General features: G+C 42.8%; 1 protein-coding gene across 1 annotated transcript; it reads right to left on the reverse strand.

Moving 5' to 3' along the window:
* Nucleotides 1-21,472: 21,472 nt before the first annotated feature.
* LOC134286761 (uncharacterized) lies at nt 21,473-60,182 on the reverse strand. The gene is made up of 6 exons (XM_062848431.1): nt 59,898-60,182; nt 58,784-59,012; nt 58,508-58,676; nt 34,023-34,259; nt 29,589-31,060; nt 21,473-22,931 (listed from the first exon to the last, which is right to left on the reverse strand). The coding sequence occupies exons 2-6, from the start codon at nt 58,923-58,925 to the stop codon at nt 22,603-22,605; spliced, it is 2,349 nt and encodes a 782-aa protein (XP_062704415.1). The 5' UTR covers nt 58,926-59,012; nt 59,898-60,182; the 3' UTR covers nt 21,473-22,602.
* Between the last annotated feature and the right edge of the window lie 11,907 nt (nt 60,183-72,089).

Consider the following 72,089-nt stretch of genomic DNA (forward strand, 5'->3'; position numbering starts at 1 on the left):
TTATACATGTGAAAAATAAAATTCTATTCGGAAGCCTTTATTTACTTGAAATTCTAGTCTATTCAACGATAAAATGTGTCAGATAATTATAACTTTAGTACAAACCAAGAAAAGGGGGATCAAGTCTCCCCATTTTAAAAATACGGCATATCCTTAAAAATTTAAGGAAATCTTACAATTTCAAACACTCCATATTCATCGAAAATACAAGAAAACTCGAAAATAAAATGAATAGGACGACTCTGGAATTATTTTCCCTTTAAATAAATCATGTGCTCAAAGGGGGATCAAGTGTCACCCATTTTTGAAAAATACATCATAAGACATGCCTCCATAAAAACACAGTTTTGAAACCTTTAACAATAATTTAAAGGCCTTCTGTTATGTATTAACTTGCAATAGATGTTTACCTGCCATTTTGTACGGAAATCGGATCTAGTTTTGTGTTTTTCTTAAAGTTTCAGGTAAATTAAGAAAAAGGGATCAAGTCTCCCCAGTCTCCCCTACAGTAATTTGATCGCTCATGTTGCGAATGTTGGAGACAAAAGCAGCCGAATATGGACGAAAAGGTGTCAATGACTGTGATCGCTAACAACACTGCATGCAACATGCTCTGCTTACCGCATCCTCCCGGCTTTGGACACTTTCTGGATATTAGGTGTTCCGTAGCGTGCAGCGAGCTCGTGGTTCATCCTCTTCGTACACACCGCTATAAATCATCCTTGGTACGCAGGTATCTATAGACCTATAGACCTATAGGTCCTTTTCGAGCACTGTTCATATCACGTGTCTGTACGCAGGGGACCATCGGTCATATAAACGTTTTGTACATGGTATATTTGGTACTTATACCTTGCCGGTGAGACTAAGTAGTAGCCTGGTACACGGTTTGTATGGGAAAAAATAAAAAATGGAAAAACTCCAACTCCTGTATATTTTTTGAGTTCCACTTTGGTACCTTATCAACTGTGTAAAATTTCAGATCGATCGGAGAAACTTTATTTTAGCGCCCGCTTTTCTTAGTTTTTCATACGATTTACTATGGGGAAATTTTACTTCTGCTAAAAAAATCGCTAGGAGTCACCCCTAGATCCCTAAAAATAAGTCGATGAATGATTTCTGTAGATTTCTGTAACTTCACGAGGAATCAGACCTCCGAAGACCGCAAATCGATGCGACGTTCGTGGAAAAAGTGATTAAGCCTCACCCGATCGATAAAATGACGAGATATTATTATTTATTGTTATTCCTCACATGTTAAACAGCGTTGGCATCCGACTCGGTTTTCAGTCAATAACTTTTTCTACATGCCTTAGATCGCTTTGCGGTCTTCGGAGGGTTGGTTCCTCGTAAAATTTCCAATGGAAATCATTCATCAATTTATTTTTAGGGGTTAAAGGGACAGGTCATAATTGTCGAATTGTTTCTGTGATTTCAAAACTTGTTACTGTTCTACTATTGCTGATAAGTTGATCAATAGTTCAACAATAACTAAACTTAAACTTCTACAAAACATATTATTTAAATGTTATTTAGTTAATGTATATCAATAGCTTGATTATAACAAAATTAGATTTTCCAACAAAATTTGTTATGGACATGCTATGCCTTGATAATTTAATAATAACAAAATAAGATATAAAAACAGGTTATATGATTTCGTAGTTATTAACTTGCTATTCTCCTCTGCTCGGGCCAAGGCTGGCGCCATTCCCAAATGTTAGCTGAAGTATTGGCCGAGGAAATGGATGACACTTCTCCGTTAGTAGAACTTCCAGCAGGGATGGGCATCGATCCTTCGATCTCGACGAGCGTTGAACTTGTGATATTTCCACCAACGGTATGCAAGCTAAGGCCGTCAAGCATGTCTGGAGACGTTGACGGAATGGATTCGGAACAGGAAGATGTTCGCTTGGAGTACAATCGCAAACTGTCTATCACCAATGCGGTGTATTTCTTCAAACAATATTCGCCGCATGAAGAACGAGTAAACAGTGAAAACAGAAGCTTGAGTTACACCGAATCTTGAATTTAAACGTGGTTAGTAACCTGGTTACCTCTAGTAACGATTCAGCGTAGAAAATCGCATTAATGATTTCGTGACGTAGTGGTAGGAATCAATGATCTAAGAGGAGTTTCAGCAATGGCTCCAAAATAGTTAACTCTAATTGTTGGCACGATATAATAGTGAATTATACATTGTTTCACGGTACAGCTAGACATAATTTTTAATAGCCATGCCTTACGGCTTGTAGGACTAAATTTGGTAGGTGGAATTGTAGGTTCAAATTTGGTAAAACTGGAACCGCCAGTACTGTGACTGGTGGCCAGTGTTACGGGAGAGAGTATGTTGCCGCTGGGAAAACTGGCTGTATTGTGTGTGGCAGATATATCCAATACACAGTTACAGCTAATACGGACCAACGGGTGACAGCTAACACAGATGGTAGTATAGAACAAAGGAACGAGAAAAGATTGTAAATTAGGTACTTCTAAAGGTTGTTCAATTTGTTATTCTACTTAAATCTAATTGTCAGGTACTGTAAGTAACTCAAAATGTCAGTGATAATGTTGAACTTATCTAATCTAAATTTACTTAAATCTATATTATTCTAGAACATGCAAGCTAAACTAAAGTGCATATAATTTGTTGCTGGGGAAAAATTGAATATGCAGAAACACTGAAAGTGTAAGACCCTGAATTGATGTAAATATGTTGAATAATAATAAATTACTAATTTGCAGTTTAAAGTTGCACGAAATCGCATATCCAACTGCGTCTTTGATGTGCTGCTGACAGCCCGGTGACCAATTCCCCGATTTCCCCGCCTTTGAGTTTTTTTTTTCTGGGAAACTTTGTGGGGAACACCTCTAGGGCGGATACAACTCCAGTTTCACAAATCTCTCCGAGATTGGTCCATTTAGTTGGGGAAGATGCTCTTAACGTCTTAACCTTCCGGCTGTCACGCGGTCGGCCATCACTGCCAGCACAACGGTGATGATGTGCACGACAAGCGAGCTTTTATAACGTGATTTACAAAATACAAGAGCGCAACTACTGAAGGATTAAGGAGGTTATCAAAAGGTTTTAACCTCCTTTTATAGAGCAGAATAATGCTTTGTATTCACCACTGATAACAACGGGAGAATTTCGCGAAAGCAGCCCCAGCAACATGTTGCCACTTGTATTACCATTTTAAAGAACCGTTAAACTCCTTTTACAAAGTTTCATGAATAGACTTGGATGTCTATTCTCTGTACTGTAGTCATCAAGGTATAATTAGGATCACGCAAAATAAAATATGTATTGTGTTTGTTATTCCACCTTGGTCGGGTTCGGACGCATCTTCGCACCGCGCGTCGCAGCATATGAAGCGTCGAATCAATGAATGAATAAGTTTGTGCGTATCAACGTCCATGGCGAACTGCTCTGCTAAAAGATTTATCGGATCTTAGTGCGAAGTGTGCTGTAAAAGAGGTTTTTGCACGACCTTGAAACTTGTTTGGTTTTAAGGCTGGCATATATGCTAGGCGAGCTAGTGAGGGTCGATACTCGATAGCATTGTTAATTTTAGTGAACAAGCAATCTTTGTTATGACTGTTTTTTTTTTGAAAATCTATAAAGCTCATAAAAGCTCGATCTAGATTGTTCCGAAAAGTAACGATACACATGCAATGAAAGCACGCCATGGATAATTAAACAGTAGGAAATGTAGTGAAGGCTGCCGATTGACCTTGCTGCATGTGCTTGTTGAAAGCAATTAGCAGAATGAAATAGCGGTTTTACTACCTTTGAGTTTATCATGTGTTTATAACAAAAATTCTAGAGAAATATTTTTCTAGAATACGATCATCAATAGTCAATTTTGTACTTATGTTCGCGTAAGAGTATAAGATAGTATTGATAATCCCAACTAATAGTTGGCAACTATCATTCAAGTGTTTTCTCTTTGAATGTTGGAGAAGCATAATCAAGGTTTCTTCCACTTTTTTGGAAGTTAACTGAAGTGCTGGAAACTGATTTTAAATTCGTGGTTTGACCTCCTGTCCCCTACGCTAAACTTAACTTTCACGAGTTGTAGGCATGCCCTCTGATAAGAAGTTATCATCCCAATCTTTTTCAATTCTTCCTCTGCCATGGCTACTAATCATGTCCAACACTACCTCGTTAAAACATGGAACCGCGAACATAGCAATAAAACCCCGTAAACACCTTTGCACTGAAAACCTTCAACCAAGAAAAGGAAGAAAGAACGACCCCCTTGTATTGCTGCTAGCAACAACACTTAAGACACCGCGACCGCACCATAATCCATCACGCTAACGCCGCTCAGCACAGAAGTGCATAATTTCCAGACTACACCAAAAATGTGTAACCCTTGCACATTTACAAAATCAGCTCCAGTGTCCGCAAAATTGTTAAAATTGCAAAAATTTTTGTACGCCAATCTAGGTAGGATTACTAGTGACCTTGGAAAACAAAAAAAAAATCAACATTTCGCATCTAGAAGAGTGTACGAGCTGTTTTTTGAGAATGTGTAACTGCTACACATTTTTGTGTGGTCTGGAAATTATGCACTTATGAGTAGGTCTTACACATTTTAGTGCTGAGCAGTTTTAGCGTGATTATTAATAGAATCCTTTATCAACTCCGGGTTCACCCCGCACGAAACCTCTTCGAAACAACAGAGGTGGTCCGAATTAGCATTTTGTTTTGTTTGCGTTCAAGTTTCGTAAAACCGCGACGCAAGGATGAACCTGTTGTTTTCCGCGGCGGTGGCGTCGAATATAGGTAAACGCAAAGTGGAAGTGGAGCTTTGTTTTGTTTGGGTGGGCGTATGGAGTAGCCCGGCTGATAACGACCATTGCTGCACGCGCTTGGCAGCAGCCAGTCCGGCTCTAGGTTTAGGTACCTACTACTAGGAAGGTAGGTGCCCGGCCGGTTAATTGCGATAAGAGTCAGAGAGCAAAGGAACAGAAAGCCATCAGGGCAGCGAGGTGGGTTAGATTAGCATGTGGATTGTTGCATTTCCTTTGTTGGCCGAGGTTTCCTTATCGGTGCATTTGGGGAATATGAAGGGTATATTCTGGTAGCAGATACTGGTATCGCAATCGCACAAAGCGAACGATCAGCTGTTTTGAATTTGAGTAGGTATGTGAGGTTAATCAGGTGGGTGAAAATAGTAGGTAGGTACTTACGTGCACAGCATTGATTGGTAATAAATCAAAATTGGTATGCGATTTATCTGAGCGATGTTGATGAAGGATTACATAGGGTATGAGTGCCATGAGTAATCTCACGCTCCCAAATTCATCCTATTCCAAAGCAAGCTCTTACGGCACCGACTAATTTCGTTCTTTTTGTTTTCATGCGTGTTCAATTCTAACAAAAAATACAAAAATAAGAAACAAACTGCGAGCACCCTTAGGGGAGATCTGGCAACTACATATCCCCGGCAGGAACTTTGGTCGTTGCCTAACAGGGAAGGGGTATTTGCCTCTGTAAACCTGAGCGTCTGTTCTCCAGGAGGAGCGGCTTACAACAGCGTCTGATCCCTATGTTAGGAGCGGCTGATCAACGTCCGAGTGCCAGGGAAAGACTCTACGCTCAACTGGGCATTATAGTCCTCCGGAAAGTGGAGGGTTGGTGTCCGGCCCTACCAGCCAGCCGTAAAATAACATTGTAACGGAAAATCAGCAACAGAATAATACGAACCGAGACCAATGGCAACGACCAAAACGAACAAAAAGGACATGCGATTGGAAACTCGGTAGGTGAAACTGCCGATCTCTCAACTTCATTGGGAGCACCTGCATACTCGCCGATCAACTGAAGGACCGCGGCGGGTTCGGCATCGTAGCGCTGCAGAAGGTGTGTTGGACAGGATCCATGGTGCGAACGTTTAGAGGTAATCATACCATCTACCAGAGCTGCGGCAACACACGCGAGCCGTGAACAGCTTTCATCGTGATGGGTGATATGCAGAGGCGCGTGATCGGTTGGAGGCCGATCGACGGAAGAATGTACAGGTTGAAGAACAAGGATCGATTCTTCAACGTCAGCATAATGAACGTGTACAGCCCTTACTCCGGAAGCACTGCTGATGACAAAGACGCATTTTACGCGCAGCTCGAACGCAAGTACAAGCCACGATGTCAAGATCATCATAGGTGACCTAAGGGGCTGTTCATAAATCACGTAGACTAAAATTTGTCAATCTCAGACCGCCGTAGACTTTTTTCCATACAAAAATTTTGAACCAAGAATTCAGACCGATGATTGGAAAGCTAACGAACAAAAACGGCCTTCCACTCATTGATTTCGCCGCTTCCAAAAACATGGCCATACGTTGCATCTTTTTCTAACACAGCCCCCCCCCCCGCCCCTTTTCGCTACACCTGGAGATCACCACAGCAGACGGAATCGCAAATCGACCACGTTCTGATTGACGGTCGTCCCTTCTTTGACAACATTGACGTCAGGACCTATCGTGGCGCTAACATCAACTCCGATCACTACCTGGTGATGGTCGATCTGCGCTCAAAACTTTCCGTCGTCAATAACGTACGGTACCGGCGACCACCACGATACAACCTTGAGTGACTGAAGCAACCGGATGTCGCCTCAGCATACGCGAAAAATCTCGAGGACGCGTTGCCAGACGAGGGCGAGCTCTAGAGGACCGCTGGAGTACACTTAAAGCATCCTTCCACGACGCAGTTGAGGGCACCATCGGGTACGTAGAAAGGAGTCCACGAAACGAATGGATCGACGAAGGGTTCAGAGTGAATTTGAAGGAGAAGAACGCAGCACAGGCGGTAATGCTGCAGCAAGGCACCCGGCAGAACGTTGAACGTTACAAACAGAAGCGGAAACAGGTAATGGAATTGATGTGCCGTTCCTACGAAACACGGAAGTTCTACGAGCAGCTCAACGCAGGAGGAAGCAGTAGTGCTTCGACGAGCACCTAAATTGCGAGGAGGACGTACGGAAGACCATGACAACGAAGAGAACAACTACGCCAACTCCCACGCTGAGGGAGGTTAAGGATGCCATTTATCAGCTCAAAACCAACAAAGTAGCTGGTAAGAATGGTATCGCAGCTGAAATCATCAAGATGTGTCCAGAAAAAAAATGACCGGTTGATAGTCAGGAACTGGGAAACCGAACAGCTTTCGGAGGAGTGGAAGGAAGGGCTAATCCCATTCACAAGAAAGGTGACCATTTGGAATGTGAGAATTTAAGAGCGATTACGATTTGAATGCTGCCTATAAAGTGCTATCCCAGATCATCTTCCTTCGCCTGTCACAGATGGGAAATTAACAAGCCAGCTTCACTGACGGCCAGTCGACGACAACGAACCAGATCTTCACCGTACGGCAAATTCTCCAGAATGTCGTGAATACCAGGCTTCAACGCATAACCTGTGCATAGACTTCAAAGCGGTATACGACAGCATCGACCGCACAGAGCTGTGGAAAAATGTGTGCGAAAACGGCTTTCTCGGAAAGCTTACTAGACTGATTAAAGCAACGATAGATGGTGTGCAAAACTGCGTAAGGGTTTCGGGTGAACTATCCAGTTCATTCAAATCTCGCCGGGGACTGCGACAAGGTGACGGAATCTCATGCTTACTCTTCAACATCGCTCTGGAAGGTATGATGCGCGAGCTGGGCTCAACAGCCGGGGAACACTTTGAAACCGCCGGGGAACGATTTTCACAAAATCCGGTCAATTTGTGTGCTTTGCGGACGACTTGGGTATTATCGCCAGAACATTTGGAACGGAGCACCGTAGTGACAGAACTGTACACCCGCCTGAAACGCGAAGCAGCAATGGTAGCACGGTAGCACTATTGGTGAATACGTTCATATTTAATAAAGTACTTGCTGGCAGGCGGAACCGAACCCGTCCGGGTCCGTCTAGGTAGTTATGTGATGATAGACGGGGATACCTTCAAGGTTGTGGAGGAATTCGTCTACCTCGGATCCTTAATGACGGCTGACAACAATCTAGCCGCGAAATACAAAGGCGCATCATCAGTGGAAGTCGTGCTTACTACGGGCTCCAGAAGAAGCTGCGATCTAAAAAGATTCAGTGCACCATAAAAAAAACGCTAATAAGACCGGTGGACCTCTCCGGGCTCGAGGAGGACCTGCAAGCACAAGAAGGCGTGATGCGCAGAGAGCACGAAGGGCGGAGCAGATGGAGCGTGACTTGGCGAGCATTGGGCGCGACCGAGGATGGAGAGCGGCAGCCACAAACCGAGTATTGTTGATTATGTCTTGTCTTAAATTTGATATTGAGAAAATAAATCTACGACGGCGTCGTGGTCGCCAAAGTAAACGGGGTCTTCTCCTGTAGCCATTATGCACCTCCGCGGTGATCGATCGACTAGTTTACGCATTGCTGATAGGGCAAAGGGTGGTGGTATAATACCGGGTGACTTCAATGCCTGGGCCGGGGAATGCGGAAGCTGTTTCACGAATCAGCGGGGTCAGATCCTGCTAGATGTCGATTTAGCTAATATCGGTACCGAGAGTACCTTTAATCGGAACGGTGCGGAGTAGATTATTGACGTTTCTTTTGCAGTTCAAACAAGTATAAGTAATGGCTGAATTGTTGAAACAATTGACATCACATAAAACAAACTCTAAACAGATGAAAAAATATGCAAAACTGTTATCGTAAAACAACACAATTATGCTGGTTCGTCACGAAAGGGATAAGGGCAAGCAAAAAGCCTGTTTTCAGAGTGCCAATGCGAACCCGTGGGGTGATGTCTACAGGATCGTGATGGCCAAGACGAGAGTTGTAATGGCTCCTACAGAGCAATCTCCAGAGATGTTGGAGAGGATCATTGAGGGGCTTTTCAGAGTCATGATCCTAGTCGTTGGCCTCCTTTCGTAGGACAGCCGGATACTGGGGCTGGCGATAAGGAGATGGTCACCGATGTGGAACTTGCGGGGATAGCAAAGCCCCTCAGCGTAGGTAAGGCCCCAGGAGTTCCGAATTTGGCCTTTGAAGTAGCTACTTTAAAGTAGGCTCCTGGGATGTTCTGGTCTACTATGCAAAAAATGCCTGCACAAGAAAGTTTTCTCAGAGGTTTGGAAGCGGCAGAGCCTGGTTCTATTGTCAAAGGCGGGGGAACCTCCCGGAGGCCACTCGGCTGCTAGATCGACACGGCGGGGAAGGTGCTGAAAACAATCATCCTCAACAGAAAGAGGCACACTGAGGATGTAAACGGTCTCTCGAGCAACCAATTCAGATTCCGGAAGGGTAGGTTGACCGTAGACGCTATCCTGTCGGTTACAAAAACCGCTCCAGTGTAAGAAAAAGGGGATTCAATACTGTGCAGTAGTGACTCTGGAGTAAGAGACGCGTTCAATAGCGCCAGTTAGCCGGCTATTGTCGATGCGCTCCTGCGTCTGGGGATACCCGGGTACCTGAACAACATTCCTAGCAGTTACTTCCAGAATCTAGTTTACAACACGGAGGTGGCTCGAAAGTGCTTTCACGTAACCTCAGGAGTCCCGCAAGGTTGCATTCTGGGTTTAGTGTTATAGAATGACATGCACGACGAGGTGTTGTGTTTAAAGTTCCCGGTGGGAATGGCAATCGTGCGAGGAGGACACAACTCCGGACAGTCTTATCCAGAGGATGTGTAGGGATGAGTTTGGCTGGAATGCCGGTTCAACGGTTTTCACCCATGCACATCGTCTTGGAGCTACAGAGGAGGTGCCGCGTGGACTCGGAGAATGGCTAGTTCAGATACGATACAAGAGGTGGTCCAGTGGTTCGGAGTCGGCTTCGTAAGTCATATTGGTGCCTTGCGGTCGAAATCGACCCTTACAGCGATTAAGTGACCGCAGAGAGAACATCCTGGTAGTGCTGCTGTCGTGGCGTCGGTCTACTGGGTTGGATCCGAGCCCTCGGTTGAAAAGGGGTCTCCGGTAAGGGCCGGGACAGGTGGAGGACCCACTACTGTCAGCAACATCTTCTGGTGTAGCTGACAGGGCCTGAAGTGTAGTAATACCCTTGCCTTCAGCAGGTTAAATCGCGTTGCACGTAAGCATCAGTTCTTGGTAAAACAGATGGGTGCGGGCGTAGTGGTTGACCATGCCCGCCATCCGAGGACAAAAGGATGGGTGAGGACCACTCGGTAAACTGGATAAGCACCAGCATGCTACCTTGACAGACTCCCCAAAGCGAGTCATCGATGTTCGGCTATGCACAGGAGGTTATGCAGGCATGTGTTCCACTAGTTTTTATTTGCAAATTCAATGGTAACCTTCAAACAAGTTCTTACATATATAATTTGGTCTAAGGCGGTCCAAATCATAACCAAAGAGAAAACTTATCGCGGTTTAAATAATTCCATGTGTAATTCTGCCTAATAATCGCTTCAGCGCAGAATTCGCACAAGTACTTCTGAACAATAAGTGATGATGATAATCTACGCAAAAAAAACTAACAAAAAACTGCTACATGAGTGAGAAAATAACATTGAGAAGAAAAAAACTCGCACTTAAAATGTACTTCATCACTTCTCATAATGGCAAATTCCCAAGCCATCCACTTCAAGTGAGGCTGAGCCAGCTTAGACACGCGCTGAGCTAATGGTCTTGGATCAAGTACCTACCTGCTTATCGTGTTCCTGCGGGCGGATGCCCGGATGGAGTTCAATCAAAGTGACCCCAACGGACCATGATCGTCGCAATTGATCCCTTGGTAGGAGGAAGTTGTTCAAAGTGGTACGTCTAGTGCATCCCGTTGATACATTTTATACACTTTCTCTTAGCTAATTGAAGAAAGATTTCCTAGGACCATTCGGATATTTGATCAAAATCCCCTTTACCGCGTCTGATAGTGATGTTTTTCAGTACGATTTTTATTAGTAATGATTCCTGCTGGTTTCAATATCAATAGCGATATAGATGTAGTACAAATGTAGTCACTGTATTTCTTGTTAATCTTTATTATTTTCTTCGCTTTCTCGCAGCCCTGGGTATCCTGGAACAAAACATGACGTCTTTCAGTGCCCCCTTCCCCCTCGTTGATTTGGGGGCTCGTCTTCACGGTGGTGACCGCCCACGTTCATCTTTGTCATCTTCTGCTGCGGTCGGTCAGTTTGGTCATGGTTTGGAATTGTGAGGTTTCTTTTCGCCGGCGTCAGTCATAGTGACGCCTGATCGGGGTGGCGTGATGTTAATTAATTTGCAATCTCGGTAATTGTAAGGATTCAGGTTTGGCGATAATTTAACCGATTCGAATCGGATTTGCGTCAGCTTTTGCGGGAAGTTACTTACTCTCCCCAAGCACACATACCCAATCACCCAATTCAGGCAGCTGACGTAGGTTTGGACCAAACTAGGTGGATGAGGGTTGGAGTTGCTTTTTTATTTTGTATCTGCTAGCTTTCTGTTTGGGTTGGGTCTATTCTGTTTGGTTTCCTATTTCTTGCCGGCTCGTTACCGCTCTTCAGTTGTTTTATTTTTTGTTGCAATATACTTGTACACTTCATTTTTAGAGATTTGTATATGTTTGTATGTATAATGAGAGGAAATTGGGGTTACCAGTTGTGATTGATGAGCGTCATATTTCCAAGCAATTGTTTGATTATATTTGAAAGTTGAATCTATTTTTGATTTATAGGTAGTAAGGCTATACAAGAAGACACATATATCAATGCATGCATTCACTAAGCTCGCGTATTTTGGTCCGTGATTAATAGCAGGGTGAAAGAAATGAATATGAATAATGGAAGTAGTTCTCTGTGGAACTAGTAAAGCCATTAAACCTTCTAGCCAGGCTGCATCTGGGGCAGCTCTATTACTTACTTGGGCACTACGTAAGTGATTTCGATTGACGGCCGCCTGGACAATTTGTACAGCGCCTGAAAGTATTCTATTCTACTATATCGAACTGGTTGCTTATACTTTCTACTCTATACAGGCTAAAAATAGATGTTAATGTATGGCTGTTGGACTTAGGAATATATCGTCGAAAGACAAAACGTGGAAAGGATAAAACGTCAAAAACGAGTAATTTAAGCAAATAGTGAGCTCTTTATTCTGTTAACCCTCGAGCAGTCACGTCTTCGGCCACCCTCAGCGACACCACGCACACGCTGTGTGACACAAGCGAGCTTTTCCGTGAAACCACTTTTGACCCTTTGAGCTACTACTGACCCTGAAGGAGCCTGCCGAAAACCCAAGCAGCTAGTTCAAGTCACGGCCGCTTCCGGGATGGGGACACAAAGCCTCTTTTGCTCCCGCTCCCTGGGCGTTGAACAAAGGAAGAGCTTTCGGGTGAAACAATACCAATGTGCCATTGGTGCTCCACAATCCGAAATTCGTCCGGCGATCCACCAAGAAGTCTTTCAAAAGTTATGCTGCGAATTCCTCTGGAAGCTTCACCAGAAATTTCTCCAGAAGTTCCACCAGAAGGAGTGAAACCGGGAATCCCTATAGGCATCGGTAAATCCGCTATAGTTTCCGCAGGGAATTCCTCTAACAGTTTACCTCAGCAACTATTCAAGGTATTCCAGGATGATCTCCTACCTTCCCCGGTAATACGACACCGACTGTGGTCGAATAACCGGTGTAAACCTTTGAACCGACAAACTGGTCACCCTACACTATCATGCTCATTGAAATTTGGCAACTCTATTTTTGTTTTTATTTTGATTTCCGGATTTGTTATGAAACATAATTTCAACAGATATTGCGGTGGTGCGAATAATAAGCTCGTTCTTTCTATGATTGTTGCCATCCTCAGTTCACGCCGGTTTGGGTGTCGAATAGCACCAACTCAGAACTTCCGGAATTAGCGGCTGCAAGAGGAGCTGCTGCGGGTGCGAGTATAAGCACAATATCAAACTGTTTTGAATTTACAGTGTACATCGCTGTGACATTTTTTAATTCGACATATGTCGAATAAGCGGGGTACGAATTAAAAAAATTCGTATTAAAACGTGTCGAACCGGCGGGGTAAAACGGTATAGGAAATCTCGAAACTGCTGAAAAATTCACGAAAACAATGTCCCGAGGAACTCTTGAAGTAATTTTAGGACGATCGCGTGTAGAAATTTCCTGAGGAACAACTGAACAAAATCCGAAGATCTGCTGAAGGAATTTCTGCAAGAGAGATTCCCAGTAAAAAACCCTAGAAGAATTCGCGGTCGAATTTCTAAGGGAATTCCTGTGGAAGTCCTTGAGGAATTCTTGATGGAACTTCGCAGGAAATTGCGGTAGTTCCGGTGAAACTCCTTGAACATTTTGTGTAGGAAATCTTAGCAGGTTTCCCGATGGAAAGCCTAGAGAAATTCGCGGTGAAAATCTTAGAAGAATTCCCTGTGGAGCATCCAGATGGAACTTCTTGAAGAATCTCTAGCGGAACTGCTGAATCTCCCTAGTGAAACTCCTCGAGGTATTGCTGCTATAAATTATAGAGAAAAAATTCCGCAGGAACTCCCTATAGAACAACGTCCGATTGATGGACGGCACTTCTTTGACATTATGGACGTCAGGACCTATCGTAGCGCTAATATCGATTCTGATCACTACCTGGGGATGGTTAAACTGCGCCCAAAACTCTTCGTTATTAACAATGTACAGTACCGGCGGCCGCCCCGGTACGATCTAGAGCGACTGAAGCAACCGGATGTCGCCACCGCATACGCGCAGAATCTCGAGGCAGTGTTGCCGAACGAGGGTGTGCTCGATGTGGCCCCTCTAGAGGACTGCTGGAGTCCAGTCAAAGCAGCCATCAACAACGCTGCTGAGAGCACTATCGGGTACGTAGAACGGAGTCGACGAAACGATTGGTTCGACGAGGAGTGCAGAGCGGTTCTGTAGGAGAAGGATGCAGCGCGGGCGGTAATGCTGTAGCATGGAACCCGACAGAATGTGGAGCGATACAGACAGAAGCGGAAGCAGCAGACCCGTTTCTTCCGGGAGAAAAAGCGCCGCCTGGAAGAAGTGGAGTGCGAGGAAATGGAACTGCTGTGCCGTTCACAAGAAACACGTAAGTTCTATCAGAAGCTCAACGCATCCCGCAAAAGCTACTTGCCACAAGCCGAAATATGCAGGGATAAGGACGGGAGCCTCCTGACGGACAAACGTGAGGTGATCGAAAGGTGAAAGCAACACTTCGACGAGCACCTGAATGGCGAAGAGAATGTACACACTCAAAACAGATTTGCGGGCTCGGCAAAAACGCGCACAGCCGTCTGCTCAGTAAAACTATCAGCTGATATCCCAGCAAAAAGTGACATTTGTTAGCTGACTCTCAGCAAAACGATTGCCGAAGCTCAGCAATGAACTGTCAAAATTGCTGAGATCTCAGCAAAATGGTTGTTTGCTGATTACTCGGCTGTGCAAATCTCGGCAAAAGAATGGAAAAATGCTGATATCCCGGCAATCTGAATTAAGTGTGTAGGCACGGAGGACCAAGGCAGTGGAGGAAATGACTATGTTGGTGCAGCAGAGGACGGGAACGAACCAACTCCCACGCTGAGGGAAGTTAAGGATGCCATCCACCAGCTCAAAAACAACAAAGCGGCTGGTAAGGACGGTATCGCAGCAGAACTCATCAAGATGGGCCCGGAAAAGTTGGCCACCTGTCTGCACCAGTTAGTAGTCAGGATCTGGGAAACCGAACAGCTACCGGAGGAGGAGTGGAAGGAAGGGATAATCTGTCCCATCCACAAGAAAGGCGACAAGTTAATGTGTGAGATCTTTCGAGCGATCACCATTTTGAATGCCGCCTACAAAGTGCTATCCCAGATCATCTTCCGTCGTCTTTCACCTAAAGTAAATGAGTTCGTGGAAAGTTACCAAGCCGGTTTCATCGACGGCCGGTCGACAACGGACCAGATCTTCACCGTACGGCAAATCCTCCAGAAATGCCGTGAATATCAGGTCCCAACGCATCACCTGTTCATTGACTTCAAGGCGGCATACGACAGTATCGACCGCACAGAGCTATGGAGAATCATGGACGAAAACGGCTTTCCTGGAAAGCTGACTAGACTGAGTAAAGCAACGATGGACGGTGTGCAGAACAGCGTAAGGATTTCGGGTGAACTATCCAGTTCATTCGAATTCCGACGGGGCCGGGGACTACGACAAGGTGATGGACTTTCCTACCTACTACACAGATCGAAAAAAGAGTGTGAAATTCTGTGACATATGATGCACATAATTGGAGCGTGGGATATCACAGAAGTTTACATGACATATCATGTAAAAGTCATGGAATATCATGTAAACTTCCATTACATGTCATGTAATTCAGCATGACTCTGAGTGTTTACATGATATATAACACAAACTTACATGATATATCATGTAAACCATCATAACAATAAATTTACATGATTAAAATGAAGTTTACATGACGTGTAAATCACATCGCCCTGGAAGGTGTTATGCGACGAGCCGGGCTCAACAGCAGGGGTACAATCTTCACGAAATCCGGCCAATTTGTCTGTTTTGCGGATGACATGGATATTATTGCTAGAACATTTGGAACGGTGGCAGAACTGTACACCCGCCTGAAACGTGAAGCAGCAAAGGTCGGACTGGTGGTGAATGTGGCTTAGACAAAGTACATGCTGGTAGGTGGAACTGAGCGAAACAGGACAAGCCTTGGCAGCAATGTTACGATAGACGGGGGTACTTTCGAGGTGGTAGAAGAATTCGTCTACCTCGGTTAGTTGCTAACGGCTGACAATAACGTGATCCGTGAAAGGCGCATCATCAGTGGAAGTCGTGCCTACTACGGGCTCCAGAAGAAACTGCGGTCAAAAAAGATTCACCCCCTCTACGGACACGAGACATGGACGATGCTCGAGGAGGACCTGCAAGCACTCGGAGTTTTCGAGCGACGGGTGCTAAGGACGATCTTCGGCGGCGTGCAGGAGAACGGTATATGACGGAGAAGGATGAACCACGAGCTCGCTGCACTTTACGGCGAACCCAGCATCCAGAAGGTGGCCAAAGCCGAAAGGATACGATGGGCAGGGCATGTTGCAAGAATGCCGGACAACAACCCTGCAAATTTGGTGTTTGCTAACCATCCGGTTGGTACAAGAAGGCGTGGAGCGCAGAGAGCACGATGGGCGGACCAGGTGAAGCTGCAGCTGCAAATCGAGTATTACGGCGGCAAATTGTTGATTCAGTATTATCATGAATTTGATGTAATTAAATAAATTAATCCCTATAGAAATTCTTCGTCGTAGCTCTGAAGGCGTTGTTGGAGGATCTCTAGGAGGAGTTCACGAAGCATCTGTGCGGCGGAGCTTCTACAGGTTCACAGGGAAACTTCTAGAAAACTTTTGGGTGCAGCTCCCACAAGAATTCAAACTTCTAAACGTATCTACTGTGGAACTATGACGAATTACATTCCCGTAACTTTGATATGGGCTGCAAAACGGTGAGTCGATAAGGAGAGCGTCCAACATAGCTCTGATGGTGCTCACCAGTTCCTACCTCATGCTTCCACGGGTCAAATGATGACAAAAACCGCCAGCAAAGAGTTGTGTGCTTAGCTGGTAGTGCAGCCTGGGCACTGTTGTCCTTCTGATTTCAGTTAGATTGAGGAGGTGCGGCTCAAACAGCGTCTGTTCTGGCATCAAGCGGCTGAGTAAAAAACGCTGCATCATGCTAGATCCAAGTTGGTAGCCCCATCAGCGTGGTCGTCCCAGTGTTGGTTGGGACGTTAAACAGAACTGGCACGATGGACCTCCGACGAGACAGGAGTGTTGGCGTAGGCCCAATAAGCTGCCCGTAAAAATCCCCATTGCAAATAACATAGGAGAAAATACGACTCAACACAATCGGCAAAGACCCACGCGATGAAATAAGGACTACGATTGGAAACTTGGAACATGGAATTGCAATAATCTACGACGAACTACATCCCCGCAACTTCGACATCGTGGCGTTGCAGGAACTTTGTTGGACTGGACAGAAAGTGTGGAAAAGCGGGCATCGAGCGGCTACCTTCTACCAAAGCTGTGGCACCACCAATGAACTGGGAACAGGATTTATAGTGTTGGGCAAGATGCGACAACGTGTGATCTGGTGGCAGCCGATCAACGCAAGGATGTGCATGTTGAGAGTTAAGGGCCGTTTCTTCAACTACAGCATCATTAACGTCCACTGCCCACACGAAGGGAGACCTGATGATGAGAAAGAAGCGTACTACGCGCAGTTAGAGCAAACATACGATGGTTGCTCGCCGCGTGACGTGAAAATCGTTGTCGGCGACATGAACGCGCAGGTAGGAAGGGAGAAAATGTACAGACCGGTAATCGGGCGAAAAGTCTGCACGCCGTATCGAATAATAACGGCCAGCGATGTGTAAACTTAGCAGCCTCCCGTGGTATGGTAATCCGAAGCACCTTCTTCCTCCGCAAAGATATCTACAAAGCCACCTGGAGATCACCCGACCATCACACAGAAAACCAAATCGACCACATTCTACTTCTTCTTCTTCTTCATGGCTCAACGTTCGCATTGGAACTTCGCCTGCCTCTCTTCAACTTAGTATTCTTAGAGCACTTCCACAGTTATTAATTGAAGGGTTTTCTTTGCCAGCCATTGCATGAATTTGTACATTGTGTGGCAAGTACAATGACACTCTATGCCCAGGGAGTCGAGAAAACTTTCCCGACTGGAACGGGAATCGAACCCGTCGTCCCCGGATTGGCGATCCATAGCCTTAACCACTAGGCTAACCGGAGACCCCCGACCACATTCTCTCTCTCTCTCTTCTTGGCGTAACGTCCTCATTGGGACAAAGTCTGCTTCTCAGCTTAGTGTTCTATGAGCACTTCCACAGTTATTAACTGAGAGCTTCCTCTGCCAATGACCATTTTGCATGCGTATATCGTGTGGCAGGCACGAAGATACTCTATGCCCAAGAAAGTCAAAGAAATTTCCTTTACGAAAAGATCCTGGACCGACCGGGAATCGAACCCGTCACCCTCAGCATGGTCATGCTGAATACCCGTGCGTTTACCGCCTCGGCTATATGGGTCCCTCGACCACATTCTAATCGACGGTAAATTCTTCTCGGATATAACCAATGTTCGTACATACCGAAGTGCGAATACAGATTCGGATCACTACGTAGTCACTGTATGCATGCGCTCAAGACTTTCGACAGTTATTACCACGCGTCGAAGTCGAACGCTGCGGCTCAACATCGAGGAGCTGCGTAATGTAGAAGTGGCTCAAGACTACGCGCAGCAGCTAGCAGTGGCGCTACCAACGGAAGAGCAGCTTGGCCCAGCTACACTTGAAGATGGCTGGAGGGACATCCGATCCGCCATAGGTAGTACCTCGGCTACAGCACTAGGCTTCGCGACTACGAATCACAGAAACGACTGGTACGACGGCGAATGTGATCAGTTGAAAAACGAGAAGAATGCAGCATGGGCGAGAATGCTGCAACACCGCACGAGAGCGAATGAGGCACGTTATAGACAGCCGAGGAACAGGCAGAACTCAGCCTTCCGGAGAAAGAAGCGCCAGCAGGAAGAACGAGATCGCGAAGCGATGGAAGAGCTGTACCGCGCTAAGGACACACGAAAGTTCTTTGAGAAGCTGAACCGCTCGCGCAGAGGCTTTGTGCCACAAGCCGACATGTGGCGAGATAATCACGGGAATATTCTCACGAGCGAGCGTGAGGTGGTCGAGAGGTGACAGCAGCATAACGATGAGCACCTCAATGGCGACGTTGTAAGTACCGAAGGTGGCGTGGTAACAGATCGTTGAGTACGTACGCAGGACAAAAGGCTTCTGGCCTCGAACCTCCAAGAGATTGAGGCCGGTTGAAAAACAACAAAGCGAACAAGCGAACTTCTAGAATACGACGGAGAAGCCCTGGTGAGAGCACTACACTAGGTCGTCATTACCAAGATTTGTGAGAAGGAAGTGGATGGAAGTTATCGTGTGTCCCATCTACAAAAAGGGCGACAATTTGGACTGCGGGAACTATCGCGCGATCACACTACTGAACGCTGCCTACAAGATACTCTCTCAAATTTCATGCCGCCGTCTATCACCGATTGCAAGAGAGTTCGTGGGGCAATATTAAGCTGGATTTATGGGTGAACGCGCTACAACGGACCAGATGTTCGCCATCCGCCAGGTGTTGCAGAAATGCCGCGAATACAACGTGCCCACACATCACTTGTTCATCGATTTCAAATCGGCGTATGATACAATCGATCGAGAACAGCTATGGCAGATTATGCACGAATACGGATTCCCGGATAAACTGATACGGTTGATCAAGGCGACGATGGATCGAGTGATGTGCGTAGTTCGAGTATCAGGGACACTCTCGAGTCCCTTCGAATCTCGCAGAGGGTTACGGCAAGGTGATGGTCTTTCGTGCTTGCTGTTCAACATTGCTTTAGAGGGTGTAATTAGGAAAGCGGGGATAAACACGAGTGGAACGATTTTCACGAAGTCCTTTCAGCTGCTTGATTTCGCTGATGATATTGATATTATTGCTCGTAAATTTGAGACGATGGCGGAAACGTACATCCGTCTAAAAAGTGAAGCCAGGCGAATCGGATTAGTCATTAATGTGTCGAAGACTAAGTACATGATGGCAAAGGGTCCAGGGAGGAATCTCCGCGCCCGCCACCCCGAATTTATATTGATGGTGATGAAATCAAGGCGGTTGAAGAATTCATGTACTTGGGCACACTGGTGACCGCCGACAACGACACCAGCAGAGAAATTCAGAGGCGCATTGTGGCAGGAAATCGTGCTTACTTTGGACTCCGCAGAACTCTACGATCGAACAAAGTTCGCCGTAACACGAAGTTAACCATCTACAAAACGCTGATTAGACCGGTCGTCCTCTATGGGCACGAAACATGGACCCTACACGGAGGGACGAAACTACCCAAAAGTGAGTTCTTTCCACCCAACTTCGGGGTTGCGTGCGTCACGCCAATTTTGAGTTGATGGAATCGATGTTTTTGTTGGGTTGTTCCCGCTTGCATCCATGTGAAAAAAATACCTAATTTTAAGTTTTTTCCACCCAACCGAAATTTTGACTAGGTTGTATTCACTCAAATTTGAGTACTGTGCTAGAAACTCAGTGTTGGAGTGTCTTGACGCACGGAACTGCAAAAGTTGGGGTGTTTCTCTCTTCACTCTCTGACAACATTAGAAAGAGCGCATGAAAAGGGAGATGAAAAAGAACTTAAAATTGAGTTTAAAAGTACTTAATTTTGAGTTTTTCAATTTCTCCGTGTACGTGCAGAGGACCAACGCGCCCTTGGAGTTTTCGAACGGAATGTGTTGCGTACCATCTACGGCGGAGTGCAGATGGAAGACGGGACTTAGAGAAGGCGAATGAACCACGAGCTGCATCAGCTGCTGAGAGAACCAACCATTGTCCATGCTGCGAAAATCGGGGGGCTACGGTGGGCGTGTCACGTCATCAGGATGTCGGATAGCAACCCGACTAAAATGGTTTTCGAGAGTCATCCGACCGGTACAAGAAGACGTGAAGCGCAGCGAGCTGGGTGGGTCGACCAAGTGGAGTACGATTTGCGGATCCTACGCAGGGTGCGGAACTAGGGACAAACAGCCATGGACCGAGTGGGATGGAGACGGCTACTATGTACTGCAGAGGCCACCCCGGTTAGCCTGATTGGTAAGGTAAGTACAAGAAGACGTGGTGTGCAGCGAGCAAGATGGATCGGTCAAGTGGAGGACGATCTGCGGACCCTTCGCAGGGTGCGTGACTGGAGACGCACAGCCATGGACCGAGTCGAATGGAGACGACTCCTACGTACAGCAGAGGACATTCAGGCGTTAGTCTGATCGATGAGGTAGGGTTATTTTGGACTGGAGAGGAGTTAAATCTGTATAAGGTGCAGAGATGGCATTTCACCGTAGCGATTCACTGCGGCGTCAGTTTATCGACCACACTGGGGATAGGAACATTTTTCACCACACCAAGAAGCCAGTTTCTCTTGTTTTGGGTGGTAGGTAGACCAAGCGCTAGTGCGTGCTCTTGCTCGTCCGCCTTGGATCGAGTGTGGCTCACTCTTTCGCGCGCATCGCTCTCCGGCGCTCTCCCGTGTTTTCACCAAGCAGTCACCGAATTATCACCATGGTGTCGCCGAGGCGAGAACTCTCCGGTGTTTCACCGCAGCGCGCACTCTGGCGCAAAAACCTCACTGGAGCGCGCGCCCGGGTGATTTTTTACACTTTCACCGGAGAGAATTTTTAATCGCTCTCGCCGCACTGTTGTGTGGCCTAGTGCTCAGGGAGCTAAGAGATTTATTTCTACCCACCAAGCTTGCGCGCATCCGAATCGCAGTGGTGGATCCACATATAAGAGAAGGGCTCCTGTTCAGATGCACAGCGTGAGTGGTGTATTTTCTATTTCTCTTTCCCACACTGAGGATATGGACATCTCTGATAAGGTGGAAATAAACATAGCATGCAAAATAACTACAAACAAATGAACATATACTACAAATGATGATTTGAAATAACTATAACTGTACTACCTTCACTCTCTATCAATCAAAAATAAATTCACCCCAAATCGAAAATGGAACTAAGCTGCAACTAGATCGCACTGTTCTGGCTTTTGTATCAAATCATCTACCCGCTACTGAATCCATGTATTGTATCGTTTGCTAAATATATATCATTTTGTTTTATTGTTACTTGTGAAGAATTGGAAACATAAATTTTCTACAAACTATGCTTTCAGGAGTAGTTTATATTCGAGTAGAATATCGATCAACCGTATGACAATATCTGCCGGTTGTAGCGAATATAGTTTGAAGTGGATTCTATAGAAAAAGGAGAAGACTTCTTTTTGTTTTGTTCTGATCTCTACACTAAATGGATGGATGGAAAATACTACAAAACTCAGTTCTACGATTTTTGTTCTAGTACGGATAGTAAAAATACTAAATTTTAGGCTCCAATTTTTCCAAGGGCTTTTTCTCGCCGAATTTCACTACGGTTTCGTTTTAAAGATAACTTATTATCAACTACTGTAACTACGTATTACTTTTGGATCCCACTATGGTAGAAATGACTAGCTCATTGTATGCTTTTAGGTCGAAGTAAGGTTAATGCCGATTTTTAGCTTTACATACGGAGGGAACAATTTTGCTTAAGTTATGGGAAGGACTCCACGTAAAGTTTAATGAAAAAATACGACGAACTTTCTTCACTTCACATGGCTGTTAGTAAATAATGAACTATTAATAGTCTAACGATAGTAAATTCATTGTATGTTTTGTCTAGAAGAGTATCGAATCGCATAAAAAATTGTTCTATACACGTGGAAGCATTGATTTGATCAACACTTTGGTAAGATTTGAACCTAGAAGACGTCACAGTTAGAGAAACTGAACCAATACACCAAATAAACACCCACATAAACTTAACGTTCTGCAATCAGGATTCTTTCTTCCCAATCAACCCCGCAGTCAATCGATTAATGGCGTAATTACAGGGTGTTTTATCCGGCAGGCGTATGTGCGTATTCATCATACCCGCAGTAGCACTCCCGCCCGCTATGCGTACACAACTTCCTCAATTATCCGAATCGTTGAGCTCGTTCAGCTCGACGCTTTGATCCTCGAGACTCCGCTTGATATCGGCCAGGGTATCCATAATCAGCTGCTGTTTCGTTTCCGCATCACACCCGGTGGTGGTCGCATCGCTGAGCGTTATCTCCTCGTTCGTAGCGAAGGGAGCTTTATCGCCGTTAGCTGCTAGCGTTATGGCACATTTTGTGGTGGCGTTACTCGGTTCATGTCCCGCATTGAGTGAGCCGTTACTAGCGTTTTCCAGTTTCGATTTGGCCTGGCGCTCGCGTCGCAGCAAGGAGATTTTGTGCAGCAAAGCTTTCTTGGACAGCTCTGAAAACGATAAGTTGTGTTAGGGTGGTAGTAGAAAATGGAAATACAAAAATTAATAAATTATATATTAGGCCTCTAATTTCCATTTTTTATCTAGATTCATTCGGAAATTTTCTCAAGGTATTTCTTCAGTTTCTTATAGGGATTAATTCAGATATTTCATAAGTTATTCTTCTGATATTTCACAAAACAAGAAAATTTTGAGTGCTTCTGAAATATATTCCCGTAAAAATATTCCAGGTATTTCTTCAAAACTTCCTCTCGCGAAATTCAAAGAAACTCTGCCAGAAATGCCATCGGAAAATTTTCTGAAAATTCTTTCATGAATTCTTCCAAAAACTCGATAACTTCGAACTCTGTTTTGAATGGATTTTTACGGAAGTCTTATCAAGGTGTTTGTCCAAGTATATATTTACAGGGATTTTTTTTTTCAAAAATACGTCACAGATTGCTCCAGGATTACTTTCAGGAAATCTTCCAAAATTTTGAATAAAATATTTCTTGAAGCATTATTCAGAAATTCCTTCAGGGATACCATCAAAAATATCTCAAGAACTTTTTCAGAATTTTACGAATTTACCAAGATTTCAGCAATTTTGGAAAATCCTATTTTTAAAGAATCCTACAAAGATTCATCCACGAATTCCTTAAGAAATTTCTTTAGGATTCAGATATTTATACAGGGATTTTTTCAAAAGTTCTTTCAGAAATTGCACAAGAAATTCATGGAGGATTGTCTAAAAGACTTCCATAATTACTCCTGGTGATACATTTGGAGATTCCCAGAATAAATTCTTGTATATTCTCTGGAGGGATTCCATTACAAAAATTTCTGAAGCAATTTCTGAAATTATCTCTTGAGGAATTCCTGGGAAAACTTCTGAATAAATTCTCTGAAATACCTCCTTAATTTCCGTAAAAAAAGCCATGGGAAACTTGTGGAAAATCTCTGGAGGAAATTTCAAGGACATATTCTGCCCCCACTCGCATAACAGTCCCATATGCATAGGAAACCCAGCAAAGATGGGACTGTTATGCGAGTGGGGGCAGTATTGCGGGAAAAAATCTGGAAAGATTACTGGGAAAATTCGTGAAGGAATTTCTGAAGGAGTCTCCTAAAACTCTGCAGAAATCTCTGAAGGAATTAAGAGACGAACCAGCCAAGGGCTGAAAGTCTCTCTAATAAAGACAAATCAATCAATCAATCTGAAGGAATTGTTAGAAGAACTTCTTATGCAAGTATCTTCAAAACTTTTTACAAAACCTGTAAAATTTTTCGAAAGAGATCATGCAGAAACAAAAAAAAAATCATGTGGGAATGCTTTGGAGGAACACAAGAAAAAAAATCTGGAATAATTTCTGCATGAATTGCTGAGAGAATCTTTGAAGAAATCATCAAAGTATCTCCTGAAAATAAAACTGAAATATTCCCAGAAGAAAGGTCTGATAAATTTAAAGCAATCTCCGGCAGACAACCTGGAGGATCTTCTGGAGAAATCCCCAGAGGAACTAGCAGAAAAATCTGTCAAAAGCTTTCTAGAGAAGTTTCTAAATGAATTCCTGAGAGGATCCCTGAATACATGGAGTTATTGAAGGACCTTCTAAAGAAAACCCCTAGAGGAATTCCTAAAAGATTTTTAGGTCTATGTAAAAAAAAAATAAGGGAAATTTCAAAGAAAAATTTCTGTAGAAAATTCTGATAATATTCGTGAAAAAATCCCTCCAAATGTTTGAACACACAAACATCTGTAGCAATCATTGAAAAAATTTCCTAAAGAATCTCAGGAGAAGTTCTTAAAAAAACTCGACGACCGGAAAGACATCAGCGGTGATTTGTGCATTCCCCGTTTTAGGTCACTCTCGTTCAGTGAACTCGAGTAGATCACAGTATTACCACCACTACTAGGAACCACCGCGGAACTGGATTCCTCGCCCAGTACCGATCCTGCCGCGTGTATCGTGTGCCTAAAGTTGTTCATCTGTTTCCCTGTAATGCTCCTCCTCGCGGAGGAAATGTTCTCTTTGTTGGATTTGCACTTGGAGTGGTTCTTGTCGAGGTTTCGACTTAGGTCCGTGTCCGAATCGGAGTCCGATACGATGTTCATTTTTGGACTCTGGCTGCGGAATCGCCTCGTGAAAAAATCCCTCCAAATGTTTGAACACACAAACATCTGTAGCAATCATTGAAAAAATTTCCTAAAGAATCTCAGGAGAAGTTCTTAAAAAAAACTCGATGATTTTTTTTGAGAAATTTCTTGAAAAACTCCTGAAAAAGACCCAAGGAAAATTCCTGATAGAATCTCTGGAAAAAAATCATGGATAAAATCATCGAAAAAATCCTCAAAAAAATAATTTCTGATAATATGGAAGAAATTATTACGTCATTTCTTTAAGTCTGGAGTTGCACTGATTAAAAGAAAATGATCGAAACACTTAAGTCCTTTTCAAATGTTAATCTAAAAAAAAAAAACAAAGTATGCAAAGTTGCTTTAAAATACAAAGTGCATACCCACAAGGTTTCATTGGATTTTAAGAGGTTGCTGCCAACTACTGAAAGAGTTGATATGCTATTATCGTCACTTTATTCGCTTAATTTTAGGAGTTATGTGTCAGTTTTTGAAAACGACTAAAATAGTTCTTTTTTGTTTTTACTTTTTTTGAGGATTTCTAGCAATTTGCGTGTGTTTTAATAAAAAGGTTTTTGTGACGAAATGCACCTTCTGATATTTTTTTCTTAAAATTTCCTTTGGCCAACAGACGTACTTTTCGCTAACCCCCATAGAAATTCTCTCATTTGTTATCTTTTACAGAGAAGTATTCGACTGCCCCTCGCTACCCCCTGGATGTAGGCCACCCCCCCCCCCCCCCCTGGGGGGTCGCGATCCACAGTTTGGGAAACCATGGTCTATTGATCACATCTGTGTATTAGTGTGTATTAAATAGATATTGTACAATCACATGCTAAAATCTAAAATAAGGATATTCGAAAAATTAATGATTGTACATTAGGCTGATACAAATTTTATTTTGACTTTTTGTCTCCCCCCCCCCCTTCAAAGATTTTTGGCTGGATTTAGCATTTTGAGGGGGCAGATAAAAAAAATATTTATCAAAATATCGGATCTTGCTCAAAATTCTTTAACAAATCCGATGAGGTTTTAATATTTTTCAAATTAAATGCTTTATTATTTTTATCCCCCCCCTCGACCGTTCAAAGAGTGGTGGGACAAAAAGTGAAATAAATATTTGTAACGGCCTTATCGGATCATCTTAATGTTTGTCAGTTGGTTTCAGGAACGAATGCTAGTGGAACATAAGCTAGGAGCTGGGTGAAAGCGCATAAACAAACCAGAGAGCGCTAATGATTTGTTTCCAGCGGAATCCGAACATGTCCAGTCATTCTTTAAGAAAATAATGGTTGCTCCAGAAATTTCTCTAAGGATTTCTTTGGAAAATTTTCCACAATTAAACAAAGGTTTCTTCCGAATTCCGGATTTTTTCAGAAGTTCCCCTAGATATTGCTTCAAAAATTCCTTGTTAGATTCCTCCATATATTTGTCCAAGGTTTACAAGTTCAAGGAAATCTTCTAGTGATTTCTTCCAAAAATTAATCCACGGAGCCCTTCAGAAAATACTCTAGGAATTCGGTCTTAAAATCTACCGAGGTACAGAACTCATCCGACTTTTTTCAGAAATTATTTCAGGGATTTCTTAAGAAATTTTTCTTGGGCTTTCTTCAGATATTTCTACTACATCAATTCTTTTAGGCAGGTCATGGGTTCCTTCTAAAGCTTCACCAGGAATTATTTTAGAAATACTCTTAGGGACTTAGGGACTCTTAAGGTTTCCTTCAGTATTTTCTACAAGGATTTGTTTAGAACTTCAGAGACGAACAAGCCAAGGGCTGAAGGTCTCTTAAATAAGGACAAATCAATCAATCAATCAATTTTGAATATTCTATCTTTAATAATTTCTAACGATGGTTCAGATCTTGTACCGAGTTTTCGAACTCTCTAAGCAGAATACCCTCTTCGAATGAGTGTAATCAGTTTCGTACCTTTTAATTCCGCCCTAATTGCTTATCCTTTGACAAATACGCGTATTTCGACTACCACTTGTAATCTTCCTCAGTGTCAGTTGTCCACTGAAGAAGTCATCGCATTCACCCCGCTTATATACTAAAATCGTACCGCTACTATAAAATGTACCTAAACCTAAAAACACATTTTTTTCCTCTATGAAAGTACCTAGTACACCCGATTCTTATTTTGCACGGATTTTTTTTTGATCGGCCGTGCAAAAAAAAAATCCATACAAAAGAAAATTCAAGCTTCCAAGATGAAGACACATTTCGCAGGATACTAATGTTATCCTTTGTCAATAAGTGTTCATCCTGGAAAACATATTCTGCCACTTTCGTACCTTTTACAAGGTACGAAACAGATAACACTCATTCGAAGTGGTTCAGAAGCTTTTTCTGATGATCCTTCACAAATTCGTTTAGGGTTTTCTTCGGGAATTCCACCAGAGATTTGTTTAGGAATTGCTCTAGGGATTTTATTGAAAATTCGTATTTGACTGGGCCAGAAATTTCTGCAGATATTTATCCAGAAAATCCTGCAGAAATTCCTCCAGCGATTCTTGCATTATTTCTTCCAGTAATTCTGGTTGGAATTCATCCAGAGGTTTCTGGGATTTCTTCAGAAATTTTTCTATAAATTTCAAAATCATTTATTTCTAGGAATTTCACCAAAATTTCATGAGAAGTTTCTCCAGGAAGTTCTTAAGAAATTGCTAATGGAATTATTTCAAGAATTTCACTTTGATATCTTCGGACATTCCTCCAGAAATTCCAGAGATAAAAAGTACTTTCTAAGATTTCATTAGGGATTTCACCAAAGGTTTCTTTTTTTCCAAAAATCTTGAATGTGGAGTTTCGCTGGAGTGCACACAGACGTTCATAGAATAAAAGGCACAAGCAGACAGAGTCCGCCTCCCAGATCATGAAACCCAGTTTTATTTTTCTGAAATTTGTGCTTGGAATTATTTGAAATTGCTTGAAAGAAATATTTTTATCTTTAAAGAAACCCTAGAGGAATTTCCAGAAGAATCTGCTAGAGGGAAGAGTTTGCTAGAGGGATATCCAATTAAAAAGCCCGAGAAAATCGCTGAAAGAATACAGTAAATGATACCTGAAAAAACCTCTGAGGAATTTCATGCAATAATTTCTTGAAAAATTCTGAATTTCTAAAGGAAAACCGTCAAGGAAATTTTTGAAAAAATTGTCGAATTATTTTTTAAAATCACCTGGAATTACATTTTTTAAGAATTGTTTGGAGGAAAACCTGGAAAAAATCCTTGAAGATTTTCTTGAGAAATTTCTAGACAAATTTTCGGATAAATCCCCAAGAAAAAGTCCAGGAAAAATTCTGACAATATTTTTAGATGAACTTTTTAAGAAATGTTTGAAGAAACAAATGTATTTCATGCATGAAGAAATACAAGCCTGAGCTTGTGCAGCAAACCTTGAAAAAATTTCCTAAAGAATCCCATAAGAAATCCCAGGAGGAATTTCGAAAGAAATTTCTGAGCAAAGTTGTGGATCAGTTCCAACATGAAACTTTTGAGAAGTTTCCAGAGAAACTCCTAAATAAGTGCCGGGAAAAAATCCTGGATGCATTCCTGGAGAAATAAAAAAAACAGGGACAGAAATGTATTTTAAAGATATGCTAAAAGGAATCTTTTGAGGAATCGATGCTAAAACCATTCCAAGCAACCTGTGACACTCTGAAACATGTAAAACTATGAGAATCGGTAAAAATTCCTGATTTTTTTTTTAAATCCTTGAGGAATCTCCAAAGGAACTACTGGCGGCAAGACTGGCGGTGTTACTGAAGGTAATTCTGGAAAATTTACTAGAAATTTTAAGAATTCTTGTTCATAAAAGGAACTCCAGCAAGAATGTCCTTTCCGCGACAATTAAAGAGTTTTCACGGACTAATTCTTAATTATGCGTAATGGTGAAGCCATTTCCTTGAGGGCGTACCAGTATATGGGGCGCTAAAATTTGGAAACATAGAAAAACCAGCATTGATTATACTATGTCAGCACTGGTGTACACACGCAAAACGGTCTTTGGCAGAGAATGCTCTCAGTAAATTGCTGTAGAAGTGTTCTTAGAACACTGAGAAGCCGGCTTTATCCCAGTAAGGAGAAGAAGTAGGAATATAACAGGTCTCAGACAGGTACATTCCCCATATTACTTCTATTAATTCAAAACAGAAATGAGGGGTCCAGAATCAAGGGGTGTAAGTGACCATTTTGTCGATTTTGAGTTGAGCATATCATAAAATTCTTCAGATTTCAAGCTTTCAGGAACTTTTTTAAGATTGATTCTACGATGATTGGAAAAATTACAATAAATCAGAGAAAATTGTGTTGATTTTGAAACTCCATACATTTTGTATGGGATGAAAAATTGGTCGAAAACTCATTTACTCGAAAGTGGGTTTTTGTCACTTACACGCCTTTGCTTCTAACCCCCTCAAATATCTTGAGCAGACATCTTGTAATAGATTGTAGAAATCCTTCACTACGATTCATTGCTGCCAAGTTTTCCTTCATTCCAATACCGCAATTTAGTCAAACTCAACTCACCTGGATCCGCATCCAAACTTCGCTGAATCTTCTCGAACGTAGAGCTTCCGCTGTAGATCTTGCGCTTCAGCGGTTCGCTCTGCGGACAGTAGCTGTCGTCCGTCAGCGTATTGCCGATATCAACCGATCGGAAAGACATCAGCGGTGACTTGTGCATTCCCCGCTTTAGGTCACTCTCGTTCAGCGAACTCGAGTAGATCACAGTATTACCACCACTACTAGGAACCACCGCGGAACTGGATTCCTCGCCCAGTGCCGATCCTGCCGCGTGTATCGTGTGCCTGAAGTTGTTCATCTGTTTCCCTGTAATGCTCCTCCTCGCGGAGGAAATGTTCTCTTTGTTGGATTTGCACTTGGAGTGGTTCTTGTCGAGGTTTCGACTTAGGTCCGTGTCCGAATCGGAGTCCGATACGATGTTCATTTTAGGACTTTGGCTGCGGAATCGTCTCCTGGTTATGACAGGCGATTTCGGAGGAACGATGTTCCGTTCATGGATGGTAGCATGAGGGGACATTTTGGCACTTTTGAGGTCGTTTTCATGGTCACTTTGGCGACGAGATAGTTCCGGACAATGGTTCTGGTTGATGAAGTTGGTTACGTGAGTTTTTCGAGGAATGACGCGAGTATTTTTGGGGCTGTTTGGCGCGGAGATAGAGGTTTCATAGCGAAGTACTTCGAGCCTCTTGTTGATGATGATTCCTTCAACGGGGTTGAGTTCAGTACCGTTTTCCGCACATTTTTGGGTACATGTTTTTGAAAGCTCTCGTTTGAGGTCCGCTTCGCAGTTGCGAAGCATTTCAACGCGTTTGTTTGCAGGCGGATTACAGATTCTTCTCGGACTACAAATAGTCGGTGGTTCTTTGATTTCCTTCAGCTCCTTCACACTGTTTGTTTTCATAGAAAACAGTATCGTTTCGGCCTCATGGATCAACTGCTTGTACTTGACATCTGCTTCTAAATCTGCTTTGAGTAGTTGCTTTTCACTCTCAGAGATTGCCAGTATTCGACTGTGTAACGAATGAACCTCAGTAAACGTAAGCGAATTGCACCTATTTGATAGGGGAGCATTCCGCGTGGGCGTTCTTTCCTCGGATTGATTCCTTCTCAGGGAAACCGGAGTTCCTCCAAGACTTCGACAGCCTCTGCTCATCGACAAACTTTCCGGTACAGAACCTCCATTTGAACAGTCTATCGTCTTTTTCCTCGTGCGAACCAACTTCTTTCGTCTCTTCGAACCTCCACTTTCGCTATTGCGTTTACTTCGACCACGGTGCTTCGATGAACGCCTCTCGGGGAAGTTGTGGTAGGAACAGCTGCCAGTGTTTCGATAGTTCTCCCTGTCAGTTACCTCCTGCACCGATCCGGTATCAATGAAGTCCAGGTCTAGCAGGTCGTCGGTATCGCACTCGTCTCCAGCGTCCTGACCAGTGTCGATATCCGAAGGACAATCAGTTGGGTCTGAGTCGCTACAACTGATAAATAAGAATAGGTCAGTTATTTAATAGTTATTTATGCAACGAGTTGCAAAATGATGATTTTTACAGCACGAGTTGTACATTTATCCAACGAGGCTTGCCGATTTGGATAAATACAACGAGTGCTGTAAAAATCGAGTTTTGCAACAAGTTGCATACAAAATGTTTTGCAATTGAAGAAAAACTTTCATTAGAATATGATAGGTTCCATGAATATCATCATGCTTCACGGTGGTTTAATGAGACCGGCCACGTGCTCTATCGTGCAAGACACAAAAATTTGGATCAAGCATGCCGTGCTATAACCGTCACAGTTTTTCAAGCTCTAGCCGTGGAAACTGAGGTCAGACCTAGGTTGTCAATCAAACAATTGCATTATGATTCGTAATGCAACCGAAATGAGTTGCATTATGAACCATAATGCAATTGTTTGGTATCGTGCGGAAATGTAGGCTGTTACCTCACCGAAATGGCAAGTATAAAGTAGAATATTATAGTGCCGAGTTGCAAATAGTTATTTATGTGACGAGTTGCAAAAAGTTGATTTTTCAGCACGAGTCGTACATTTATAAATACGAACTATTTTTCATTATGCAACTCATTTCAGTTGCATAATGAGCCAGTTCGGAAAAATTGGCCATTATGATACCAAAATAAGTTATACAGTACTTTTTCGATTATATCACGAATGAATTTTTTTTTCGCGTGATATATTGGAGCGTAATATAATTGAAACATCTTTTTTCCGAAGGCGTTTATTAATCAAAATACACTGGCACACAAAAAAAAATCAAACAAAAACGCACAAAATATCAAACCCGGTAATGGAAGTCTAATATTCTTGTATGTAATTATTTTTTGATGGCTCTGTAAATAAGATCAAACATTGGAGGTATTATTTGCACTTCTACACCATAGTTTTTGAACTTCATGGAACGAAGTTTCCATATTTTTCCAATCTTTTCATTGCAAAATAAAGATAATTGCCTAAATTTATCGTCGAGTAGGGTATGTGTGCCATCAGTAATCTCACGCTCCCATATTCATCCTATTCGAAAACTAGCGAATACGGCACCGAATGATTCCATTCTTTTTGTTTTCATGCATCCTCACTTCTAACAAAAAATATAAAAATAAGAAACAAAACAAACAGCGCTTCAATCCTTTGTTTTTCATAGGATGAAAATGGGAGCCACATGCTGAATAAGGGAACTAATACCCTACTTAACATTTTCAAAAGTGTTTCTAGATGGTTGGGAATTTCTGTTTGAAAAATCAAAATTTGACATTTTTGTGATGCTGCCGCGTTACGCTTTGTTGTACAATTGTCACGAAGTTTAAATGTTCTGTCTTTAATTTCTGATCGTTCGATATGCTGGTTGGCATTAATTAATTAATGCAAACAGCATATCAACTTTTAAAAGCCGATAAATTTACAAAATGTTAGTTATCCCTTCGGAAGTGAAGTGTAACTGTGGGTCCCGACATGACCGAGCCCCGGGTTAGAAAGCTCGTTAATAATAAAATACAAAAAAAAAATGGAACCAAAGTTGGACTGCCTCTCTTCAACTTAGTGTTCTTTGAGTACTACCATAGTTATTAATTGAAGGGCTTTCTTTGCCTGCCATTGTATGAATTTGTATATTGTGGGGCAAGTACAATTATGCACTATGTATAGTAAAGTCTAGAAAAGTTCCCGACCGGAATGGGAATCGAACCCGCCGTCTCTGAATAGGCGATCCAAAACCTTATTCAGAAAGACTAACTGGAGACGCGCGATGGAAAACTTAATGCGTGGAATTGTCGCATACAGACCGGACTCGATGCAGAGCAAAGCTTGGGAATGTGACTCTAGATAATCGAATCCTGTGTCCGGCCTGTCACCAATGGCACTATAATCGTATACTAATGTGCAAAATATCTCACTTATGACGATTCATGTATCCTATATAGTTTGGAATATGTGCTTAGAAATATTTGTTTCGATTATCATACCGTGATATAATCGAAAAAAATAGCGTGCTAAAATCGAGTGTGATATAATGGAGCGTGATTAAATAGAACCGTGACAAAATCGAAAAACGACTGTATATAAAAATTATGATATTGAATTGCATAATAGTTATTTATGTAACAAGTTGCAAAAAGTTGATTTTTTCAGCACGAGCCGTACATTTATCCAACGAGGCTTGCCAAGTTGGATAAATGCGAAGAGTGCTGAAAAAATCGGGTTTTGCAACGAGTTCCATACAAAATTTTATGAAATGATTTTTTCATAATGCAACCCATTTGAGTTGCATAATGTTCATAATGCAACTCAAATGAGTTGCATTATGAACATTATACAACTATTTTTCATTATGCAACTCATTTCAGTTGCATAATGAACAAGTTCAGATAAATTGGCCATTATGATACCCAAATGAGTTATATAAAATGTAAATTATGATACTGAATTGCATAAAAATATTTTATGCAATTCAGTATCATTATTCCAACTTTATGATACTTGTTTACAATTTTGCATTCAATTCGTTGCAAAGCTCGATTTTTTCAGCACTCTTCGTATATATCCAACTCGGCAAGCCTCGTTGGATAAATATACGACTCGTGATGAAAAAATCATCTTTTAGCAGCTTGCTGCATAAATAACTATTATGCAATTCAGTACATATAGTAATTTATATTTTATATAACTCATTTCGGTATCATAATGGCATTTTTTCCGAATTGGTTCATTATGCAACTGAAGTAAGTAACTATAGTTTACTTGGCATTTCAAAGTTCAACTCAAATTTTGCTCAGCTAGTTTTTTTGTAGTATTGAAGCCTGATCCAAATCTACATTTTTATAATTTATGGATGAATATTCTTAAAGCCAAGCAAGAAAAAAAAATCAAATAAATTTGTATTATGCCACCAAACAATGAACTGATAAGAAATCACCCCACCTTCCCTACCTCAAAATGTCAGTCTCTTTCTCGTAGTGATAGCTTTCGTCGAATTTGCCCATCATCTCGTTGAGCGTCGCATCCTCGTCACTGTCCAGGGCGGAGCAATAAGTTGTTGCTTTGCTGTCCATCCGAGACAGGTCACAGGCGGCACCCTTCTTGGCACTCCGCGGTGTCAGCATTTTCTTGCTAATCACCTTCTCCGTCGAAGAGCTGGAATCGGAATCCGACAGAGCGTTGAGTTTCCTACAATGAAAGCAATTTATAAGTTTCGTATCTTTCTTTTCAACTGTCCATTACAGTCGTTTTTCGATTTTGTCACGGTTCTATTTAATCACGCTCCATTATATCACACTCGATTTTAGCACGCTATTTTTTTCGATTATATCACGGTATGATAATCGAAACAAATATTTCTAAGCACATATTCCAAACTATATAGGATACATGAATCGTCATAAGTGAGATATTTTGCACATTAGTATACGATTATAGTGCCATTGGTGACAGGCCGGACACAGGATTCGATTATCTAGAGTCACATTCCCAAGCTTTGCTCTGCATCGAGTCCGGTCTGTATGCGACAATTCCACGCATTAAGTTTTCCATCGCGCGTCTCCAGTTAGTCTTTCTGAATAAGGTTTTGGATCGCCTATTCAGAGACGGCGGGTTCGATTCCCATTCCGGTCGGGAACTTTTCTAGACTTTACTATACATAGTGCATAATTGTACTTGCCCCACAATATACAAATTCATACAATGGCAGGCAAAGAAAGCCCTTCAATTAATAACTATGGTAGTACTCAAAGAACACTAAGTTGAAGAGAGGCAGTCCAACTTTGGTTCCATTTTTTTTTGTATTTTATTATTAACGAGCTTTCTAACCCGGGGCTCGGTCATGTCGGGACCCACAGTTACACTTCACTTCCGAAGGGATAACTAACATTTTGTAAATTTATCGGCTTTTAAAAGTTGATATGCTGTTTGCATTAATTAATTAATGCCAACCAGCATATCGAACGATCAGAAATTAAAGACAGAACATTTAAACTTCGTGACAATTGTACAACAAAGCGTAACGCGGCAGCATCACAAAAATGTCAAATTTTGATTTTTCAAACAGAAATTCCCAACCATCTAGAAACACTTTTGAAAATGTTAAGTAGGGTATTAGTTCCCTTATTCAGCATGTGGCTCCCATTTTCATCCTATGAAAAACAAAGGATTGAAGCGCTGTTTGTTTTGTTTCTTATTTTTATATTTTTTGTTAGAAGTGAGGATGCATGAAAACAAAAAGAATGGAATCATTCGGTGCCGTATTCGCTAGTTTTCGAATAGGATGAATATGGGAGCGTGAGATTACTGATGGCACACATACCCTACTCGACGATAAATTTAGGCAATTATCTTTATTTTGCAATGAAAAGATTGGAAAAATATGGAAACTTCGTTCCATGAAGTTCAAAAACTATGGTGTAGAAGTGCAAATAATACCTCCAATGTTTGATCTTATTTACAGAGCCATCAAAAAATAATTACATACAAGAATATTAGACTTCCATTACCGGGTTTGATATTTTGTGCGTTTTTGTTTGATTTTTTTTTGTGTGCCAGTGTATTTTGATTAATAAACGCCTTCGGAAAAAAGATGTTTCAATTATATTACGCTCCAATATATCACGCGAAAAAAAAATTCATTCGTGATATAATCGAAAAAGTACTGTAATTGGATATCAATATCAATGCTCTTCAGAGTGGGACATATTTTCAAATGTTCTTGAAACCCTAACTAAATATTTGTAAACTATCGTAGGTAAAACTGAGAAAACAAAATTAAACAAATCCATCAATAGATTTTTGACCGTATTCGTGTGGCATATAATCGAAATTCTAGTTTTTTAAGACTAGTTCAATCCACATAAAAATAATAAATTTCAAGTTCTCGAAGTGGAGTTTCGAGAAGAGTGTCCATTTCTCGGCCATTTTTCTTGTGCCGGAATTCGGAACAAAATTCAAGTCTAATCCCGCGAAATTCTGAATTCCAGAAAACATTTCAAAACTTCAATAAAACATGAAAATTGTCTTCTTTACTGTCAAACTAACCTAACCCCTCTAAGCGTGATGTTTTAGAAGCTATCGGACGGCTAGTGTTTAGGGGAGGATTGCGGAGTGTTTTCTGTAGCATTTAAATGCCTTTCAGAAGCTTTCTGCGGATTCCAGAACGCTTAAAGAGAGTTAGAAAAAATCTAGAGGTTTCGAAAAGTTTCAAGAAGTTTAAGTAGATTTCAGGATGCTTCAGCGAAATGCCAGTCCTGTCAGTTGACTAGAAATTTTGAAACACCGTCACTGTCTGTTATTGTAACTGCAGGCCGATCAATATCAACATGACAATAACAGGCAACGATTTGATATTGACTCGCACTACACTGGGTCATTACCAATATTTGGGAGGAGGAAGTATTACCGGAGGAATGGATGGAGGGTATCGTGTGTCCCATCTACAAAAAGGGCGACAAGTTGGGTTGCGGGAACTACCGCGCGATCACACTACTGAACGCTGCCTACAAGGTACTCTCTCAAATTTTTTGCCGCCGTCTATCACCGATTGCAAGTGAGTTCGTGGGGCAATATCAGCCTGGATTCATGGGTGGACGCGCTACAACGGACCGAATGTTCACCATCCGCCAGGCGTTGCAGAAATGCCGCGAATACAACGTGCCCACACATCACTTGTTCATCGATTTCAAATCGGCGTATGATACAATCGATCGAGACCAGCTATGGCAGATTATGCACGAATACGGATTCCCGGATAAACTGATACGATTGATCAAGGCGACGATGGATCGAGTGATGTGCGTAGTTCGAGTACCAGGGACACTCTCGAGTCCCTTCGAATCCCGCAGAGGGTTACGGCAGGGTGTTGGTCTTCCGTGCTTGCTGTTCAACATTGCGTTGGAGGGTGTAATTAGGAGAGCGGGGATAAACACGAGTGGAACGATTTTCACGAAGTCCGCTCAGCTGCTTGGTTTCGCTGATGATATTTATATTATTGCTCGTAAATTTGAGACGATGGCGAAAACGTACATCCGACTAAAGAGTGAAGCCAGGCGAATCGGATTAGTCATTAATGTGTCGAAGACAAAGTAAAGCCTGTATCCGCAATAATCGGGACACAGAAGTACGGCTGTAGCTCTGTAATGAATAGGTAAAATTGGCCAAATAAATGACTGAGAACTCTTTGGCGTATGTTCATTATTTGTGCCAAATTTCATAAAAATCGATGCACAAATTTTAACTGTGGATGAAAAACAAACAGATGTGGTTTTAAGCATTTTGTACAATCATGACCAATTTTCATTCGCATAGTAGATGGTTCTTTTTCGCTACAGTTCAAAGTTCTGTGATGATAAATATGAAATTTCGTTAGCTGTTATGATACTTATAGAGATACTTCCTTGCAAAATTTCATCAACTTTTATCAATTGGTTCGAAAGCTACTGGTGTTGATAGAGGTGAGTGTTAGTGAAAATTTTTCGTGTTTTTCAGGTGCGATGTTTGCCTATTCATAACTTTTGAATTTCTCTACCAATTTTCACAGAACGTAGTTGATTACGTGTATATTATGTCGGCAAAATTTGATGATTATTGGTAGAGTACTTTCAATGGTACAATCGATACAATAAAGGGTGCTGACTAATTGCTGTCTGAGGGGCTAAAATCACCTTCAGTCCCAATACATGTTTCGATTATAAAATAGTCGATTTTTTTGAAATTTTGCCCATGCAACAAATGTAGATTGAGAGGTTTGTGTTAAAAATTTCAGCCATTTCCTTTGACGAATTAAAATGTTGCAGCGCTGACAAGCAAAACTAGGGGCTGTACAAAATTCAATGGCGCACATTCAACTTTTTCATTGCTACAACAAAAAGTACTGTACCGATTCACATGAAATTTTGTAGATGAGATGAACACATCTTAAGATTTTATTGAGCCAAAATTGAGCAATATGTAGCAGTATATACTACAGAGTTACAGCTGTATTTCTGTGTCCCGATTATTGTGGATACAGGCTTTACATGATGGCAAAGGGCTCCAGAGAGGAATCACCGCACCCACCACCCCGAATTTATATCGACGGTGATGAAATCGAGGCGGTTGAAGAATTCGTGTACTCGGGCTCACTGGTGACCGACGACAACGACACCAGCAGAGAAATTCAGAGGCGCATTGTGGCAGGAAATCGTTCTTCGTTTGGACTCCGCAGAACTCTACGATCGAATAAAGTTCGCCGTAACACAAAGTTAACCATCTACAAAACGCTGATTAGACCGGTCGTCCTCTATGGGCACGAAACATGAACCCTACGTGCAGAGGACCAACGCGCCCTTGGAGTTTTCGAACGGAAGGTGTTGCGTACCATCTACGGCGGAGTGCAGATGGAAGACGGGACTTGGAGAAGGCGAATGAACCACGAGCTGCATCAGCTGCTGGGAGAACCAACCATCGTCCATACCGCGAAAATCGGGAGGCTACGGTGGGCGGGTTACGTCATCAGGATGTCGGATAGCAACCCAACTAAAATGGTTCTCGAGAGTTATCCGACCGGTACAAGAAGACGTGGAGCGCAGCGAGCTAGGTGGGTCGACCAAGTGGAGGACGATCTGCGGACCCTACGCAGAGTGCGGAACTGGAGACAAACAGCCATGGACCGGGTGGAATGGAGACGGTTACTATGTACAGCAGAGGCCACCCCGGCCTTAGCCTGATCGGTATGGTAAGTAAGTATCCGTGAATCATTTCCTAAAAAAAATCCATGGAGTGTTTTTGAGAAAGTTCATGAAAGGTTTTCTAGATGAGTGGCTCGAAACATTTCTGGAGGAATGTTTATGCGAAAAAAATCTGAAGAAATTCGAGGATATAAACTATGCAAGTTTCTTAAAAAAGAACATCTTGAAGTAATTTCTAAAGGAATCAATGCAACATTTTTGGAAGCTATCCGGGCAAGATTTTCTTTAGAAGTTCTTGGGGAAATTTAGAATGTCCTTAAATTCTAAAGTCTAAAAGAATCTCTAGAAGATATTGTGAAAGAATTTCTGACTAAATTTCTTTCGGAATTTCTAGATGATTTTTTAAAGTAAATCTACGAGAAGTTTCCAAATGAGCCCCTCAGAGAATTTCCTCAAGAACCCCTGGTACACTTTTCAGGAATTCGTGAAAGATTTTTTAAATGAATCTCAGGATGGATTTTGGCAAAAGTTCATGAAAGAACTATCGAACAATCTATGGAAGTTTGTTTTTCAAAGTAATCCTATGAGAAATTTATAAAAAAAAATCTTTTGAGGGAAATCTGGAGATATTTCTGAAGACATTATTAGTCGAATTTATAATGAAAGCCATAGAAGATTTTTTGAAAGAATCCCTCGAAAAATTTGTGGAGGAACCCATAGGGAAGTTTCTGGAGGAATTTCTAAAGATCCTTAGGAATTTTTTTTTTGACAAAAGTTCAGATTTTCAAAAAGAATCACTGGAGTAATTTCTAAAGCAAACCCTGGAGGAAACTTTGAGAATAAATCCTTGGAAGATCGTTCAAGATAATGCTTAAGGCGAAACTGGAAGCATTTCCTCATTTTTTCAGTTTTTGATTTTTGCCATTCTCGTACACTAAGTGTACTGGAAAGGCTATATGTTCACTCCAAAAATGACTTTTTGATAGAAGGCCTGGATGATCAAGTCACATATACCAATCAACTCAGCTCGAATTGAAGTGATGTCTGTGTGTGTGTATGTGTGTGTACAAATAAACTCACATCACTTTTTGGCAGTAAACATAAACCGATTTTAATGACCAACGGTTCATTCGACGCGGAATCTGGCCTCATTGTTTCCTATTGAAAATGGTACGAATCGGTTCAGTCGTTCCAGAGTTATGGCCATTTTTTTTTTTTTTTCCTTCTAAACCATAGGGGGATAATCTGCTCAACAGACACCCTAACAGAAGGTTAGGGTAGTGTAGGTCTGACAGGCCGTCTTCTACAACAAAAGTAAAATCCAGGACTACTCTCTCCTCGTACCCACTAAACCATTCCTATGGTCGCCAAACCCTACGTCTCTCCGGAACCACCAAGAAGGTATTGCTTCAGAGAGGGGCTAGTGCACATCGCACCCACAAGGTTAGCTGCGTAGCCTGCAGCAACGAACATCGATGACTCGCTTTGGAGAGTCCATCACGGTAGCATGCTGGCGCTTAGCCAGTTTCCCGAGTGGTCCTCGCCACTCCCTTTGTCCTCGGAAGGCGGGCAGGGTCAACCCCGCCCGCGCCCTACTGCTGAGCGGACATCAAGAACTGATGCCCACGTGCAACCCGATCTGACCTGCCCGCAAAGGAAGGGTATCACTACCCTTCAGGCCCTATCAGATGCACCCGTAGGTTGCAGACAGCAGGATCTCACCTACCCCGACCCTTGCCGGGGACCCCTTTCCAACCGCGGGCTCGGATCCAACCCAGTAGACCGACGCCACGACAGCACCGCTACCGGGACTTCCTCTCCGCGGCCACTTAATCGTTGTAAGGGTCGATCTCGACCGCAGGGCACCGGTATGACCTACGAAGCCGACTCCGAACCCCTGGACCACCTCTTGTACTGCATCTGGACTAGCCATTCGCCGAGTCCACGCGCCACCTCCTCTGTAGCTCCCAGACGATGTGGGTAATAGCCGTTGAAACGGCGTTCCAGCCAAACTCATCCCTACACATCCTCTGGACCAAGTTGTCCGGAGTTGTGTCCTCCCCGCATGTGGCAAGCATGCGGTCACGCATTGTGCGAAAACGCGGGCACACGAACAAAACGTGTTCCGCCGTTTCCTCTAAACCATTGCACACTGGGCATTCGGGAGAATCCGCATGCCCGAAACGGTGTAGATACTGTCGGAAGCAACCATGACCTGTAAGGACCTGCGTCAGGTGGAATGAAACTTCCCCATGGCGCCTATTAATCCAACTATCTACCCTCGGTATCAACCTATAGGTCCACCTTCCTTTGGTGGAACTGTCCCACGCGCGCTGCCATTTGACCATAGAGGCCATCCTGACAGTCCTGCGTATGCCTCTTGTGCCGCGCATTTCGAAGCACTCCATGTCCTCACTGATAAGAATGCTGATAGGCACCATACCAGTAATGACGCAGAGAGCGTCGTGTGACACGGTACGGTACGCGCTCGCAACCCTCAGGCACATAAGCCTGTAAGTACTTTCCAGCTTCCGTCGGTAGCATTTAGTACTTAGCGCGGTGCCCCACGCCGGGCCGCCATACCTAAGTATGGATGTAGCAACACTAGCCAGAAGCTTGCGCTTACTGGCGTACACCGCAGAGCTATTGGACATCATCCGGGACAGTGCCGCAATAGCTGTGGAGGCTCTTTTACAGGCATAATCGACGTGGCTGCCGAAGGTAAGCTTATCGTCGATCATCACGCCCAAGTGTTTGACGGAGCGCTTTGACAGGATAGTACAGTCTCCTACACTGATCTCCGTCTGCTGCTCCGACTTCAGGTTGTTAACAACCGTCACCTCTGTCTTGTGGTGAGCCAGCTCCAGTTTCCTGGACCGCATCCACGCCTCCACAACTTTGATCGAGTGGTTGGTAGTCAACTTTACCTCCTCGATCGTTTCACCGTAGACTTCGAGCGTAATGTCGTCGGCAAATCCGACAATCACCACTCCCACTGGATACTCTAACCTCAACACCTCGTCGTACATGACATTCCATAACACCGGACCCAGGATGGAACCTTGCGGGACTCCTGAGGTTATGTGAAAGCACTTCCGACCCACCTCCGTGTCGTAGACTAGTACACGATTCTGAAAGTAACTTCCGAGAATCTTGTACAGGTACTCCGGTATCCCCAGACGCAAGAGCGCATCGGCAATAGCAGACCAGCTGGCGCTATTAAACGCATTCCTTACATCCAGAGTCACTACCGCGCAAAAGCGAATTCCCCTCCTCTTAGGCTCGAGTGCTTTCTCGGCAGTTTTTGTAACCGACAAGATAGCGTCTACGGTGGACCTCCCCTTCCGGAAGCCGTACTGGTTACTCGAAAGGCCATTTTCGCCCTCGGTGAACCGCAACATTCTATTGAGGATGATCTTTTCGAGCACCTTCCCCGCCGTGTCAATCAAGCATATTGGTCTATATGCCGACGGGTCTCCGGGTGGTTTCCCCGCCTTTGGCAATAGTACCAGGCTCTGCCTCTTCCAAGCTTCTGGGAAAACTCCCTCGTCCAGGCATTTCTGCATAGCAGACCTGAACATCTCGGGAGCCTCTGCAATAGCTACTTTTAAGGCCAGGTTCGGAACTCCGTCCGGACCTGGGGCCTTACCTACGCTAAGGGACTTAGCTATCCCCGCAAGTTCCACATCGGTGACCCTCTCCTCATCGCCAGCCCCAGTCCCCGGCTGTCCTACGAAAGGAGGCCAAGGACTAGGATCATGACGCGGAAAAAGTCCTCCAATGATCCCCTCCAACATCTCTGGAGATTGCTCTGTAGGAGCCATCACACCTCTCGTCTTGGCCATAACGATCCTGTAGGCGTCACCCCACGGGTTCGTATTGGCACTCTGACAGAGACCCTCAAAGCAGGCCTTTTTGCTTGCTCTTATCTCGGTCTTAAGCGCGGCTTTTGCAGCGGCGAACACCACCCGCCGTTCGTTTCGCTCTTCCTCTGATCGTGCTCGCTGCATCCGCCGCCTAGCCCGTAGGCAGGCGCGGCGCAGGTCCGCAATCGCGTCGGTCCACCAGTAAGCCGGTGGCCTCCCATTTCTAGGGTGGACTCGCCTAGGCATGGTCGCATCACACGCACGTGAGAGCACCGCTACCAGCTCGTCGCCGTCTAAACCGATTAAGTTTCGCTCACGGCGGAGCGCCTCCCTAAATACCCCTTCGTCGAAGTATGATGTCTTCCACCTGCGAGGGCTTGGCCTTGGCCTAGCCGCCTCTTCTTCTATCCGCTGTCTGCTGTTATTGTAGTCGATACTGTAGCGAACCGCCAGGTGGTCGCTGTGAGTGTAGCCATCATCTACTCTCCAGTTCGAACTACTTGTTAGGCCAGGACTACAAAAGGTCACGTCAATAATTGACTCCGCTCCGTTTCGACTAAAGGTACTCTTGGTACCGACATTAGCCAAGTCGACATCTAAGATGGCCAGTGTTTCTAGCAGGATCTGACCCCGCTGGTTCGTGAAACGGCTTCCCCATTCCACGGCCCAGGCATTAAAGTCGCCCGCTATTACCACCGGCCTTCGCCCTGTTAGCACGGTCGTTAAGCGGTCCAGCATTTGCGTGAACTGCTCGATCGGCCACCGCGGAGGCGCATAACAGCTACAGAAGAAGACCCCGTTTACTTTGGCGACCACGAAGCCCTCATAGGTAGTAGACACCAACTCCTGAACGGGGTATTTACCCGTCGTCCATATCGCCGCCATTTTTCTGGTCCCATCCGCGACCCAGTTGCCGTTGCCGGCGGGTACTCGGTATGGGTCCGATATGATGGCGATATCCGTCTCCCACTCAGAAACTGCCTGACAAAGCAGTTGCTGAGCCGCATCACAGTGGTTCAGGTTCAGCTGCGTTACCTGCACTGTGATTTGTTGTTCACTGCGGCTTTCTTGAAGGCCGGGCACCTTGGACCACCCATCGGATGTCTGTTGTTCGAGGATTTCCCGGTACAGATCATGCAGATGGGCGGACTCGTGCAGCTTTGGGCCTTATGACCTTCAGCGCCGCATCGCCTGCACAGTTTGCGCCTGTCGGGGCCTTTGCAGTCCCACGACTTGTGTCCTGGTTCCAGACACCTGAAGCAAACCTCTGGTGGCTCGTGGAATGTCAGGTGACATACACACCAACCCACCTTTATGCTCCCTACTTTAACGGACTTTTTGACGTCCGCCACAGGTAGCTGAACCAAAGCTATCTGTGTCCCTGCTGGCCCTTTCCGTAGCTTAACGGCTGCGGCGGCCACCTGCACATCGCACTGTTGCCGCAGTGCCGTGACGAGCTCTTCCACTTCGGTGATCTCATCGATGTCCTTGACCTTCAGAGTCGCCTCATGTGTCAGAGCCCTCACCTGCACACCCTCACCAAGGACCTCTTCTGCCAGCCTCTTATAGGCGGCGCCCTTGTGCTCCTTCTGGCGCTTCAGCTCCAGGATCATCTCGCCCGTACGAGTACGTCTAATACTGCGTACGTCGGCTCCAAGACCCTCAAGCTTGGCGTCGCTTCGCATCATCTTCAAGACGTCCGAGTACTTGGACTGTTCCGTCTTGATGACGATAGCGTCGCCTTTCTCGCGCTTGGCACCTGCCCTCCTACGCCTTGGCTTGGCGTCCTGCGCTACTACCTGCGGATTCGCCTTCTTCTTCCTCTTCCGCTCTACCTTCGTCCAAGGGGGGTCCACCCCTTGGATCGCCCTACTCTGTGGCTGTTGAGGGCCCACTAGCGGTCGCAACCCCTTGTTCCCATCGTTCCGGGACGGGCCAGCCTTTTCAGGCCCACCCTTCCCAGCTTTCCGGGAACCCTGGCTGGGGTCCGACCTTCCGGCATTATTACCGACTTTCGGGGTAATGATTCGCCTGGCCTTGCGGGTACCGCCAGACAGCTCCTCGCCTGACGGTTGCCTCGCCCGCTTCTGCGATTGCTTGCCCCGTTCGTCGCGAGCAGTCGCTTCCGCCTTATTCGGACTTCCTGCGAAGGAGAAGGCCTCCGTTTGGGTAAACTTCGGCACTTTCTCATTTGCAGGCTCCGCTGCTGCAGCAGTCAGCAACGCGAGTGCCGCGTGCTCCTGCTTGGCATCGTCGATCGACGCCCTAAGTCGAAGCAAGGCCGTTTTCAGGTCCTTGCTTATATTCGACTTAGTGGACGCAAAGTCGATGATTTTGCCAAGCTGCTGCTCAGCCACCTCTATTGCGGACCGTCCTTTGGATCCTCGGTTGACGGCCCTCAACAACCACGCTCCGTCCATAACCTCCACCGGCTGGCTTGCCGGGAAGTGGACTGGAGCACCCACGCTTGAGCTGCGTACGCAACTCCCAGCGCCTATCTCCTCACTTCTCATTGTCGGAGATCTCATCAACCCGCTTCTTGCGAAGGGGTTGATCCCACCACTACTACCTGCTACACTTGATTTCTGTATTGGTTTGTTACTCATATTTTATTCCCACGAGTCGCACGAGAAAGAATGTCCACCACGCCAGAGCTCTGCATTAACGCGGTAAGGGACAGCTTACTGTGGGGGGTGCCCAGGTGCCCCACAGGCTCCGTTAAAGATCGAGCATCTTTTTCACCCCCTCGATCACTCATTCCTCGGCACGGGTCGCTTGACACCTTGAATTGGGGTTAGTAGTCCTATTCTTAGCCGGCAACTACGCGGCTGACTCGCAAGCGGGGGGGTGCGTCAGGCCCCAGGACATCCGTCCCTGCTGCCCCTAGAGTTATGGCCATTTAGGTGTTCCGGACCGGTACCCCAGGCAGGGGCCAGATATGAAAACGCTAATAACTTATCCATGCGACGCATCAAACTACGGCATTTGCGATAACTTGATGAATGGTAACCATGAAAATGGTCTCAGACCATATCTGAACCGGTAGAGTCCCGGAACCGGTTCCGGGTATCCCGCCGGAAGTGGCCAAACATAAAATAAGTGAACTTAACCCATGCATGCGACATATCAAACCGCGGCTTTTTTGATAACCTGATGAACGGTAGGCAGGAAAATGGTCGCAGACTATATATGAATCGGTAGTGTTCCGGAACCGGTTCCGGGTGTCCCGCCGGAAGTGGTCAAATATAAAAGTGAACTAAACTCATGCATGCGACATATCAATCCGCGGCTTTTTCGATAACCTGATCAGGAAGCTGGAAAACATTCTCAGATCATATCGGAACCGGTAGTGTTCCGGAACCGGCTTCAGATGTCCCGCTGAAGGTGGCCATGTATAAAAGTTAACCAAACCCATGCATGCGACATATCAAATGATGGCTTTTTTGATACCTGATGAACAGTAAGCAGGAAAATATTCTCAGAACATATTTGAACCGGTAGTGATCTGGAACCGGTTCCAGGTATCCCTCTGGAAGTGGCCAAATATAAAAGTGAACTAAACCCATGCATGCGACATATCAAACCGCGGCTTTTTCGATAACCTGATGAACGGTTAGCAAGAAAATAGGATCAGACGACATCAGAAACTACGGGTACTGTTCCGGAATCCATTCCGAGTGCCCCGCCGAAAATTAGAAAATATAAAAGTGAACAAAACCCATGCATGCGATACATCAAATTGCGGCTTTTTTGGTATCTTGATTTAGTAAAAGATAGTTTCCGATCATATTGTGGACTAGTAGTGTTCCGCAACCGATTACGGATGTTCCATAGAAAATGGTGAAATGCAAAGGAGAACCAACCCATGAATACGACACATCAAATGACTCTTTAGGTAACCTGAAGAACAGTTAACAAAAAAAAGCATGGATCATACTTAGGAAAACCAATAGTGTCCCGAAACCGGATCCAGTTGACCCACCGGAAGTGGTCAAATGTAAAATGGAACCAAACGTATGCAAGCAGCGAAGAACGGTCAGCAAGAAAATAGTCTCAGGTCATATTTAAGATTACTGGTGAAATGCAAAAATGAACCACACTCATGCATGCGGTACATCAATTCTCGACTTTTTAGGAAAACTTATTAACACTTTGCATGGAGCTAGTCTAAGACAAAATCAGGAACAATCGGTACAATCCCGGAACTGGTTCTGGGTGTCCCACTGGAAGTGGTAAAATGTAAAAGCGATCCATACGCATACAGGCAATACATCAAATCGTGTTGTTTAGGTAGCCTAATGAACATTAGCAATGAAATATACATACTATATTTGGGAGACCCGGTAGTGCTCCGGAACCAGTGCGGGGTACCCCACCGAAAGTGACCAAATATATCATGTGACGCATCAAACAACGGTATTTTTAATAACCTGAGGAACGGTTAGCTAGAAAATAGGCTCATACCACATAAAGGCTATCGGCAGGGTTGTAGATCTAGCGTTTGGTGCTTCGCCGGAACTACGAAAGTGATAAAATTAATGCAAGCTATAAATATATGTAAGAGTACAAAATCTTGACAAATTAAACCCAAATACAAACAGACGTCTCACTATACTCACTACCTATCGTTCATGTTTCCAACGGTTGATTCAAGTATTCATCAGTACTCAAATTGAACGCTTACGGCGCGCCGCGTTTTTGCTCTTGTTTAACGTTTACTCACTACCACTGTCTAGCTAGCCGTGAAGGGATCTCACCAAATCATACAATTCCAGATTCCTGAGGTGTAAATATACAGTAAAAAAAGTCAACGTTGTATGGTAAAATTTAAAATTAAGGTGACTCCCTGTGTCACTCCTATTTCAGCACTTCTTTTTCGATTATTATTACTAACAATCATCGAGCGCAACAGTAGTGGTGTTGCCTTTTCACATTTGTTCTATAAACAAACAAACAAAAATAGCACCTCTTTGTCTCGCTTTCACCAATGTAAACATTTCAAGATTATTAATCATTTAAAAGCAATTCAAGCAGTAGACTACTCTGTTTTGCTAAATAACAATGAAACATGTCTCAATATTACAAAAAAACACCGAATTTTATGTGTAATAAGCTAAAAATGATCGAATACTCTTAGTATGCTCTTCCGCTGTTGATGTTTGCAAGCAGCAGCAGTGTTGGCGGACAGTGCGGAGGAGATTTCACAAATAAAAATTATTTGCTTTTATTACTATCATATGTGATTCAAAGTACAACAATAATCATTCGAAGAATAGTTTTCGATTTCACGACGTTTAATCGATAAATTTGAGTTGACCATTTCAATGATTTTGATTGATTTTATTGATGAATTGGCCCGCAAGATCGACATCATTGCGTTCAATGATCGATGATTGTGCGCCGGACAGCACCGTCGCGTCGCGCTGGTGGGTGGTAAACATTGCCATCGAACTCTTGGTGCGGTTGAGACAAATTTGAATAATTTTCAAGTTTGAGTGAAAATATTTCTTTGTGGTATAGATAGTTCGAAAGAGAATTTTAATTGGAATAGTGTGTTCTATATTTCTTTTCAAAATATCTTGCGTGAAGTGGAGAATTTTGGAGAAAAGGTAAGCGTCGATTTTTTTATGTCAAGGTATTAGTGCAATACTGTGTAAAGTTGAATTTGGATGATGATTCTGAAGAAGCCATTTTGTGATGACACAAGAAAAGGCCTTAATCGCATCAACCCATCGCATCAAAAGTTCTCTAATACTCTTTTGCGTCTAAAATTACTGGGTAAAATTTTGATGCGACTGGTTGCGTCCCCACGCTCTGTAATGTGGTTGAAGTTTGTATGCTTGCATTTTTTTTTGTCAAATTTCACATGAATGTTGTAACCTATGATATGATAATAAAATATAGCCTTAGGCGAAACTGGAAGCATTTGCTCACTTTTTGGTTTTTGATTTTTTATTTAATAACGAAGCAATATTTTCAAAATTGGTTTTCGTGCAAATGTAGAGTATGGATCAAGGCATCTCCTGATTTTTTTTTGTGGTGGAAAATGTTTTTCGTTTTTGCAAAAACCAATTTTGAACAAAATTTCACAAAAAATGGTTTCTGCAAAAATGGAATCATTTTCCTCCTCAAAAAAAATCAGAAGATACCTTGATCCATACCCTACATGTGCACGAAAACCGATTTTGAAAATATTGCTTCGTTATTAAATAAAAAAATCAAAAACCAAAAAATGTTTCGCCTTAAGTGTGCAGAAAAAAACCGCAAGGCGATCTGTGATTGTGCAAACAGTTATATCTTAGCTTGTAAGAATCGTCTTGATATTGATTGGCCTCCAGTGTTAGTGAAGATGCTCAAGTAGTCAACTGAGAAGTCTGATATATTTCATCTCTGCTCATCCGTTGAACATAACGTCGGACTATGTCCTATCAATAATTTTTGAGTCAATGATGGCTTTGATAAAATGCTTGTTTTTGTTTTAAAGTACATATCAGGGTTCAGAACACTTTGGCTTACGTCGATGGAAAGATCGTGAGAACATATTCAACGAGAAAGGCACTATCACCACTAGGTGGATTCTTTTTTTCTGATTTTTTTTTCGTGTTGAAAAAATTTTCCATATTTTCAAAAACCATTTTTTTGTGAAATTTCGTTCAAAAATAGTTTTTGCAAAAACGAAAAGCATTTTCCACTACGAAAAAAAATCAAGATCCATCCTCTACATGTGTACGAAACCCGATTTTGAAAATATTGCTTCGTTATTCAATAAAAAATCAAAAACCGAAAAGTGAGGAAATGCTTCCAGTTTCGCCTTAAAGCAATTTCCGAAGGATTTTTCGGATAAAATTCTAGAAAAGTCCCGAAAAAATAGAGTAAATCTCTAAAGGATTTTCTAGAGAAATCGCTGGAGATTTTTTTTCAGAAACTCATACATAGCTTACACAACTGTGGAATTTCTGGAGAAATTGGAAGTTGCTGTAGGAATTTGTAGTGAAATCCTTGGAAGAATTTCCAAAGAATAGTTTCTGGAGGCATCACTGAAAGTTTTATCTCTGGAGAAATTTCTGAAAAAATTCGAAAGGAATTTCTGAAGGAACCTCTGAACGAATTCTTTTTTTTTTTGATAGATTTTCTAAAGGGATCTTCAGTAGATTCTCCAAACGAATGCCTAGATAAATTCTTGAATAAATATCCAAATTAATTTCTGAAGTAATTCCTGGACGAATTTCTCAAACAGTCTCTGAAATGATTTTTGAAAAATCATGGAGGAATTCGTGAAGCAATTATGGCCAGATTTCTTAAAAGAACTCTTTGTGAAATTTCTTTAGGGCCGCATGGAAGATGTTCTGAAATAATCTTTTTTTTTTATCTAGTTCATTTATTTGGGGCCCAATCGCGTATAACGCTTTACGGAGCCGAAGATCTTTTTTTGTACTTAATAGTATACACTATACATAGTAATAACTTTTTAATGATATCTGTTAGTAATGGGTGGAAGCCAGGGTACTCGTGGCAGCTCGAGGTTAGAAGGTCACATTTTGAGGGATGGACAGGGTAAGGATTGGACCAAAGGTTTCACTGCAGCTCATCCGGGGGTAAATCACATCTTGCTAGTGTATTCGGTGCCTTGTGGTGCTGGTACCAACTTGTTGTGGGACTTGGTCTTCCGGATGGCCAGGAGCAGCTTGGTAACACAAAGAGGACAAAACAGAGAAAAAAAAACTGGAGAAGAAAACACAAGCGAATTAAACTTTTATACCAGCAGAGCGAAGAAAGTCGAAAATACATCCCATGTATGTGACATCGCGGGTCCATTTCTGAAATAATCTGTAACATGATGATTTGATTTGGGAAGTTTTCTTCGGAGACCGTCGAAATAAAGTTGAAAATTCTGGGTTCACTTGCTTTTATTTAACATCGCAGAATTGCCAACACCTCCACCTGAAAGGAGGCGGCACAGAAAGGCACGTGCTATAGCTCACGTGGTGCTGTGTGATAAGGTACAGTTTAGAGCCCTGATGGCGGAAGCGGTCAGGTGACGGTTGACCCCTGAAAAAGGCCCAATAAAAGAACCGAAACATCAGGCAAAGCAAAACACACCGTTTTGGGTAGTTCTCGACTGAGATAGATCAACAATATTTCTCCATAGCACACGGTTCGTGGCTGTCAACCTTCAACCTCGGTCACGCCAATATGGAGGAGAACGTGTCGCTCAAGCGACAGTGTATAGAGTGTATCAAACAATTGTCCGTATAGCTGTTTTTTGGTCAAAATATTTTTTCATTTAAATGTTAATAACTTTTTCATACGTCAATCAAAAATGCTAATATTTTGACTAATTATAATCCATATATCAAAGCTGCATTGGTAAAATTTTGAGCAAGATCGAATTAGTTTTCTGAAAGTTTTAGAACTTTTAGTAAAACACATGAGATTTTTTAACACATTTTTGCCTTTCTCGTACACCAAGGTGTACCGATATAGCCTGTTCACTCCAAAAACGAAAATTTGATAGAGCCTCCGGAGGGGTCAAGTCTTATATACCAATCGACTCAGCTCGACGAATTGAGGTGATGTCTGTGTGTGTATGTGTGTGTGTTTTTTTTTTTTTTTCTAAACCATAGGGGGATAAATCTGCTCATCAGACACCCTAACAGGAAGGTTAGGGTAGTGTGGGGATGAGGCCGTCTTCTACAATGCCGGTAGAAGCCAGGACTACTCTCTCCTCGACCCACTAAAACACATTCCTATGGTCGCCAAACCCTACGTCTCTCCGGAACCACCAAGAAGGTATTGCTTCAGAGAGGGGCTAGTGCATATCGCACCCTCAAGGTTAGCTGCCGTAGCCTAGCAGCAACGAACATCGATGACTCGCACTGGAGAGTCCATCACGATAGCATGCTGGCGCTTAGCCAGTTTCCCGAGTGGTCCTCGCCACTCCCTTTGTCCTCGGAAGGCGGGCAGGGTCAACCCCGCCCGCGCCCTACTGCTGAGCGGACATCAAGAACTGATGCCCACATGCAACCCGATCTGACCTGCTGAAGGCAAGGGTATCACTACCCTTCAGGCCTTATCAGCTGCATCCGTAGGTTGCAGACAGCAGGGTCTCACCTACCCCGACCCTTGCCGGGGACCCTTTTCCAACCGCGGGCTCAGATCCAACCCAGTAGACTGACGCCACGACAGCACCGCTACCGGGACTTCCTCTCCGCGGCCACTTAATCGCTGTAAGGGTCGATCTCGACCGCAGGGCACCGGTATGACCTACGAAGCCGACTTCGAACCCCTGGACCACCTCTTGTACTGCATCTGGACTAGCCATTCTCCGAGTCCACGCGCCACCTCCTCTGTAGCTCCCAGACGATATGGGTGATAGCCGTTGAAACGGCATTCCAGCTAATCTCATCCCTACACATTCTCTGGACCAAGTTGTCCGGAGTTGTGTCCTCCCCGCATGTGGCAAGCATGCGGTCACGCATTGTGCGAAAACGCGGGCACACGAACAACACGTGTTCCGCCGTTTCCTCTAAACCATTGCACACTGGGCATTCGGGAGAATCCGCATGCCCGAAACGGTGTAGATACTGTCGGAAGCAACCATGACCTGTAAGGCCCTGTGTCAGGTGGAATGAAACTTCCCCATGGCGCCTATTAATCCAACTATCTACCCTCGGTATCAACCTATGGGTCCACCTTCCTTTGGTGGAACTGTCCCACGCGCGCTGCCATTTGACCATAGAGGCCATCCTGACAGTCTTGCGTATGCCTCTTGTGCCGCGCATTTCGAAGCACTCCATATCCTCACTGATAAGAATGCTGATGGGCACCATACCAGTAATGACATAGAGAGCGTCGTGTGACACGGTACGGTACGCGCTTGCAACCCTCAGACACATAAGCCTGTAAGTACTTTCCAGCTTCCGTCGGTAGCATTCAGTACTTAGCGCGGTGCCCCACGCCGGGCCGCCATACCTAAGTATGGACGTAGCAACACTAGCCAGAAGCTTGCGCTTACTGGCGTACACCGCTGAGCTATTGGACATCATCCGGGACAGTGCCGCAATAGCTGTGGAGGCTCTTTTACAGGCATAATCGACGTGGCTACCGAAGGTAAGCTTATCGTCGATCATCACGCCCAAGTGCTTGACAGAGCGCTTCGACAGGATAGTGCACTCTCCTACACTGATCTCCGTCTGATGCGCCGACTGCATGTTGTTAACAACCGTCACCTCTGTCTTGTGGTGAGCCAGCTCCAGTTTTCTGGACCGCATCCACGCCTCCACAACCTTGATCGAGTGGTCGGTAGTCAACTTCACCTCCTCGATCGTTTCACCGTAGACTTCGAGCGTAATATCGTCGGCAAATCCGACAATCACCACTCCCACTGGGTACTCTAACCTCAACACCTCGTCGTACATGACATTCCATAACACCGGACCCAGGATGGAACCTTGCGGGACTCCTGAGGTTATGTGAAAGCACTTCCGACCCACCTCCGTGTCGTATACTAGTACGCGATTCTGGAAGTAGCTTCCGAGAATCTTGTACAAGTACTCCGGTATCCCCAGACGCAAGAGCGCATCAGCAATAGCAGCCCAACTGGCGCTATTAAATGCATTCCTTACATCCAGAGTCACTACCCCGCAAAAGCGAATTCCCCTCCTCTTAGGCTCGAGTGCTTTCTCGGCGGTTTTTGTAACCGACAAGATAGCGTCTACGGTGGACCTCCCCTTCCGGAAGCCATACTGGTTGCTCGAGAGACCATTTACGCCCTCAGTGAACTTCAACATTCTATTGAGGATGATCTTTTCGAGCACCTTCTCCGCCGTGTCAATCAAGCATATTGGTCTATATGCCGACGGGTCTCCGGGTGGTTTCCCCGCCTTTGGCAATAGTACCAGGCTCTGCCTCTTCCAAGCTTCTGGGAAAACTCCCTCGTCCAGGCATTTCTGCATAGCAGACCTGAACATCTCGGGAGCTTCTGCAATAGCTACTTTTAAGGCCAGGTTCGGAACTCCGTCCGGACCTGGGGCCTTACCTACGCTAAGGGACTTAGCTATCCCCGCAAGTTCCACATCGAGTATGTGTGTGTGTGTATGTGTGTGTGTATGTGTGTGTACAAAAAAACTCACATCACTTTTTGGCAGTAAACCTCAACCGATTTTAATGACCGACGGTTCATTCGACGCAGAATCTAGTCCCATTGTTTCCTATTGAAAATGGATCAGATCGGTCCAGCTGTTCCGGAGTTATGACCATTTAGGTGTTCCGGACCGGTGCCCCAGGAAGGGGCCAGATATGAAAACGCTACAAACCCATCCATGCGGCACATCAAACTACGGCATTTTCGATAACTTGATGAATGGTATGCAGAAAAATAGTCTCAGACCATATCTGAACCGGTAGAGTCCCGGAACCGGTTCCGGGTGTACCGCCGGAAGTGGCCAAGTATAAAAGTTAACCAAACCCATGCATGCGACATATCAAATAGTGGCTTTTTTGATATCCTGATGAACAGTAAGCAGGATAATATTCTCAGACCATATCTGAACCGGTTGTGTCTCGGAACCGGTTCCGGGTGTCCCGTAGGAAGTGGCCAAATATAAAATTGAACTAAAACCATGCATGCGACATATCAAACCGCAGCTTTTTCGATAACCTGATGAACAGTAAGCAGGAAAGCATTCTCAGACCACATCGGAACCGGTTCCAGATGTTACGCCGGAGGTGGCAAAGTACAAAAGTTAATTAAACCCATGCAAGCGACTTTTTTATATCCTGATGAACAGTAAGCAGGAAAATATGTTCAGAACATATCTGAATCGGTTGTGATCCGGAACTGGTTCTGGGTCTCCCGCCAGAAATGGTCAAATATAAAAGGGAACCAAACCCATGCAAGCGACACATCAAATCGCGAATTTTTAGGCATCTTGATTTGGCAAAAATGTTTCCAGCCATTATTGGGGACAACCGGTAGTGTTCCGCAACCGATTACGGTTGCCCCATCGGAAGTGGTCAAATGTAAAGGAGAACCAAACCCATAAATTCGACACATTAAATGACTGTTTAGGTAAGCTGATGAACGGTTAACAAGAAAAAAAATCATAGACCATACTTTGGAAAACCAATAGTGTGCCGAAACCGGTTCCAGGTGCCCCGACGGAAGTGGTCAAATGTAGAAAAGAACCAAACGCATACACGCAGCACATGAAATAACGGCCTTTCGATAACGCGAAGAACGGTCAGCAAGAAAATAGTCTCAGGTCAGTAGTGTTCCGGAACCAGATTCGAGTGCCTCGCCGGAATTGGCGAAATGCACAAATGAACCAAACCCATACATGCATTACAGTGAAACCACACCGATGAATCACCTTAATTTTGTACACTATTTATGAATCACCATGTTGATCAAATGAGTGATCCATAAACTGCACTCTTAAAAAAAATAGGAATTTACACGTGACGTAAACCATCAACGTACGTAAACATTTCATGACTGAATGGCAAATTTGACTCAATTTCACATCCATCATGTAAGTTCAAGTGTGCAATCACAAGATGTCAACAAACCTATCTGACCAGATAGGTAGAAACAGTTTTACATTTATCGCTTGTCTCTCGACTCGGTTATACAGCCGAGAGGTATAGTACGTGCCTCTCAATCAGCGGACCAGAGTTCGAATCCAGTTCATTATTTTACTTACATATGTTTTATTTCTCGCTTCGGCTCTAGCGATTGCTAGCTCAACTTTATTTGTGATAGAAGACGTAAATTTGTGTCAAACGGGCCGCTCCTTTTATGTGCATCCAAGTGAACTTAAATTTACATGTTTTTTTCTAAGAGTGTGTGGTCATTTTTGTCGATTCATTAATTGTGGGGTCACTGTACATGAATTTGCGACTTTTTAATAAAACTGATTAATAATTTGCATGAAACTAGTCTAAGACCACATCAGGGACAATCGGTAAGTGGTAAAATGTGAACCGAAATTTGTAAATGTGAAATTGGACCAAACCCATGCGTGTCGTATCATAAAACCACGCTAATTCGACAATGATTGCTGTCAAATTAGCTGGGTAAACTTTAAATTCGATAAACTAACATTATTTTAGTTTTGTTTAGATTGTATGATTTGTTTTTGCCTTTCTCGTAAACCAAGGTGTACCGAAAGGCTATATGTTCACTCCAAAAACGAAAATTTTATAGAGCCCTCGGAGGGGTCAAGTCTTACATACCAATCGACTCAGCTCAACGAGTTGAGGTGATGTCTGTGTGTGTGTATGTGTGTGTGTGTATGTATGTGTGTGCGTATGTGCGTGTGTGTGTGTGTACAAAAAGGTCACCTCATTTTTAGATAGTAAATATCAACCGATTTCAACGACCGATGGTTCATTCGATGCGGCATATAGTCCCATTGTTTCCTATTGAAAATGGTTCAGATCGGTCCAGCCGTTCCGGAGTTATGGCCATTTAGGTGTTCCGGATCGGCACCCCAGGGAGGGGCCAGATATAAAAACGTTACAAACCCATGCATGCGACACATCAAACCACGGCATTTTAAATAACCTGATGAACGGTAAGTAGGAAAATAGTCTCAGACCATATCTGAACCGGTAGTGTTCCGGAACCGGTTCCGGTTGTTCCGCCGGAAGTGGCCAAATATGAAAGTGAACCAAACCCATGCATGCGGCACATCAAACAGTGGCTTTTTCGATAACCTGATGAACAGTAGGTGGGAAAACATTCGACGAGAAAGGCACTATCACCACTAGGTGGATTAATCTGGGTTTTTTAACACAAATCTTACAGATGTTGGGTGGTACGAATTTATAGCTTGTTAATTTCTCCGAAGTTCACTGCGGTTGATCACCAAACGGATCAGGTGTCGGAAAGCACCAAATTAGAACTTTTGGAAGTAGCAGCTGCAGGTCCTCGTGCTCCATTCAACTCGACGAATTGAGGTGATGTCTGTGTGTGTATGTGTGTGCGTGTATGTGTGTGTACAAAAAAACTCACATCACTTTTTGGCAGTAAACCTCAACCGATTTTAATGACCGACGGTTCATTCGACGCGGAATCTGGTCCCATTGTTTCCTATTGGAAATGGTTCGGATCGGTCCAGCCGTTCCGGAGTTATGGCCATTTACGTGTTCCGGACCAGTACCCTTGGAAGGGGCCATACATAAAAATGTAACAAACCCATACATGCGGCACATCAAACTACGGCATGTTAGATAACCTGATGAACAGTTAGCAAGAAAACAGTCTCAGACCATATCTGAACCGGTAGTGTTCCGGAACCGGTTCCGGGTGTCCCGCCGGAAGTGGCCAAATATAAAAGTGAACCAAATCCATGCATGCGACACATCAAACTGCGGCATTTTCGATAACCTGATGAGCAGTTAGCAAGAAAATAGTCTCAGACCATATCTGGACTGGTTCCGGGTGTTCCGCCGGAAGTGGCCGTATATAAAAGTTGACAAAATTTTTGCATGCGGCACATCAAATCACGGCTTTTTCGACAACTTGATGACCGGTTATTGAGGAAGTAGGCTAAGACCACATTATGGACTGTCAGTAGTACCGAAACAAGTTCCGGGTTTCCCTCCGAGAGCGGCTATATATGAAATTGAACAAAACCCATGGCTTTTTTGATAACCTAATAAACTTTAGCAAGCAAATAGGCTCAGACTATTTAAGCGACTATCAGTAGTGTTCCCCAGCCGGTTCCGGGCCGGCAGTGACACCAAACCCATGCATGCGATAGCTCAAATCACGGCTTTTTATGTAACATGATGAACAGTTGCAAGAAAATAGACGCAAGCCATATCAGTGTGTTACGGAACCGATTACGGGTGTCCCGCCAGAAATGGTCAAATGTAAAGGGAACCAATTCATGCGACATATCAATGACTTATTCAGTAACAAGATAAACGGTTAATCAACAAATAATCTCAGACCATATTTGGGAGAACCGGTAGTGTTCCAGAACTGGTGACAAGACGAGTAACGCGTCGGAATATTATTCTAAGTAGATATCTAATCAACATTTCCTTCCCGTCCCCGCTGATCGTAAGGACCTGGCCAGGTGTCGAGAGTTCGTTAAACGAAAGGTTTGTCAAGTCCCAGGCAACTTTTCTGGCGCATTGAACGTCTCTATCGACAGCCACCCCAGGATGTGTACGGTCGGCTATGCTATGCTATGCTACGTGTATTTTTCCGCGTGTTTTTTTTTTAATTTTATTTCAAGTTAAGCATACAAACCGATCTGACAGAAAACGAGCCAATCAGAAATCACGTGTTGGGTACCGCGACTCGTTCACAACTTGCGAACTTGACTTGAAAACAAATCGTTTCGTTACCATCACCAAACTGGTATAGTACTCATTCCAAATCCTCAGCGAGGGATCACTTGTTATGTATATTGGTTCGACTATCTATCCTCAAATGAGTTTTTGGAGACCCTTAAACAATCCCATAAGACCCCATGTACCCTGTTTCACAAATTTTAAGTGAACCTTGACGGCACTTGTTGCTCTTTCCCCATGAACTCTTCATAAGCCTTAAGTACTGCAGTTATATTGGATACCCAATTCAAATTAATTAATTTTAATTCAATAAAGGTACTAACAGCATCTACTTGACCCTTTTGGGCCGGAGGGATAACACATGACCCCGGCAATGGAACTGAGCATAATTAACGCCTTTAAAGTCAGCGAGGTTGCAGGAAAAGTGACGAAACAATCCAGCTCGAAAACGTTGAAAGGAGTCACTTAAATGTAGGTTTCAAATTTTTGATGAGTGAGTTGTTTGGTGACTGAGTTGTTGAGTAAGACACACAATTTTGGATTTCAAGAACATTTAAAATACATGCCGCACCCTAACCAGCCTTCTTACTTGGAATCTTTCTTATTGTCATCGGTGCCACTGCTGGACTTGATACCGGACGAGGTCGTCGAGCCGGAATCCTGGTCGGTTTTCTTCAACCCCGCACTCGCCAGCGATCCGTCTATTGTCGTCAGCCACGGATTGGTTCGGATGCGACAGCGCTGCCTTGGAGACGGTGCTGTAAAATAAATGAAAAGCATCTTCTATTCATAAGCCACCGCCAGAGAAGAATTTCTATCATTAGCCCAAACGGGACCAATTGTTCGGGGCACTATTTATACGTACATTCAATGCTCCGGTAATGCTGCATACCAAGGTTCTTCTGCATGATAGGGCTCTGCATGGCGGCCGCTGCATTTGGCGCGGGTTGATGCTGTTGCTGCGATAAGGCGCCATTGTTGCTGCTGCTGTTCTTCAAGATTGCCATTCCGTTGGAGGTGGAGCTCTTGCCAGCCGGAGCTTTCACCAAATCATACGACTCGCTGGTGCACTGTCGCGACGGAGAAAGACACGGCTGCAATGAGACATAAGTAAACAGAAGATGTTATTTTAGCGGTTGAAAGGAACGTTCGGGGAATAAGAATCAGATAAATAACCACGCTTCCGCGTGGCATTCAGGATTTCATTTTCAGCATTATTGTAAGGAATTTCTCTTGAGTGCATTTCCGCTTTATGCTCAAGTAAATGCTTTTGAATTGCATCTAGTTGCTTCCGAGATATTAGGTGGGAGTGGATGGGTTTGGTAAGGCCAAGTTTCTTACCCAAATTGATTCAAACGATATTTTTTTCTCCAAAAGTTGAATGGATTTAAATTGAACAAAAACAAATCAAGTTTTATTGGCTTTTAGATGATTTTAAACAAAACTTCACTCATAGGGGTTTGCTGTTGACAAAACTCTTACAAAATTTGGGACACAATGTGGGAGAAAAGGGTAGAATTCAAGCAAAACTTGTAGTGACATATCATCTAAAATTGGGTTTTGAACAATTTCTTTTCATACCTAAAAGGGCTTTTCATCATCCAAAAGGACGATGACGAATTCATCTAGACAGAAAAGCGAATGTAATGGAGATATAATAACAAAAATACTTTTTAGATTCCAAAGGCACTACGTATATTCTCATTCGGCTTTTTATATTGAACCAAGGATAACAATTTAGGTAGTTTAAAGTTTAATCCTAAATTCAGTAAATCCTTTGAGTTCATTTGCATTTGAAAGACAAGCACGTGAGTGAGATGATTTGATTTCCACAAGTGAAACTCAATCAATTACACGTTTGCTGGATTGCCTACAAATCTAACAGACCATGCAAACTTATTTGCTGCTGCCATCAATACCATCTGGGCATTCAACTCTGGCACAGTTTCATCACTGCAGCATCGTCATCCTCAACTTACCTTCTCATCGACAGCAAACTCGACATGCTTCTCCTCGATACGGTTCAGTCCACATTTGAATTTGCTGGTACCGTTGCTGTCGTGTCCGCCACCGCCGCCGCCGCCACTAGTAAATCCTCCCACGCCGATCCCGCTGCATCCGGTAAGCCCTTTGGGAAAATAGTGGGTCCCGGTCCGGATGTTGATGTAATACTCGGGCGCGTAGGAACAACCACCTGGTGAAGAACAATGGGAGATGCAGATGAGAATAGAGGTATGAACCTACATATTTAGTGTTATCTCTGGTATGGCTATGTGGCATCGTTGTTGGTGGATCATTTTTTAGTGCAATACTGTACGGATGCAAATTGCGGGTATAATTGTTTTCATTACTTTTTCAGTCTATATTGCTACATCAAACGGTACAGGATGAGCTACTTAAGAGATATTCAATAATTTAAATGTTAACTTTCATACATTCCATGATTGAACTTTTCTTCAATACTCCTTAGAATCCACCAAGGGCTTTCAATTTAAGGGTCAATATTTGGTCTACGTGGTTTATGAACAGCCTCAAATTTGAGGCTATATGGCCGGGCTTCTGCTAAACCGAACTAAGCGCCAAAAAGTTTATTCCGAGATAATTAAGCTTCAAGTTCAACCACTCAGAAATAAACAACAGCTAAGATTATTTGAAACTTTTTCGCACACATGTAACTTACAAGCCTTTGTTAACCATCAGAAATGAAGAAAACATGTAAATTATTTAAAATCATTGATATAATTCCATTTAATTTCTCAGTACTTTGCACTCAGTTCACTCTGGCTGAACAAAAACATTGGAATATGGTTTATAGTTCAGTGTGGCTGACTTGTGGCGGTACCACGAATATTTGAAATAGAAAATGAATTAATAAATAAAGTTGTACAGAATTTGAACTAGTCCATTGAATTACCCCCTGTATATAGATCACTCAAGTTGAGTGAAATCGAATTAGAGTTCATGTGTTCATTTGCTCCACTCCGCATACCAAAAACAGAATGAGTGCCCTGTGTAATTCTGACGCCGAGCGTAAAGCGACAGCCAAATCTAAAATCGAGTCTGTGCTTCGGGCATCGACCGGGGTTCAAGTATCGTTGAACCCTCAATTCTTTTATTGATGTTCGGGAGGGATACGAGTTGATTGATCGGGTCTTCAGAGGGAAATGGAATGCTTTCTCCGGACGGGTAGAGAAAGTGGTGTGTGTGAAGGCGATTTTTGACCTTCGCGAAATTCCACTTCGTGGATTTCGCGTAATTTCCGGCGACGAAGATTTTCATATCTCGCGCCTATTCTGAGGATCCTAGAACTTGACTCGTCCACTTCGTTCTGGACTGCGGAAGAGGCGAGATCGGTCCCAGTAAAGTTCCGCGCCGTGGTGTGATAGATCAGGTGAACATGAAGAAACGTGAAATTACTTTGAAGTTTTCTAATTTAGATTTTCTCCCAAATTCCCTCAGTTAGCAAGTTAGGCAAACGTTTAGTGCATAGGCGCCAACTTAGGGGGGGCAAGCATGGTTTTGCCCCCCCCAATATTTGACGATTTTTCGATTTTCCTATACAAAAAATCAGAAAAACCAGGCTTTGCCCCCCCAATAATTTGACCAAGTTGGCGCGTCTGGTTTAGTGCCTTAGTGCGTTGTGCGAAAAGGCGGTTATTCAGTGCGTGCGTAGAACCCTGGATGCGACAGGTAAATCTGGTGTACCATTCTATGTGCTAATGTGCAAATAAGTCACGTGTTGTGCAACGGTATTTTTTGAATAGATTCGTGGCAAGTTGCGAGGCCCGTCACACCACACCATCAAGTTAGCGACCGTTTTCGACCCCGCTTTCCACATGCAGAAAAATAAATTGTAAACATAATTAAATTCTAGTTCAAATCAACCGATTTTTCAGTTTACTATAGTGACAAACTGATTTCTAGTTTAAACTGAACTGTTGCAACTGTTTGATAATACAAATGTTTTCATTTGACGAAATTTTTGACAGTTTGTTAGAACAAACAGAGATTTGGTAGTTTCAACATAAAATAACAGATTGTTTTAAACAACTGCACTTTTGTGACTAACAAAGCCGGAATGTGATTGTGTTGGTGACGGCAGCTCCTGCGGCAGCTCGGAAATCTATTTTTAGACCGTCGGTGAGCGGATGGGGAGGAGAACGACTAAAAAAAGACAAAAAAGGCGAAGCCGATCAACTTTTTGTGGATGCTGTCGTGAGTACCTGCGCGTTATCCATCACGACCAAAGCTGCACTTCGAAGTTGGCGTGATGGATTTGCTGCACCTTCTTCGTTGTGGCGATGTTGGGGTAAGCATTTTATAGGTGTGTGAGTGCTTTCGGACCATGTTTATGGTTTTTATTTTGTTGAAACAAATGAAATTTTTGACATTATATGAAATGATGGTAATCGGTTGTTTTTATCGATAAACTCTAAATGAAAACAATTAAATATAACTTTGGAATAAGTAAATTCTCAGTTTGAAAATCAACCATGCGTTTTATTGTTTTAAACAAGCGCCATTTTTCTGCGTGCAGCTTCGAAGTTTGGCCCGGCGATACACGTGGGCCGGAGAGGGAAGCGAACGTCAATACCGCGCCCTTGGCAGGGCGGCAACAGCGAAGTCCGGTTTCGTATCGGCAACCATACCGTGAAAGAGTGGATCAGTGAAGTTTTCGTGAGAAAAAGTTTTGGAGCGACCACCGACCGGTTTCGAACCGGAGTCCCCCGCGTGAGGAGCACGCACGCTACCTCGACGCCACCGCTGGTGACGACCAGCGAGTCGACGGCTGTATCCCGTCGGAGAAGTCCACGAACCACGTGTGAGGCGCCGTTGAGCACGGCAATCGAATGATCCGGTAGGAGAACACCCGGAGCAGGAGTCACCGCGTGTCGATCACGTGACTCGCCAGCAGTAGCTAAAAACAACCGCCGATGCCTCCACGCCAGTCGTAAAGTCAAACCGTGAGTACTCTTTTTTGCTTTCCCATGCGCATGGTGAATTTTCGCCCCTAGTCTGGTCAAACCACTAGCGTGGCCCCACCGATCCTTTTTTCCGCGCCCTACCGTTCGCCCGCTTATGCGAAGTAGCCGGCTGCTTTAAATTGCACGATTTGTTTCGGCCAATGAACACCAACAGTCGCACCGCACATTAGATAAATCATTTTACCGCCCAAAGAGAGAAGAAAGAGGTTAGAGAGCAAAGAGGGAATGAATAGAGCTAGGCCTAGTGTGTAAGATTATATCGATAAAGTAGAATGAAATTGTGGTAAATATAGAGAGAAATGAATTTGGGATAGATGTGGAATTGGTATTTTCGATGCGTAAGAATAAATGAGTAGTTTGGGCAAAGTGGCGTTGAGTCGTTCTTTAGTGGGAGAAATCTGAAGAGGTAGATGTAGAAGGGATTTCACGTTTCCGGTCGTTTTTTCAGTTTTTAGGTCATTTTCTGGGGAGGTTGGCCCTGAATCCAACCAAAGGGACATTTCTTCAATCGAACGAAGATTCGTTCGAGGTGTTTGGGTCTTGTTTTCCCGTGATGATAACCGTCGCGAGCCTTACTTTGTCGCCGGCGAAAATCAATTTCACGTACACCAATTTCTTTATTTGCACGACTTCGGTCGTGATGCATTTCGTTTCCCTGATCAGCCAGCTCGTTTCCCGCCCATTCATTTGGGAAAAACTTGAACCCTACTCTGAAGGGTCTCAATAAGGTCGGGCAACCATCAATCTCGGTAAGTGGTCTCCCTCGGGAGTGGCGCTTAAGCCATTTTTACTTGTCACCGGGAAACTCGCAAGGCTGTCGGGTTACAGACTGTGTTTCTTTGTTTCAGAGAAAACCAGTCGGAATGTGATAAAAAAATCTCGATTTTTCAGTGTCTATGAAGTTGAAATCGATATCACTCACAATCCTTTAGATGAATCAGAGAGGACGCGTAGTATGGTAGCACAAAGGTCTCAAAATAGTGTGAAATGTAAACGGCGGAAGCCCTCCCAGCTCAGTGCTTCCCATCTATGTTTTTTTTTTATAGGCGGTGCATGTGCAGGCACAGAACAAGAGTGATTATGTCAAATGATGTCCGTGCATGTCCTGAGGTCCTGAGATGTGAAAATGGAGCAATTTGTGTACTTCAAATTTATACTGGTCGAAGAAAACCATGAAAATGATCTGCCAAAGTGAACTAAGACAAAAAAAAATTTCGAAAATATTAAAGAGATTCGAACTTGGGTCCTTTAAGTGATAACCAAGCACGTTACCTCTAGGTTATTTTACTTAGCTGAAGGTCAGTTGTTAAGTCTGAATCAAGTTCTAAACATTCTTCTCTAGCATGGTTTTCGTGAAAACGCCATTTTTCGATCAGCCAAAGCGAACCAAGTGTTTGATTTTTTTCAATCTTTATTATTCTTATTATCTTTGTTGTTCAATGACGGCTTCTGGGTTAAATAATCAGTATGAGGTGTATCAACATAACGCATGTATTCAAAGCCAGTTCATCTTTGTATTGTTGAGAATAAATTGATTTTTAAATGCAGTGGATTTGGTTCAGTCTGGCTGACTGTGATTTGGTAAAATGGCGATCAACGCCATCGAAATCCAAATCGATCCTCCAACACCCGTATTTTTGATTACGTGTTAAATTCTCTCACAGATTGTTACTATGAGTCGGTTAGAAGTTAGAAATCTGACAGCGATGAGGAAAACTTGAAATGTTCATCATTTGGACCAATACTAAAATATTTCGCTGATTCTATGGAATGGTTTACAGTTCACTCTGGTTGGATGCAATTTTATTTTTTGTATGTTCTGCCAAACAGAAATTTTGAATTTACTCCACGAAGAGCTGTCAGAATTACTGGATTTTTACACGAAAAGAAGATCATCATATTCTTCATCTAATGGTTAAGAAAACTCAATTTTTCAAAAAATGGTCTTTGGTTCGGTTTAGCAGAACCCCGACCATATAAGGGAGGAATTTTTCAAGTGTTGTTATTTAGCTTACATTATCACCAATATGGTTTCGCTTAATGCGTTTTCGCAATTGGCGTTTCTCAATTGACACCGACTTGGTTGGACGTTGACGTTATGCTGTGATTGTGAAGAGTGTAAACCTGTAGTTTAGGTAGTGTCCACGGCTAGGAAATCTCAAATCAAATTTCAGCGTAAAAAGCGTGTGTAGCTCAAGTGGGTCTACTTCAAAAGTTCATTTTCGTGGGATAACTTCTGCGTAAGTATCCTTGTGAACCCAGTTGTGTTTCTTTCATTATATGTAAATGGATTGTCGTGCCTTCAGAATGCTTTATTTTCAAAATAACGTCAACAGTATGTTTATCCTTTCCTTATAGATGCGTTCAAGCAAGAAATTGTTTTCAGCATCTTTTTGCTGTTGTTTGGCAGTGTTGCTGCGATAATAACATCAGCTGAATTAGCTCAAATATTAATTTTAGAGGCTTCAGTTTGATGGCATACTTAGATAGCATAGTTCATAGATAACTTAACATAGAATTGCACCCAACCTAACACTGCTTGAGTAGAATTTCTCATGATTTGACTGATTGGCATGTGCCAGATAAGGAGTCTCCATTTGACATTCTTTGCACATTGCACAAATTAAGTAATACTCTAGGAGGGAGGAGTTCGGCCGAGTGTCATTGATTTCTTTTTATCAAAAAAACATTTTTAATAATTTCTTAAATTTCGATTGAACACCTTTCATCAGAAGTTAAGGACCATCAGTTATTAGGGAATTTTAATTATGAGCAAAACATAACCTAACAAAATGGCTCATTATTAAGACATCACGCCCCCTGAGTGTGCTTCACGATCGCGGACCACCGGTTGGGAACCGGTAGTTTCTTCCGGATGTTTTCCAGGAATCTCTTCGGGATGTTTTCTAAGGCTTCTTTAGGGAATTTCATCAGATACTTTTCTCGTGAATTCTATTGCATATTTTTTTCGGAAACTGTTCTAAGAATTGCTTTAAAAATTCCTAAAACGACTGCTTCGTTCACTTTTGGGCATTTCTTCCATGCATTTTTGCAGAATTTCAGAACTTATTTCGAGAATTACTCCAGAAAATAATAGAAATTTCTCCAGAGTTTCCATCGGAAAGTTTAAGGTATTTCTTTAAGGAATTTATCCAACGCTTTTTGTGGGATTACTGCAAGGTTTCCTTGCAGAATTTTTCAAGGATTTTGTTGAAAAATTTCTACCGGAGTTTCGTCTGGGGAAGAAATTTCTCAAGGTATTTAAAAAAAATGTTCAGTTAGTCTTCAGCGAGGAACTTTTCAAAACCTCCAGAGATGCATTCCTTTCTGAAATTTTTACTAGATACTTTGGATAATTTCTCCGGAACATTATATTTGCAGGAATCCATAAGAAAAATCCACCCCAAATCATTTAAAGGTTCTGCAGATATTTGCTGAAACAGTGTTCAACGAATTTGGTGGAGCAGTAGCAATTTCTTAAAAAAAATAAACAAGAATTTCTCTAGAGATTCGTTGAGATATCCTGGTAGGGTTTTTTAAAAAGGAATTTTTACAAAGATTTCTTGATAAATTCTTTGAATAATGCATCCAGATATTAAAGTCATGTAAATATTTTATTTGTTTTATACATAAATCCCCCTCCCTAGTACTTAAGGGGTGAAACCAAAAACTTGGCAGCTCATGACTCTTTTTTAAATAGAAAAACTGCGTTTCAAATACTTATAAAATTTTTAAAATTTTCAATGGTTTTTGTTCGTTTTTATTTAATTCGGTTCTTATTTATTTTTATCCCCACCTCATATCCAAGAGGTCCGTTTCTTTAGTAATTTTATCGGAATTTCTTTGGGAAGATCCATGAAGAATTCCTTGAGCAAATTTTGTATAGAAGAACCAGCTGTGCCTTTTGTCTTGTCTACTGCATTTATAACGTTTCAAATTCAAGTCTCCGTTCAAAATTCAAAACATCCTAATTTTCGAGTTTTATGCCACATAAACCTTTCTTGGAGGAAAACATCGAAATGGTTGGTACGGCTGTCCCCGTTTCTTACTTCATTCAATTTAAAAAGGTTTGTCAATCATGTCATTCTTAATTGGATAACCTGATAGCCTTATATTTTGAAATTATCTTCAAACCCATTAGTCTGCACAGTGGGCCTGGCCTTTTTAATGTTTGTATCACATTTATGATATGCTATAAATAAATATTGATCCTGACAAGAAAATATCAGAAGATATCATGATATTTCCAGGATGCTCTTCAATACTAGCTGTGCAAGCACTAGAATAGAATAGAATAGAATAGAATAAAAATAAACCTTCCTAGGAGGAAAACTAACAGAACAAGGCAAAGACGACCAAAATTGAACCCTACGTACCCAAGCTGTGTGCCGGCGCAGGTATGCCACTGTATTTATATCTGATACTCACGGTGTACAACATTTAGAAGGTGATATCTTCCGGAAAACTGACAGATTTTCGATGACGTAATTCAAATCGTTCAGAGGCAATCTAGTACTCCACATCAATTTGATCATGTGAAGAACGATTAGAATGACTTCAAATGTTTACATCCAAAATGCATGTTTACATAGGTTACTAGCCTGCCTTGTGATATTTATGCCGTGGTGATACTAAATAGCTGTCCCGGCAAACATCGTTCTGCCCGCCTACTGTGTTTTTTAACAAACAGCTCCATAGAGAAGTGCCCCAAAAAGTCATCTGCATTGGATCCCTGCTTTCTAGAGCGAGGACGGGTCTCAGACCATGCTAAGAACCAATCCCCGTCCCAAAAAAATCCCTGCATGCATATTTACACGCCGATCGGTTCAGTACCCAGACAACCAGTAACACCAGTTTACAGCATTTTTGAACTCGGTAAGCTGATGATCATTTTTGGCGTAGAATTATGCCTTGAGTTCGAAAACGCGAAAGAAAAAAATTACAGTAGAGCGGATTTTTTTTTCGACTTTCCATATAAGGGTGATGATTTGAAATCGATTTTTGTTCTATTTTTAAGCAAAGTTGCTCACTTCAAATATATCATTCTCCGTAATCAATGCTCCGATTGAGCTGTAATTTTTGCTGTAACTCACCTACATATGATATGTCAAATAAACGTCAAGAAAGAATTTTTAAATCGGGTTTTTCTTATTGAAAAAAATACATTTCTTCAAGAATTTTAGGGAAATTTGATAAAATTTAAAGAGATGGTCCCTAAAACTCGCCAATATCTTGAATTTCATCAATGAAACGCAAAACCTGTATTCAGATGATCGTATGGTATTGTATTCAGCCTTTAATTTATGGAAAAAGATTTAAAATTGGTTGAACAAAACGCAATATATTTGAATTTTAGTAAATTACATATTTTGAAAAGTTGTAAAACTCGATATTGAGCTAAAACTCAAAAACTGTTCTACTTAAAATTTTTTGAAGGTCGGTTTTGAAATCAGCACTGAATTGTGCTTCAAAAATTTTGGTCGTTGACAGAAGTTCACGACTTTCGTTTTATTTTGTAAACTAGTGTAACCGTACAAGATGTTTCATAAGATGATAAAGTGGAGGCCATATGCGTGCATGCCTATATTTAAGCGCATGTAAAATTCAAGCATATCGCCTCCAATTTAACATCTTATACAACATCTTATACGATGACTGGTTGACTGAGTAGTTTCCAAATCCATAAGGGTCAGACATACAAACAGACAGACAAATAGACAGACAGAAATTGATTTTTATATAGGGTGACAAAGCGTATTATCGGCAGGTTTGTTCTCTTCGTCATGGCGGGTTTTTGTGGGCCAAATTGCTTGAAATTTGGGTATATAACTCATCTTGATTGTGTTCCACAAATTCTGAGATCGATGAGTTCAAAAAAAAAAAAACTCTATGACAAAGAGAACAAAACTGCCGAAAATACAGAAGTTCCCCTTTGTATCTCTAAAGGGGAACTTCTGTATTTTCGGCAGTTTCGTTCTCTTTGTCATAGAGTTTTTTTTTTTGAACTCATCGATATTCTTCTATAGGTGTCTTCAAAAATTCATTCGGAGGTTCTATTGCAAACTTTTCCAGGAATGTTGCCGATATTTTTTTAGGAATTCTTTGCTTTGTTTTTACAGCGGTTCCTTGTTGATTCTCTCAGGAATACGTTGACGAATACCTATGTAATTTTTTTCAAGTACTTTTCAGAATTCATAAAGAATATCATTCAACATTTTCAATGGGATTCTGTGAGTAATTTATCTAGATAATTTGTGACGGATATCCTCCCATGAAACATCAGGGTTCCTTTTAGATATTACATCCGGAAAAGGTTTTGGGAAGTATTGCCAGGGAATTGGCAGGGAATCCTGCAAGAATTTCTCAAGGGAGTCGCCGAAGATATTTTCAAGAATTGAAATTTATCTAGAGATTCAATCGGCAATTTCTTCAGGTTTTGTAACAGGAATTTTTTTATCGGTTTGTGGAAGAATTTCTTTACTGATTTCTTTCTAGGTTTTTTTTTCAAGAAATCCTTGGAGAAATTTACCACGCTTTCGAGCCATTTATGATTTTTGATTTTTTCATTATATTTTACGAGTTTATTTTCATGTTTCTTATTTATTTTATCACCTCCTCGAACCCAAAAATAAGTCTCGCACTTTCCATCGGACTTCTGGAGGAAATCAGAGAGATTGCATCAGCAATTCCTTTAGGGATTTCTTTAGGGACCCTTTGGGAAATTCCTCTATGAATCCATACAGAATTTTTGGAGTAATTTGTAGAGGAATTCTTCTCAATATTTCTTCAGAAGTGCATCCAGAAGTTCACTCTATTGTATATCACCAAAATTTTTTCGGAAATTTTTGCGAAGTTTTTACAGCGATTTTCAAGGGATTCGTTAAGAAGTGTATTTTAGTTTTTTTTTCTAGTATTTTTCGGGAATCAATTTAGAAATTCGTTAGAAATAACTAAAGGGATTCTTTGAGCAGTTTATCTTGATAATTCCTAACGGAATTCCTCGAACCAATAATTAGAATTTCCTTAAAATATTCCATCCGGAAAATATTTTGGGATTGTGCTTTCCCACAGATTCCTCTAAATACTTTTCCAGGGAATCATTGAAGAATATTTTCGAAAGATCCTTGCATTTTTATAGGATTTTCAACAGAAATTTCTTCAGGGTTTAATTGAAGAATTTCTTTACGGATATCTTTCTCGAAATAATTTTGGAATATTTGGAGAAATTCCTCAAGAAATTCTTTGGGAAAAGCACCCACAGTAAATGACTTTGTGAGAATTTATCAAGCCCGCTTCGTTGGAGGCCGTTCGACACTTGACCAAAACTTCACTGTACGGCAAATCCTCCAAAAATTCCGCGAATAATAGGTCCTAATGCACCACCTTTTCATTGACTTCAAGGCGGCGTACGACAGTGTCGACCGCAGAGAGCTATGGAAAATCATGCAAGAGAACAGCTTCTCCGGGAAGCTCTTTAGGCTGATCCAAGTGATAATGGACGGTGTAAGAAACTGAGTAAGGGTTTCAGGCGATTTGTCTAGTTAGTTCGAATCTCACCGGGGACTACGACAAAATGATGCTTGCTGTTTAACATTGCCTACAACCGGACGAGATCCGGCTAGTTTGTCTGTTTTGCGGATGACATGAATTTCACTGCTTTGGAAAGAACTGTACACGTGCCTGAAACGTGAAGTAGCAAAGGTAGGAACGCGTCAAAAACGAAATTTGTATGTGCTTTAGAAGACACGAACACTGCATTGTCTTCAGCCAGAGAAGCTGTAAAAACTAAACGGAACTTAACACAATACAACGATACACATTACGATATGAGGAAGAAACATTTCTTGCGAAAAGTTTCATCATTTGGAGCGGGAATTGAACCCTCACCTCATAGCGGCTATACGCTTGTTGACGCTAACCCTCACAGCCGCGAAGCACCACCTGCTTTTATTTAAGAATAGTCGGTATTCCATAGAATACAGCGGTATTCCATACAAATACGGTATAACTACCATCCGCTTGTTGCTACGGGAGCAAGTGAAACAAGGAAGCGAGAAAGCAGTGGCAAGTTCCCCAAAACGAAACATAACATTATGCAACACACCAGACAGACGGGGTTGTAAATTGAAACACCCATAGGAGCGTAACGGGGTACATCTCCGCGCAACACCCTCCCATGATACGATGGGAGCTGTTTTTTTTTTTTTTCTCTCACGTGGGACGGAAAAACGTGTTTATTGAAAATTTTGCTCGTTTTTATGGTGCAATAAAATTCCATTACAACGTCTCGATGTTTTCGAACTGGCGCGACACCCAGGTTGCTGCTGCTAGAGGGTACGTTTGGTTATTGTACTCGCTAGGGGATGAGGAAAATCTGCAACGGAAATTGGAGGGTAATGGAACTGTTGCTGGCGTTGAAGAGCGTGTTTAAAAACGAGCGGTGACGAAATGGTGGTGCACTAATGGTTATTTTACAATGCTTTTCGTCTTTATCATCCTGTGGTGTTAAACTCGCCTAGTATGTAGAGTTCATTCACTACACATACCTTAATGGTTTTTTTTAGTTATTTTGTGCTAAAAACTAAAAATCTAAGATATCAGACTGTACAGTCGTCCTTCTAAAAGTAGTTCTGAAAATTGTTCTGCTATATAGCGTTGCGTGCTATTGATTAGCTGTCAATCTGTGCTGCATTCATCAACGTTTACCATCAACAATCGAGCCAAACTAGCTGTGTGGGTTAGTCAGCCACTGAATTCAATTAGTCCCCTATTGATACTGAAGTTTCGAACAGGTATGGATACGTATTTAGTTCGTGAATGTGCACGACAACAGTGTAAACTGAAAGGCAAACGACAACATAATAGCTTCATTATGTATTCCTCGTGGTTCCTGTGGTGTGCCATTAAATTTGAGCAGCTTATTTGCGAATAGAAAATATTGGGTTACATGAACTGCATGCGCTAACCACTTAATTTGAATTTATATTAATTTTTGTACTTATCGGTCGTGGGAGTTGCTTTTATACGTTTGTACGCCATGACCAATAATGCTAGAATGTGGAATAAAATGTTGATGAATGGAGCAAAATTTCACCTCTTCATTCTATTGAAATTATTATCTGTACCAAACCGCTAGTGTCACCGAGTGAGATTGCAGCTTCACCGATAAAAAAATACAATTACCTT

Source organism: Aedes albopictus, chromosome 2 (genome assembly GCF_035046485.1).
Source record: "Aedes albopictus strain Foshan chromosome 2, AalbF5, whole genome shotgun sequence".
Lineage (NCBI taxonomy): Eukaryota > Metazoa > Arthropoda > Insecta > Diptera > Culicidae > Aedes > Aedes albopictus.

Excerpts from the sequence above, each read along its gene's own strand:
- LOC134286761 (XM_062848431.1), bottom strand. The coding sequence starts at position 58,925 with ATGGCAATCTTGAAGAACAGCAGCAGCAACAATGGCGCCTTATCGCAG. Across the intron at positions 34,260-58,507 it reads GACAATAAGAAAGATTCCAA|GAAACTCAACGCTCTGTCGG; the intron begins GTAAGAAGGCTG and ends CTTTCATTGTAG. Across the intron at positions 22,932-29,588 it reads AAGTTTGGATGCGGATCCAG|AGCTGTCCAAGAAAGCTTTG; the intron begins GTGAGTTGAGTT and ends TATCGTTTTCAG.